The sequence below is a fragment of the Oncorhynchus tshawytscha genome, linkage group LG23 (assembly GCF_018296145.1).
Source record: "Oncorhynchus tshawytscha isolate Ot180627B linkage group LG23, Otsh_v2.0, whole genome shotgun sequence".
NCBI lineage: Eukaryota > Metazoa > Chordata > Actinopteri > Salmoniformes > Salmonidae > Oncorhynchus > Oncorhynchus tshawytscha.
This window is the reverse complement of record NC_056451.1, coordinates 24,810,074-24,880,121: the sequence shown is the minus strand read 5'-3', so window position 1 is coordinate 24,880,121 and position 70,048 is coordinate 24,810,074. Positions and strand designations below refer to the sequence as shown.

The window sequence follows — 70,048 nt, the reverse complement described above, 5'->3', positions numbered from 1 at the left end:
ATTGTTCCCGCCCCCTCTCCATAGAGGCGGACGCAGACGGCTGCTACCCATTGGACGGCAGGATCCTGTGCATGAAGTGCCACACCCAGCGGGCCAAGGCTATGCAGTGATTGGTGGACACATCTGTTATTCAAGTCGAACTTTGAACCAAATCCAAGGCACAGGATCCATTCAGCTTCCACCGTTCTGTCTTTGCAACAGGGCTTTACTTGTGTGTGTGTGTGTGTGTGTGTGTGTGTGTGTGTGTGTGAGTGAGAGTTCATGAGTGAAAGCGAGTATGTTTGCATGCAGTTGTCGTTATGTCTCTCCTCTTTCTGCTTATTCCCTCTCTCAGTCCAGAGATAATGTACTGCACTGAGATAGACTTCCTCCTCCTCTCCCTGCCTTCTCCCCTTGTATTAATGCCAGTCTTATCAAGGCCATTTTTTGTTTACGCTAAAATTCCCAGCATGTCTTGCACAAGTATAGCTTAGTCATGGGCTGTGTCCCAACAGTCAAAGATGGCTTCCTCTCCTCTTCTCTCTCCACTGATTGGAAAACATGTTGAGAAGGTTTCAGCCATACAACTTTGATTTGTCTTTCACTTTTCAGTGGTACAGAAGGAAAAGAGTGGAAGTATTTCAGAGTATTTGAGACATAGTAACAGTAGTTTAGTGTAACTCCCTGACCCCAGTGCACGAGGAGTTGAACAAAAGTTTAAGGTGGACTAATTCATGTTCCCCTGCACCTCCCATAGGGCTGAGCTCTGGTGGGCTGGTGGCACCTGAAGCACTTTGGGAGTTGTAGTGCCTGCAAACATACAAGTTGCTTAACTGCCTTTAGAGAGTGCTTTCTACAGAACTACATATCCCATCAGACATGACGTAGCAGAGCAGTGTGCTGTGGGAAATGTAGTTCCTCATGGGCTAAAAACAGTGCAAAAAAACGAACAAAAATAGGTGAATGTCGCTCGTTTGTTTTTGTTGTGTGCGTTTGTTGCTTTATAGGCATGCATAGCTACAGATCACTGTCAGTTACTCTCACCAGTTTGTCAAACACAGATTGAGGGTACAATACAATCAAAATTACCATTTATTTCTTTGTCAAAAGAATAGAAGATTTAAGATCATGATTAGAGACACTACCTAGAACAAAGGTCAAAAGTTAGCGCAGCACAGATTCCATTCCTATGATCTCCTCATGTTAAATAGAGTGCTGTAGTTTAAAGAGGACCACATGGCTTAGAACAGAACCTACGCTACAGGCAGAAGTTGCTCTTAACCGCTAGGATCAGATTACCCTACCCTATCCCTAATCTTAATTTAAAGGGGATGGAGGAAAACATCGGATCCTGCATCAGTAGTCAGGGGCAACTTCCAGGACCTACAGTATAATCCTATCATCCTCAATGAAGCGCTCTTGAATGGATACTTATCTAGTGTGCAGGTGAGTTAAGATATCTAATGATTAACATGGAGATATTACCTCTCATTAATTCAATTCACCTAAAGGTAAACTCATGGATTTTTGCACTATACACCTGCATTTACAAATGCTTAGTATTTTGGGCATTTGCAGCTCTCTGAATAACATAAAAAAACTGATTCTGAATCAGGGTTTTAAGTATTATAAACATGCAACAGATCAAATGGCCAGTCTGTTTTCCAGTAGAGTGTAGTAGGTCATTGACTAGCAGTAGCATGTAGATCAAACCAATACAGTTCAAGGTGATGGTAACACGTCACTCAAATGCATCACACTTTAAATTCACTGCCTTTGTTTTTGTGGAATTGACTTCAAGTTTTAATCATATTTTGTGTGCTTTACACAGTATATTGTTCCTCTTCCTTTCTCATAATACTCCAATGACTACCACTGTTTCCATTATTCCGCTTAGTGTTCTTTTATGTCTCGATATCAGTTATATTTACTCTGCTTGTAATCTTACCATACTGTATTTCATTGATAAGTACTTATTTTCTGTGATTTTTTCTGTGAAACTTTGTGAGTTGCCATTTCCACCCTAGTATTCCTCTCTCTCCTGTTCAGACTGGTTTGGCACCAAACACCCATCCTTATACAATCCTCAGTCTGGCATAGCAACACAACCCTAATGACCAAACTAACATCCTAAACCATATGGCCAAATACGACTCCATATGCATGTTATCTGGGTCGTCGGTATCATCTCTAGTATTCTCAGTTGTTTTCCTTTTTTTATTTGCACACATGATTCCACCCTTGTGACCATGCCTTTGTCTTCTGTCAGACCATTGGTGTGTGATGATGCCTTCAAAAACACCACTTTGCTCATTTATTTAATGATGATTGCCTTGTTCTTTTGATATAGGTTTTATAAATTCTTCTTATATTTGTGTGTATGTTTACGGTTCCAAACATGCCAACATTTAATTACCAGTACATGTCATTCTTTTTCTTCTTTAATTTTACTGTACTCAAAATAAAACTGCTAATTGCCTAAATGCTATGTGGTTTTATTGTGCCTGTTTGGCATTTGCAATAATTTAGTGTCTTTATTTCTGGAAGTATTCAGTATTGTCCTCATTCTCTCACATCAAATACAGTATCTCTCTCTTCCTCCATGTGATGTGTCTTCCACTATGCTATCAGTGATGTGTCCATTGCCAGATGACCTCTAGGACACCCTCGCTCTCTCTATCAATTCATACCAGACCCTCTGCTGCACTGATAGTGACGCGGGTAGACGGCGGTTTTTTCATTTGAGAAAATGTTTGTTACCCTGCATCGAGAGGACAATGTGTCCTCTTAATGTTTTGACTTTTTCTGTGTTTCAGAGTTCTGCTGATTTTATTGGCTCTGTACCGACCTGTTGCTTAGGGACGTTATGTTCTCATTACGGCAGGGTAGCCTAAATCAAATCAAATTTATTTATATAGCCCTTCGTACATCAGCTGATATCTCAAAGTGCTGTACAGAAACCCAGCCTTAAACCCCAAACAGCAAGCAATGCAGGTGTAGAAGCACGGTGGCTAGGAAAAACTCCCTAGAAAGGCCAAAACCTAGGAAGAAACCTAGAGAGGAACCAGGCTATGTGGGGTGGCCAGTCCTCTTCTGGCTGTGCCGGGTGGAGATTATAACAGAACATGGCCAAGATGTTCAAATGTTCATAAATGACCAGCATGGTCGTATAATAATAAGGCAGAACAGTTGAAACTGGAGCAGCAGCACGGCCAGGTGGACTGGAGACAGCAAGGAGTCATCATGTCAGGTAGTCCTGGGGCATGGTCCTAGGGCTCAGGTCAGTTGAAACTGGAGCAGCAGCACGGTCAGGTGGACTGGGGACAGCAAGGAGTCATCATGTCAGGTAGTCCTGGGGCATGGTCCTAGGGCTCAGGTCCTCCGAGAGAGAGAGAGAAAGAGAGAATTAGAGAACGCACACTTAGATTCACACAGGACACCGAATAGGACAGGAGAGGTACTCCAGATATAACAAACTGACCCGAGGACACACCCGGACAGGGCCAAACAGGAAGGATATAACCCCACCCACTTTGCCAAAGCACAGCCCCCACACCACTAGAGGGATATCTTCAACCACCAACTTACCATCCTGAGACAAGGCTGAGTATAGCCCGCAAAGATCTCCGCCATGGCACAACCCAAGGGGGGCGCCAACCCAGACAGGATGACCACATCAGTGAATCAACCCACTCAGGTGACGCACCCCTTCCAGGGACGGCATGAGAGAGCCCCAGTAAGCCAGTGACTCAGCCCCTGTAATAGGGTTAGAGGCAGAGAATCCCAGTGGAAAGAGGGGAACTGGCCAGGCAGAGACAGCAAGGGCGGTTCGTTGCTCCAGAGCCTTTCCGTTCACCTTCCCACTCCTGGGCCAGACTACACTCAATCATACGACCCACTGAAGAGATGAGTCTTCAGTAAAGACTTAAAGGTTGAGACCGAGTTTGCGTCTCTGACATGGGTAGGCAGACCGTTCCATAAAAATGGAGCTCTATAGGAGAAAGCCCTGCCTCCAGCTGTTTGCTTAGAAATTCTAGGGACAATTAGGAGGCCTGCGTCTTGTGACCGTAGCGTACGTGTAGGTATGTACGGCAGGACCAAATCAGAGAGATAGGTAGGAGCAAGCCCATGTAATGCTTTGTAGGTTAGCAGTAAAACCTTGAAATCAGCCCTTGCTTTGACAGGAAGCCAGTGTAGAGAGGCTAGCACTGGAGTAATATGATCAAATTTTTTGGTTCTAGTCAGGATTCTAGCAGCCGTATTTAGCACCAACTGAAGTTTATTTAGTGCTTTATCCGGTTAGCCGGAAAGTAGAGCATTGCAGTAGTCTAACCTAGAAGTGACAAAAGCATGGATTAATTTTTCTGCATCAATTTTGGACAGAAAGTTTCTGATTTTTGCAATGTTATGTAGATGGAAAAAAGCTGTCCTTGAAATGGTCTTGATATGTTCTTCAAAAGAGAGATCAGGGTCCAGAGTAACGCCGAGGTCCTTCACAGTTTTATTTGAGACGACTGTACAACCATTAAGATTAATTGTCAGATTCAACAGAAGATCTCTTTGTTTCTTGGGACCTAGAACAAGCATCTCTGTTTTGTCCGAGTTTAAAAGTAGAAAGTTTGCAGCCATCCACTTCCTTATGTCTGAAACACATGCTTCTAGCAAGGGTAATTTTGGGGCTTCACCATGTTTCATTGAAATGTACAGCTGTGTGTCATCCGCATAGCAGTGAAAGTTAACATTATGTTTTCGAATAACATCCCCAAGAGGTAAAATATATAGTGAAAACAATAGTGGTCCCAAAACGGAACCTTGAGGAACACTGAAATTTACAGTTGATTTGTCAGAGGACAAACCATTTACAGAGACAAACTGATATTTTTCCGACAGATAAGATCTAAACCAGACCAGAACTTGTCCGTGTAGACCAATTTGGGTTTCCAATCTCTCCAAAAGAGTGGTTAGAGCAAGTTCAAATCCCCGAGCTGACAAGGTACAAATCTGTCATTCTGCCCCTGAACAGGCAGTTAACCCACTGTTCCTAGGCCGTCATTGAAAATAGGAATTTGTTCTTAACTGACTTGCCTAAATAAAGGTAAAATAAAAACATTTGAGTTAAAACTCAGTCATTTTAGGGTTGTGGATTGAAGAGGATTCCTCCTACACATCAAACACACCCACGTGCATGTCACAGTCTAAATGAATCCACAATGCCACCTGATAATGTAGCAGAGAGAGAGGTAGGCTGCCAGGTCAACTCTGTTTATCAGAATGTCGGAGGAGGAGGAGAGCAGTGAGTGATGAAAGAAGATAGAGAGCTGAGATGACAGCTGGCTGATGGAGGGAGAGATAGAGGCCTGGAGGCTACGTGTGAGGGAGAAATGTCTGGCTGCAACAAGCTAAACCCAGACAGACAGAACAAGACACACAACAGAGTATGGCAGAAATCCCAGCAGAGCCTCAATTAAAAGACCGTCTGCAGGTTTTACCTATCATGAAATGTTATGAAGTTTATGCTGATCCTAGGTGATGTCAAATCAATGTGTTCGCCTGCCACAGGCTGAACACTTTCTACTTGTTAGAGCAAGCTCTCAATTCCCTGCGTCTCATACTGTACATTTCAAATTGTATAGAGGAGTGTCTTCCTTTTATTAATGTGGTATTACATGTATATAGAGGACAATATAGGTTATAATAAGATTGTCATGTGTCAAGTGAGCCCCAGCCCCTACCCAAGCTGGATAGCCTTCCTGAGCCCAAGCCCCTAACCCAGCCCCTACCCCAGCTGGATAGCCTTCCTGAGCCCAAGCCCCTAACCCAGCCCCTACCGCATCTGGATAGCCTTCCTGAGCCCAAGCCCCTACCCCAGCTGGATAGCCTTCCTGAGCCCAAGCCCCTACCCCAGCTGGATAGCCTTCCTGAGCCCCAGCCCCTACCCCAGCTAGATAGCCTTCCTGAGCCCCAGTCCCTACCCCAGCTGGATGGCCTTCCTGAGCCCCAGCCCCTACCCCAGCTGGATAGCCTTCCTGAGCACTCTAAGCGGTAGCATGAGATGGAGTCTACAACCCACACAAGTGGCTCAGGTAGTGCAGCTCATCCAGGATGGCACATCAATGCGAGCTGTGGCAAGAAGGTTTGCTGTGTCTGTCAGTGTAGTGTCCAGAGCATGGAGGCGCTAACAGGAGACAGGCCAGTACTTCAGGAGACGTGAAGGATGCCGTAGGAGGGCAACAACCCTGCAGCAGGACCGCTACCTCCGCCTTTGTGCAAGGAGGAGCAGGAGGAGCACTGCCAGAGCCCTGCAAAATGACCTCCAGCAGGCCACAAATGTGCATGTGTCTGCTCAAATGGTCAGAAACAGACTCCATGAGGGTGGTATGAGGGCCCGACGTCCACAGGTGGGGGTTGTGCTTACAGCCCAACACCGTGCAGGACGTTTGGCATTTGCCAGAGAACACCAAGATTGGCAAATTCGCCACTGGCGCCCTGTGCTCTTCACAGATGAAAGCAGGTTCACACTGAGCACATGTGACAGATGTGACAGTCTGGAGACGCTGTGGAGAACGTTCTGCTGCCTGCAACATCCTCCAGCATGACCGGTTTGGCGGTGGGTCAGTCATGGTGTGGGGTGGCATTTCTTTGGGGGGCCGCACAGCCCTCCATGTGCTCGCCAGAGGTAGCCTGACTGCCATTAGGTACCGAGATGAGATCCTCAGACCCCTTGTGAGACCATATGCTGGTGCGGTTGGCCCTGGGTTCCTCCTAATGCAAGACAATGCTAGACCTCATGTGGCTGGAGTGTGTCAGCAGTTCCTGCAAGAGGAAGGCATTGATGCTATGGACTGGCCCGCCCGTTCCCCAGACCTGAATCCAATTGAGCACATCTGGGACATCATGTCTCGCTCCATCCACCAACGCCACGTTGCACCACAGACTGTCCAGGAGTTGGCGGATGCTTTAGTCCAGGTCTGGAAGGAGATCCCTCAGGAGACCATCCGCCACCTCATCAGGAGCATGCCCAGGCGTTGTAGGGAGGTCATACAGGCACGTGGAGGCCACACACACTACTGAGCTTCATTTTGACTTGTTTTAAGGACATTACATCAAAGTTGGGTCAGCCTGTAGTGTGGTTTTCCACTTTAATTTTGAGTGTGACTCCAAATCCAGACCTCCATGGGTTGATAAATTTGATTTACATTGATAATTTTTGTGTGATTTTGTTGTCAGCACATTCAACTATGTAAAGAAAAAAGTATTTAATAAAAATATTTCATTCATTCAGATCTAGGATGTGTTATTTTTGTGTTCCCTTTATTTTTTTGAGCAGCGTATTTTTATGTATGTATAAGTCTTTCAAGGTGTCTTCGATACTCACATGGATGACATGACTAAAGAATTCTGTTGGACAATAATATGCATTGACATTACTAAAGAATTCTGTTGGACAATAATATGCATTGACATTACTAAAGAATTCTGTTGGACAATAATATGTATTGACATGACTAAAGAATTTCTGTTGGACAATAATATGCATTGACATTACTAAAGAATTAAAGTGAACAGTAAAATTTGGAAGACAAGATGCATTATGACTATAAAAAACTTTTGATTGAACACTATATTTTTAACAAATCATTTTCAAATGTGAAATATTATTTTTAGCAACAAAATACGAGATAACTACTTCATAGATGTGATATTACATTACAAGTGTGTTGAAATTGTATTGGCTGTTTCCTCTAGGCAGAGGAGCTGATTCAGAATGTCTATTCCTCCAAGTCCAAACTACCTGATCTCAGGTGGAGAGATGAGGAGTCTCGCATGTCTGTTTTGAATAAGGTAAAAGGTCAACAGTGGATGTCATTTACTGGAATCCTTATTTAAAAACAACTGTGTATTCATTGTCCACTTGAAATGAACAATCTGTTTTCCCAGATTCAGTCTCTAACTCCAAGACTTTCAACTAAAAACAACATTTTCAGTGAAGCTGAACTCAACCAACTGTATTCAAAGGAAGAGTATTTTATTGTAGTGGAACTAGTCTACATTGCCAATAAGATATAGGATTTCATCATCAATACCACTAATGAATCATATTACCAGTGATGATGATACATTGTACTATATACGTACTGGTAGTTCAATTTCACCCATTTATTTTATTAATAGGTGACAATTGACAAACACAATATTTTTCCATCTACATCCAGTCTCTCTCCCTCTAGCATCAGGGATCAAGCAAACTCTTTTATCAGACTGAAGGAGATGATGTGTGAGAGCCCAGTTGTCATGAAAAGTCTATATGATTTGGTTTGGGTAGATATGTGTTATTAATATATGAATTGAGCATTCTCTCTCTCTTTTGCCCTCTCTGTCTCTCCATCTTCTCCTCCGGTTGGTCCGTCACTCCATTTCTCTCCATCAATGAGCTAGTGTTTCCCATGGGGATGTTTGTCCAGTCTCTCATCCACCCTACCTATCCCAGGTAACCCAAACTCATATGTTTACTATCACATAATAAACTATGAATAACCAAGTAGTCTTAATGAGATAAATAATCTCATTCCTCAAAGTGTTTTGTTGAGTATTTGCATGTTTTTGTGTCAGGTCCATCAACTTCAGGGTTTTGGGGTCTTTGATGGCCAAAGATATTCTCCATCTCCCAATAGTACGGCAATTAGTCTTAATTAATTACTCTCTGATTGTAATGCAGTTAATGAACATTTATTTATGTGTGTGCGTGCGTGTGGGTTTATACATGGTGCATGTGTGTGCCCTGACTGTTCACCCTGTGCTTTAGTCCATTGTCAGAGTGTGTGTGGTCCCAGTACCTGAGTATGAGAGGGGGGGTGTTCTCGCTGTCACCAGCACAGCAGCAGGAGATGTGGGTGCAGTACTCTGCTCTGCAGATTGCACTACAGGTCAGTTTTTGGAATTCCAAATCTATTCTAGGGTATCTAGGCTATTTCAATTTCAGCACCTTAGTTGTTTTGGTTGATATCAGAGACATACTATGTTGTGGTTGATATCAGAGGCATACTATGTTTTGGTTGGTATCAGAGGCATACTATGTTTTGGTTGATATCAGAGGCATACTATGTTTTGGTTGATATCAGAGGCATACTATGTTTTGGTTGGTATCAGAGACATACTATGTTTTGGTTGGTATCAGAGACATACTATGTTTTGGTTGGTATCAGAGGCATACTATGTTTTGGTTGATATCAGAGGCATACTATGTTTTGGTTGGTATCAGAGGCATACTATGTTTTGGTTGGTATCAGAGGCATACTATGTTTTGGTTGATATCAGAGGCATACTATGTTTTGGTTGGTATCAGAGGCATACTATGTTTTGGTTGGTATCAGAGGCATACTATGTTTTGGTTGGTATCAGAGGCATACTATGTTTTGGTTGGTATCAGAGACATACTATGTTTTGGTTGGTATCAGAGGCATACTATGTTTTGGTTGGTATCAGAGACATACTATGTTTTGGTTGGTATCAGAGACATACTATGTTTTGGTTGGTATCAGAGACATACTATGTTTTGGTTGGTATCAGAGGCATACTATGTTTTGGTTGGTATCAGAGGCATACTATGTTTTGGTTGGTATCAGAGACATACTATGTTTTGGTTGGTATCAGAGACATACTATGTTTGTCAAAGCTTTATCTACTTATTTCTCCCTCTTTATCCTTTACTCTCTGTGTCTTAGGCTTACAATCAGAGTTTGAAGAAGTATCCTGGCGACTCCTCTCTCTCTCAGGCCTCTCTCACACTCATCTGTTCCTTACTTCATTCACTCAGGTAAGGATAACAGAACACTGCAGAACAATAATTGCAGATGTCTGAAAGGTTCACTTTACCATGGATATGAAGGTCCTACTAATGGAGGTTTTCCTTCCTATAATTGTATCTATATTATCTTCTATCAGATCAACTGCGACTCTGACCCGTGCCATGAGTTCATGCCGTTTGAACCTTCCTTTCTGATTACTGTTGTTACGTCCTGACCTTAGTTCCTTTTGATGTCTCTGTTTTAGTTTGGTCAGGGCGTGAGTTGGGGTGGGCATTCTATGTTTTTGTTCTAGGTTCTGTATTTCTGTGTTTGGCCTGGTATGGTTCCCAATCAGAGGCAGCTGTCGATCGTTGTCTCTGATTGAGAACCATACTTTGGTAGCCTGTTTTCCCACTATGATTTGTGGGTAGTTATTTTCTGTTTAGTGTGTTTTGTACCTGACGGACCTGTTTCGGTCGTTTCTTTTGTTCCTTGTTGTATTTAGTGTTCAGTTTATTAAAATAATGATGAACACTTACCACGCTGCATCTTGGTCCTCACCTTCTTCCACCGATAATCGTTACAACTGTCTGTAGGTACTCTGACCTCTGCCTTATGACCCTCTCCTGCCCCAACAAACCCCAGCAGCACCTCTTAGGGACATGATTACCTACAGATCTACAGTAACATCTCCTACTGAACAAAGAGAGCCATTGATGAACACACAAGACTGTGATTTTAACAGATCGGTGTCCCCCCGCGCGGGACGGTTGCGCTAACGTAAGCTAATGTGATTAGCATGAGGTTGTAAGTAAAAAATCTCAGGACATAGACATATCTGATATGGGCAGAAAGCTTAAAATCGTGTTAATCTAACTGCACTGTACTATTTACTGTAGCTATTACAGTGAAAGAATACCATTGCAATTGTTTGAGGAGAGTGCACAATTATAAACTTGAAAATGTATTAATACACCAATTAGGCACATTTGGGCAGTCTTGATACAACATTTTGAACATATATGCAATGGTTCATTGGATCAGTCTAAAACTTTGCAGATACATTTCTGCCATCTAGTGGCCAAAATAATACATTATGACATTTCACTTGCATTTAAAGATGGTGGTACAAGGGGTAAAAAGCATGTTTTTTTTGTATGACCTTTTACCTAATGTGTTTTATGAGGGCAATAGCACAGAACACTAAGTCAAAATGCAATTGACAGGAGAGATGATTATTCATTAGGCACATCCATCCAGTCTCTTGTGACATCCTGTGCATGGGAGATTTGTTTCTGGGTTCTGAGATAAAACTATCCATATTGTCTGTGGATTATTTAAAACTGCAGTATGTAACAAGCACCTTGTTATCCATAAGGATACTAAGGATACTATTAGTTATGTTTGGAGGTTCTGGTCTGCTTACCTTAATTAAGTGTAGGGGAGAGTGTGTCTGCCAGTTTAGATGGTGCCAAAGACACAAACAGTGTTGAAAATGTGTGTATGAATAGTGTGTGGATGTACAGTTGAAGTCGGAAGTTTACATACATTGTAACCAAATATATTTAAACTCAGTTTTTCACAATTCCTGACATTTAATCCTAGTTACATTCCCTGTCTTAGGTCAGTTAGGATCACCACTTTATTTTAAGAATGTGAAATGTCATAATATTAGAGAGTGATTTATTTCAGCTTTTATTTATTTCATCACATTCCCAGTGGGTCAGAAGTTTACATACACTCAATTAGTTTTTGGTAGCATTGCCTTTAAATTGTTGAATTTGGATCAAATGTTTTGGGTAGCCTTCCACAAGCTCCCCACAATAAGCTGGGTGAATTTTGGCCCATTCCTCCTGACAGAGCTGGTGTAACCGAGTCAGGTTTGTAGGCCTCCTTGCTCGCACATGCTTTTTCAGTTCGGCCCACAAATGTTATATAGGGTTGAGGTCAGGGCTTTGTGACGGCCACTCCAATACCTTGATTTAGTTGTCCATAAGCCATTTTTCCACAACTTTAGAAGTATGCTTGGGGTCATTGTCCATTTGGAAGACCCATTTGCGACCAAGCTTTAACTTCCCGGCTGATGTCTTGAGATGTTGCTGCAGCAAAGCACCCCCACAACATGATGCTGCCACCCCGTGCTTCACAGTTGGGATGGTGTTCTTTGGCTTGCAAGCCTCCCCCTTTTTCCTCCAAACATAACAATGGTCATTATGGCCAAACAGTTCTATTTTTGTTTCATCAGACCAGAGGATATTTCTCCAAAAAGTACGATCATTGTCCCCATGTGCAGTTGCAAACCGTAGTCTGGCTTTTTTATGGTGGTTTTGGAGCAGTGGCTTCTTCCTTGCTGAGAGGCCTTTCAGGTTATGTCGATTATAGAACTCGTTTTACTGTGGATATAGATACTTTTGTACCTGTTTCCTCCAGCATCCTCAGAAGGTCCTTTGCTGTTATGGGATTGATGGGATTGATGGGATTATGGGATTGATTTGCACTTTTTTGCACCAAAGTACGTTCATCTCTAGGAGACAGAACGAGTCTCCTCCCTGAGCGGTATGACGGCTGCGTGGTCCCATGGTGTTTATACTTGCGTACTATTGTTTTTACAGATGAACGTGGTACCTTCAGGTGTTTGGAAAAATTGCTCCCAAGGATGAACCAGACTGGTGGAGGTCTACATTTTTTTTCTGAGGTCTTGGCTGATTTCTTTTTGATTTTCCCATGATGTCAAGCAAAGAGGCACTGCGTTTGAAGGTAGGCCTTGAAATACATCCACAGGTACACCTCCATTTGACTCAAATGATGTCAATTAGCCTATCAGAAGCTTCTAAAGCCATGACATCCTTTTCGAAAAATATTAAGCTGTTTAAAGGCACAGTCAACTTAGTGTATGTAAACTTCTGACCCACTGGAATTGTGATACAGTGAATTATAAGTGAAATAATCTGTCTGTAAACAATTGTTGGAAAAATGACTTGTCATGCACAAAGTTGATGTCCTAACCGACTTGCCAAAACTATAGTTTGTTAACAAGACATTTGTGGAGTGGTTGAAAAATGAGTTTTAATGACTCCAACCTAAGTGTACGTAAACTTCCGATATTCAACTGTAAATAAATAGGGAAATGGGAAAGGGATACCTAGACAGATGTACAACTGAAATGTGTCTTCCGCATTTAACCCAACCCCTCTGAATCAGTGAGGTTTGGTCATAGATGTGTGGCTGATAATTCTACAAAAGCAAGTTGCATTTTTTAATGTTTAGGGTATTTCTTGTATTTCTTATGGAGTAATCAACGTATACATTTAATGTGTTTGTTTATAATAGCTAGGTTAAAACTGTGGACAGGCAAGCTGTTAGGACTAGTAATTGGGCGCTATTTAGGTTAGGCTATTTAATTGGAGAGACCTGTAAAACGTTTCCTTCTAATTCCATTGTCATTAGCATCGAACAGCCCCCGTGATATGCAGCTGGTCAGGGAAGCTAGAAACCATTATACACAGGCAGTTAGAAAAGCCAAGGCTAGCTTTTTCAAGCAGAAATTTGCTTCCTGCAACACTAACTCAAAAAAGTTCTGGGACACTGTAAAGTCCATGGAGAATAAGAACACCTCCTCCCAGCTGCCCACTGCACTGAAGATAGGAAACACTGTCACCACTGATAAATCCACCATAATTGAGAATTTCAATAAGCATTTTTCTACGGCTGGCCATGCTTTCCACCTGGCTACTCCTACCCCGGTCAACAGCACTGCACCCCGCACAGCAACTCGCCCAAGCCTTCCCCATTTCTCCTTCTCCCAAATCCGGCCAGCTGATGTTCTGAAAGAGCTGCAAAATCTGGACCCCTACAAATCAGCCTGGCTAGACAATCTGGACCCTTTCTTTCTAAAAATTATCTGCCGAAATTGTTGCCACCCCTATTACTAGCCTGTTCAACCTCTTTCGTGTCGTCTGAGATTCCCAAAGATTGGAAAGCAGCTGCGGTCATCCCCCTCTTCAAAGGGGGGGGGGGGACACTCTTGACCCAAACTGCTACAGACCTATATCTATCCTACCAGCATACCACCCTGCATACAACTGCTGGCTTGCTTCTGAAGCTAAGCAGGGTTGGTCCTGGTCAGTTCCTGGATGGGAGACCAGATGCTGCTGGAACTGGTGTTGGAGGGCCAGTAGGAGGCACTCTTTCCTCTGGTCTAAAAAAAATATCCCAATTCCCCAGGGCAGTGATTGGGGACACTGCCCTGTGTAGGGTGCCGTCTTTCGGATGGGACGTTAAACGGGTGTCCTGACTCTCTGAGGTCATTAAAGATCCTATGGCACTTATCGTAAGAGTAGGGGTGTTAACCCTGGTGTCCTGGCTAAATTCCCAATCTGGCCCTCAAACCATCATGGTCACCTAATAATCCCCAGTTTACAATTGGCTCATTCATCCCCCTCCTCTCCCCTGTAACTATTCCTCAGGTCGTTGCTGCAAATGAGAACATGTTCTCAGTCAACTTACCTGGTAAAATAATGGATAAATAAATAAATAAATAAAATACCATGCCTTTCCATGTCTTCAAAAGCCAAGTCAACAAACAGATTACCGACCATTTTGAATCTCACCATACCTTCTCTGCTATGCAATCTGGTTTCAGAGCTGGTCATGGGTGCACCTCAGCCACGCTCAAGGTCCTAAACGATATCTTAACCGCCATCGATAAGAAACATTACTGTGCAGCCGTATTCATTGATCTGGCCAAGGCTTTCGACTCTGTCAATCGCCACATCCTCATCGGCAGACTCGACAGCCTTGGTTTCTCAAATGATTGCCTCGCCTGGTTCACCAACTACTTCTCTGATAGAGTTCAGTGTGTCAAATCGGAGGGTCTGCTGTCCGGACCTCTGGCAGTCTCTATGGGGGTGCCACAGGGTTCAATTCTTGGACCAACTCTCTTCTCTGTATACATCAATGAGGTCGCTCTTGCTGCTGGTGAGTCTCTGATCCACCTCTACGCAGACGACATCATTCTGTATACTTCTGGCCCTTCTTTGGACACTGTGTTAACAACCCTCCAGGCAAGCTTCAATGCCATACAACTCTCCTTCCGTGGCCTCCAATTGCTCTTAAATACAAGTAAAACTAAATGCATGCTCTTCAACCGATCGCTACCTGCACCTACCCGCCTGTCCAACATCACTACTCTGGACGGCTCTGACTTAGAATACGTGGACAACTACAAATACTTAGGTGTCTGGTTAGACTGTAAACTCTCCTTCCAGACCCATATCAAACATCTCCAATCCAAAGTTAAATCTAGAATTGGCTTCCTATTTCGCAACAAAGCATCCTTCACTCATGCTGCCAAACATACCCTTGTAAAACTGACCATCCTACCAATCCTCGACTTTGGCGATGTCATTTACAAAATAGCCTCCAATACCCTACTCAACAAATTGGATGCAGTCTATCACAGTGCAATCCGTTTTGTCACCAAAGCCCCATATACTACCCACCATTGCGACCTGTACGCTCTCGTTGGCTGGCCCTCGCTTCATACTCGTCGCCAAACCCACTGGCTCCATGTCATCTACAAGACCCTGCTAGGTAAAGTCCCCCCTTATCTCAGCTCGCTTGTCACCATAGCATCTCCCACCTGTAGCACACGCTCCAGCAGGTATATCTCTCTTTTCACCCCCAAAACCAATTCTTTCTTTGGCCGCCTCTCCTTCCAGTTCTCTGCTGCCAATGACTGGAACGAACTACAAAAATCTCTGAAACTGGAAACACTTTTCTCCCTCACTAGCTTTAAGCACCAACTGTCAGAGCAGCTCACAGATTACTGCACCTGTACATAGCCCACCTATAATTTAGCCCAAACAACTACCTCTTTCCCTACTGTATTTCATTTATTTATTTATTTTGCTCCTTTGCACCCCATTATTTTTATTTCTACTTTGCACATTCTTCCATTGCAAATCTACCATTCCAGTGTTTTACTTGCTATATTGTATTTACTTTGCCACCATGGCCTTTTTTTGCCTTTACCTCCCTTATCTCACCTCATTTGCTCACATCGTATATAGACTTGTTTATACTGTATTATTGACTGTATGTTTGTTTTACTCCATGTGTAACTCTGTGTCGTTGTATGTGTCGAACTGCTTTGCTTTATCTTGGCCAGGTCGCAATTGTAAATGAGAACTTGTTCTCAACTTGCCTACCTGGTTAAATAAAGGTGAAATAAAATAAATAAATAAATTTTATCTCCGCCCTGAGCGCTCCAGAAAAATCCACATACTCGTTCTACCATATGCTATATCTGCTACATGATTTGTGTTAGATTAATGTTTTCACGGAATGTTGGTGTAGCGCTGCGTCTCTCCAACAGCACCTTGGAGAGGCGGCTGGGAATGGACATGATAAATATTTTGCGTCCCTGCCTTATGACAGAGTGGCCACTGCTTATCACAGGGCGGCATCAGCGCTCACCTAAAGGCCCATATGCAACTGGTTGAGATAAACTGTCATTGATTTTGGGCAGAATTATGTGAGGTTTTATCTGTTGTTGGAGGTACGTCTTTGTCAGTTTCGCTCAGAAAATGCAGTCTTCGTCAATCTGTCGCCATCGACGGCCCACTGCTGTCTAGCTATTCAAAAGAGCGGTAGAACCTTGACAGAACTCCTCCATCAGTATGACGCGTTATTCCGGCGACTACCACCCCGAAGCAACATGGAAGCCCACAGTGGAGACAAGCGTGGTCTTGAGCATTTAGACGAATATGAACCCAAACCAGCAAAACATATGCGTAGCCTGCACGATCGCATGGTGGAAAGGCGACTAGTAGTTATTTTAGAGGGGGCAACGCTGGAAACAGTGAAGGTAAAGACGAGTATTTCGCTATCCACTTTCGCCATCTAACTGCTGTGTTTGCAAACTAACGTTGTTACCGCTAGCTGCGTCTCTGATTACCCGCGTTATTGGATATAAACAATATAGATAGCTTCCTGTTCAACCAGACTTGCCTGGTAGATGTGTGATATGAATATTGCATTCTGCACGGTAACTTTTTGTATCTGAATGAACCAGGATGAAACTATTTGCTATTGGTTAGCTCCTGCCTGCAGGCCCACTGATGCATGTCCTAAAGCAGGGTTTCCCAAACTCGGTTCCCCCCCTCCCCTCCCCTGTTCTAAATAGTGGGCATGGAATTTGCACCATAATCAATGAAGGACGTCAATCATGTTGTACTCTTTCCCGTCAGGTTGGCAAGACATTTGAACTGCTGAACTGTGACCAACACAAGGGCATGATCATCAAAAGTGGGCGGGACCCAGGGAAGATTCGACCTGACATTACACATCAGGTAAGCTGTCATTTTCACATTGACCTAGTCATCTTTCTTCATCGCTCCTCTAACCCAGCAATATCCTGTCATTGTTCCCCAGTGTTTGTTAATGCTGATGGACAGTCCATTGAACAGGGCAGGTCTCCTGCAGGTTTACATCCACACAGAGAGGAACGCCTTGATTGAGATCAACCCACAGACACGCATCCCCCGAACCTTCAACCGCTTCTGTGGCCTCATGGGTAAGCCTGCTACGTTCTGCTGAATTTCTCTTCATACATTCACTCTCCTACCATCCTTCTCTCCAATCAATCATGTATTTATAAAGCCCTTTTGACATCAACTGATGTCACAAAGTGCTGTACAGAAACCCAGCCTAAAACCCCAAACATCAAGCAATGTGGCTGTAGAAGCACGGTGGCTAGGAAAAACTCCATAGAAAGGCCAGAACCTAGGAAGAAACCTAGAGAGGAACCAGGCTCTGAGGGGTGGCCAGTCCTCATCTGGCTGTGCCGGGTGGAGATTATAACAGAACATGGCCAAGATGTTCAAATGTTCATAAATGACCAGCAGGGTCAGATAATAATAATCAGTGGTTGTAGAGGGTGCAACAGGTCAGCACCTCAGGAGTAAATGTCAGTTGGCTTTTCATAGCCGATCATTCAGAGTTAGAGAAAGCAGGTGCGGTAGAGAGTCCAAAACAGCAGGTCCGGGACAAGGTAGCACGTCCAGTGAACAGGCCAGGGTTCCATAGGCAGGGTTCCGCAGGCAGAACAGTTGAAACTGGCGCAGCAACGTGACCAGGTGCACTGGGCACAGCAAGGAGTCATCAGGCAAGGTAGTCCTGGGGAGGAGGAGGGGGGTGGGGGGGAGAGAAAAATACACATAAATTCACACAGGAAACCGGATAAGACATGAGAAATACTCCAGATATAACAGACTGAGACCCTAGCTCCCTGACACAAAGTATTGCATCATAAGTACTGGAGGCTGGGACAGAAGGGGTCGGGAGATGTCTGACTACACCCCCGGACAGGGAAACCAGGCAGGATATAACCCCACCCACTTTGCCAAAGCACAGCCCCCACAGCACTAGAGGGATATCTTCAACCACCAACCTACTACCCTGAGACAAGGCTGAATATAGCCCACAAAGACCTCTTCCACGGCACGAACCCGAGGGGGGCACCAACCCGGACAGGAAGATCACGTCAGTGACTCAATCCACTCAAGTGACGCACCCCTCCTAGGGACGGCATGGAAGAGCACCAGTAAGCCAGTGACTCAGCCCCCGTAATGGGGTTAGAGGCAGAGAATCCCAGTGGAGAGAGGGGAACCGGCCAGGCAGAGACAGCAAGAGCGGTTAGTTGCTCCCGTGCCTTTCCGTTCACCTTCACACCCCTGGGCCAGGCTACACTCAATCATAGGACCCACTGAAGAGATGAGTCTTCAATATAGACTTAAAGGTCGAGACCGAGTCTGCTTCTCTCACATGGATAGGCTGACCATTCCATAAAAATGGAGCTCTATAGGAGAAAGCCCTGCTTCCAGCTGTTTGCTTAGACATTCTAGGGACAGTAAGGAGGCCTGCGTCTTGTGACTGTAGTGTACGTGTAGATATGTGTTTAGCACTAATTTAAGTTTATTTAGTGCTTTATCCAGGTAGCCGGAAAGTAGAGCATTGCAGTAGTCTAATCTAGAAGCTGCAAAAGCTTGGATTAATTTTTCTGCATGATTTTTGGACAGAAATGTTCAGATTTTTGCAATGTTACGAAGATGGAAAAAAGCTGTCCTTGAAATATTCTTGAGAGATCAGGGTCCAGAGTAACGCCGAGGTCCTTCCGTTTCATTTGAGATGACTGTAAAACCATCAAGATTTTCAGATCCAACAGAAGATGTCTTTGATTCTTGGGACCTAGAACTAGCATCTCTGTTTTGTCCACATTTAAAAGTAAAACATTTGCCACCATCCACTTCCTTATGCCTGAAACACAGGCTTCCAATTTTGGGGCTTCACCAGGTTTCATCGAAATGTACAGCTCTGTATTTTCCGCATAGCAGTGATAAATTATGTTTCCGAATGACATCACCAAGAGGTAAAATGTATAGCGAAAACAATAGTGGTCCTAAAACGGAATCTTGAGGAACACCGAAATGTACAGTTGATTTGTCAGAAGACAAACCATCCACCGAGACAAACTGATATCTTTTCTGGGTCAAGGTTTGGCTTTTTCAAGAGAAGCTTTATTTCTTCCACTTTTAGTGAGTTTGGTACACATCCGGTGGATAGGGAGCCGTTTATTATATTCAACATAGGAGGGCCAAGCACAGGAAGCGGCTCTTTCAGTAGTTCAGTTGGAATAGGGTCCAGTATGCAGCTTGAAGGTTTAGAGGCCATGACTATTTTCATTAATGTGTCATGAGATATAGTATTAAAAAACTTGAGTATCTCCCTTGCTCCTCGGCCCTGGCAGTGTTGTGCAGACTCAGGACAACTGAGCTTTGGAGTAATATGCAGATTTAAAGAGGAGTCTAATGATCATGATCTTTCGTCAAAGAAGGTAATGATTTTACCACTGCTGTGAAAATGAAAGCCGGTGAAAGCCATCCTCCCTTGGGGAATGCTTCTTTTTAGTTAGCTTTGCAACAGTATCAAAAATACATTTTGGTTTGTTCTTATTCTCCTCAATTAAGTTGGAAAAATAGGATGATCGAGCAGCAGTGAGGGCTCTTTGATACTGTCTTTCCAAGCTAGTTGGAAGATTTCCAGTTTGGTGTGGCGCTATTTCCGTTCCAATTTTCTGGAAGCTTGCTTCAGGGCTCTGGTATTTTCTGTATACCAGGGAGCTAGTTTCTTATGACAATGTTTTTTGTTTTTAGGGGTGCGACTGCATCTAGGGTATTACGCAAGGTTACATTTTGTTCCTCAGTTAGGTGGTTAACTGATTTTTGGACTCCGACGTCCTTGGGTAGGTAGAGGGAGTCTGGAAGGGCATCTTGGAATCTTTGGGTTGTCCGAGAATTTATAGCATGGCTTTTGATGATCCTTGGTTGGGGTCTGAGCAGATTGTTTGTTGCGATTGCAAACGTAATAAAATGGTGGTCCAATAGTCCAGGATTATGAGGGAAAATACTAAGATCCACAATATTTATTCCTTGGGAAAAAAACTAGGTCCAGAATATGACTATGGCAGTGAGTGGGTCCTGAGACATGTTGGACAAAACTCACTGAGTCGATGACGGTTCCGAAAGCCTTTTGGAGTGGGTCTGTGGACTTTTCCATGTGAATATTAAAGTCACTAAAAATGTGAATATTATCTGCCATGACTACAATGTCCGATAGGAATTCAGGGAATTCGGTGAGGAACGCTGTGTACGGCCCAGGAGGCCAGTAAACAGTAGCTATAAAAAGTGATTGAGTAGGCTGCATAGATTTCATGACTAAACGATACGTCTTTTTTCCCCCTGTAAATTGAAATTTGCTATCGTAAATGTTAGCAACACCTCCGCCTATGTGGGGGATATGGTCACTAGTGTAACCAGGAGGAGAGGCCTCATTTAACACAGTAAATTCATCAGGCTTAAGCCATGTTTCAGTCAGGCCAATCACATCAAGATTATGATCAATGATTAGTACATTGACTATAACTGCCTTGGAAGTGAGGGATCTAACATTAAATTGCCCTATTTTGAGAATTGAGATCACTCTTTCAATAATGACAGGAATGGAGGAGGTCTTTATCCCAGTGAGATTGCTAAGGCGAACACCGCCATGTTTAGTTTTGCCCAACCTAGATCGAGGTACAGACACGGTCTCAATGGGGATAGCTGAGCTGACTATGCTAGCGGCAGGCTCCACTAAGCTGGCAGGTTGGCTAACAGCCTGCTACCTGGCCTGCACCCTATCTCATTGTGGAGCTAGAGGAGTTAGAGCCCTGTCTATGTTCTAAGATGAGATGAGTTCACCCCTCCAGCTAGGATGGGGTCTGTCACTCCTTAGCAGGCCAGGCTTGGTTGTTGAGTCCCAGAAAGAGGGCCAATTATCAACAAATTATATATTTTGGGACGGGCAGAAAACCGTTTTCAACCAGCGATTGAGTTGTGAGGCTCTGCTGTAGAGCTCATCACTCCCCCTAACTGGGAGGGGGCCAGAGACAATTACTCGATGCCGAGACCTCTTTCTAGCAGATTTACACGCTGAAGCTATGTTGCGCTTGGTGACCGCAAACTGTTTCATCCTAACATCGTTGGTGCCGACGTGGATAACAATAACCCTATACTCTCTACACTCGCCAGTTTTAGCCTTAGCCAGTAGCATCTTCAGATTAGCCATAACGTCGGTAGCCCTGCCCCCTGGTAAACAGTGTATGATCACTAGATGATTCTTTTTAAATCTAATACTACGGGTAACGGCGTCGCCAATGACTAGGGTGTTCAATTTGTCAGAGCTAATGGTGGGAGAATGTAAAGTCTACAAATTGTGACCAGAAGTTACTGTATATCTCCCTCTCTCTTGTTTCATCCCACTTGTATTTCTGTTTCCTCCTAGTCCAGCTCCTGCACAAGCTGAGTGTGAGGGCGGCTGACGGCCCCCAGCGCCTGCTGAAGCTCATCAAGAACCCTGTGTCAGACCACCTGCCCCCTGGCTGCCCCCGTATTTGTACCTCGTTCTCCTCTGGGGAGGCAGTGGGCGCCCGCACCGTGGTACCAGAGGAGGGGCCCGCCACTGTGGTGGTCGGAGCATTTGCACACGGAGCGGTGAGTTTTTAGCTTAAGGCTCTAGGGTAATGGCCCGTGTGCACAGATCCAGGATCAGCTTCACTTACCCTCCCTCATTACTACTTCAGGGGCATCTTCATCCTACTTCTCTGGGGCAGAATCTGATTTAGGTACTGTTGATGTAGGTAGTTTGTTTTAGAAATATAGATGTTGGGGGTAGATTTTATTTATTTAGTCCCTACCAATGAAAAAAAAGGAGCTGGAATTTGGTAAATGATTATGCATTGGTTTGAGCTCTGCTTGTCCTCTCCTGTCTTAGGTGAATGTGGACTACACAGAGAAGACTGTTTCCATCAGTAACTACCCTCTCTCTGCTTGTCCTCTCCTGTCTTAGGTGAATGTGGACTACACAGAGAAGACTGTTTCCATCAGTAACTACCCTCTCTCTGCTTGTCCTCTCCTGTCTTAGGTGAATGTGGACTACACAGAGAAGACTGTTTCCATCAGTAACTACCCTCTCTCTGCTTGTCCTCTCCTGTCTTAGGTGAATGTGGACTACACAGAGAAGACTGTTTCCATCAGTAACTACCCTCTCTCTGCTTGTCCTCTCCTGTCTTAGGTGAATGTGGACTACACAGAGAAGACTGTTTCCATCAGGAACTACCCTCTCTCTGCTTGTCCTCTCCTGTCTTAGGTGAATGTGGACTACACAGAGAAGACTGTTTCCATCAGTAACTACCCTCTCTCTGCTTGTCCTCTCCTGTCTTAGGTGAATGTGGACTACACAGAGAAGACTGTTTCCATCAGTAACTACCCTCTCTCTGCTGCCCTCACCTGTGCCAAGATGTGCTCTGCCTTTGAGGAGGTCTGGGGCGTGTTGTGATGAAGTTGACAGCACACTGCTGCTCCAGCTAAAACTGTTGTCAACATGGACTAGAAATGGATCGGACAGTCAAGGAACATTGTACAGAAACGATCCACTTCACCAATTACCTCCTGTGGATTCGTATGATTCTATGGGTGTATGTATTGTGTGTAAAATATGGTATCTTACATTTCTCAATTTAGGCAAAGTTTGAATATGAAATAAATACTGTTTTGAATACACCATCTGTAAGGACTTGGCACCAAATATGGTCTTCCTACTGGTTTTTGTATACATGTATTCAGTGCATCATTGTTCCCATGGTTATACAGTGGAAATAAATGGTATAGTTTGTCCTCATGTTTCCACTGTTCCTTGTCAAAGAGACTAGGAGAGTAGGGAACAAAACAATTTCACTCATGATGGGGAGAAAAGTCATTTTCATGTAGTACTGGTCGAATAATCACTCAATGTACATGTAATTTGGGAGTAACAATGTAATAAAAACCAATACAATAATGATTGACAAAATATAACATTGTAGTTTGACATCTACTGGCATATTACTCTTTTAGTCCATACTCTCGGTCCATTTCCACAAGGAAGCACGTCTTTTGGCAACCCTAGGTCGCTGTATCCGTGGCTTTGTATTGGGGGTTACAACCATTTTGCAGGTTTTCTGATTGGCTGCTTTCAAGGCATTTCCTGCAGGTTTAGGGGCTTTGTAGCCTGTTTTTTTTGGACCTTGGCTGGTGATGTTGATGCTTGTCCTGCTGCTTTGTGGCTTTTGCCTACATGTGTTGGTCTCTCCTATTTCCCTTTGACCTTTTCCAACAACTGTCTTGTCCTTGCTAGCTGGTTTAGGTGACTTGCCTGCTGGTTTAGTTTTTGCTCCTGGTTTCAGAGCTTTTCCTGTTGGTTTAAAGGCCTTTCCTTTCTCTGCTGCTGGCTTCAAAATTCCTTTTCTCTGCTTGGCCCTCTCGACTGCTGCATGGTCTCTCTGCTTGGCCCTCTCGACTGCTGCACGGTCTCTGCTTGGCTCTCTCGACTGCTGCACGGTCTCTCATGGCTCTTGTCTTAATTCTCTTCTCATACGTCAGTTTCTGTAGTTTTTAGGTCAGGAGATGAGAGAAACATCTGCATACTTCAAAATTCCCAAATAACTGGTTGTGGTTTGACAGTGAATTATGCACCATGGTGCAATTTGCTTCCTACTCAGTTGAAATGAGCCAGTGGAAAATCAAACTGCCAAGGAGCTAAAACAAAAACCACCATGGACAGAAATGTATTACTTAAACAGTTACCTTGTTGAGTTTAAATCACCCAGATGCACCAACTCCAGTATTCTGCACCAGTGTCTCACCAGGCCTTTCACAGCTAAGTTCACACGGGTATTGTTCTTGGTGACATCATAGCCACCAGCAGCCAGGGCATGCTTGAGGTCCACAATGGAGATGCCACCCCGGTGCTTGCACTGGGAGACTACCCGAATGATGAGCTGGGAGACCCTGGTAGTCACATGCATTGCATTGTTGATTTTGGGTGCAGATGCAGCCTCTGCCTGGTATTTGAAGAGACGAACTGGGGTCGCTCGATACGGATCGAGATGAAGATGGGGATACACTCATTGGTTATCAAATATTTGAATTGACATAAACATCACATACTTCAAAATTGAAGATATGAAGAATGTGCTCTCCGAAGGATGGGGGTAGTGTAGCAACCTTGATCCAAAACATGACCTCGTCAAAATGTGCCGAACTCTTCGTGTAACAGCTAGGAGTTGACAGATGCCATACTGGTCCCGGTTCCCAGGTAACGTTAGCATCCACATCTAGCCCACACCGGGCCAGAGGTTTGTTAAAGATAGGAACTCTGTGGGTTTGTGCTACCTGGGAATGGGGGCATGCCCCCCCCCCCCGAATGTGCTACAATATGATGAGCAAGCAAATATTGAACAAGCTAAAGTAGCTAGCTAGATCACTCACTTGGCAAAGGCACTTTTTCGTTTCCTGTAACATTCTTCTTCTCTTGGATTGAACGCTTCAATAGCTGAGCCAAACGTCTAGCCCCTGCTTTCCCAAGACCCCGACCACCTGGGTGTTTTACTGGCTTCGTTTGCTGCTTCACGGGCGACTTGACCGGTGGTTTTACTGGCGGTTTACGTTTAACTTTCTCTTGTCCTCGGTTGATTACTGTAACTGTTCCCTTTGATTCTATGTTAACTTTCCCCTTTCTCTCTCGTTTGACATCTTTCTTTTTGCGGTCATTTCTAGGCATATCGTTGATTACAAGTTGTGCTCGAGCAAATAAAGTAAAAGATAGCTAGCTAACGTTAATATATTTGGTTAAACAGTGAGTTGGGAAAGTGGGATACGTTAGCGATCGAAATGATGACGACGTTTTGTTATCAATTTCAATTTACAAAAAACAACAATTTCAGTTTTCAAACGGTCGTTCGAAACAAACACATGTTTTTTTCAAGATAATTATCTTGAACGCGGGACGGGTCACCAGGAGCAAGAAAACTAACAAGCCTGTAACCAACATACAGTCTGGCCAAAAGTTTTGAGAATGACACAAATATACATTTTCACAAAGTCTGCTGCCTCAGTTTGTATGATGGCAATTTGCATATACTCCAGAATGTTATGAAGAGTGATCAGATGAATTGCAATTCATTGCAAAGTCCCTCTTTGCCATGCAAATGAACTGAGCTAATTTTCATGGCAAAGCTTCAAAAGGAGGGTGGTGCTTGGAATCATTGTTCTTCCTCTGTCAACCATGGTTACCTGCAAGGAAACATGTGCCGTCATCATTGCTTTGCACAAAAAGAGCTTCACAGGCAAGGATATTGCTCCCAGTAAGATTGCACCTAAATCAACCATTTATTGGATCATCAATAACTTCAAGGAGAGCAATTCAATTGTTGTGAAGAATGCTTCAGGACACCCAAGAAAGTCCAGCAACCACCAGGACCATCTCCTAAAGTTGATTCAGCTGCGGGATCGGGGCACCACCAGTACAGAGCTTGCTCAGGAATGGCAGCAGGCATGTGTGAGTGCATATGCACGCACAGTGAGGCGAAGACTTTTGGAGGAAGGCCTGGTGTCAAGAAGGGCCGCAAAGAAGCCACTTCTCTCTAGGAAAAACATCAGGGACAGACTGATATTCTGTAAAAGGTACAGGGATTGGATGCTGAGGACTGGGGTAAAGTCAATTTCTCTGATGAATCCCCTTTCCGATTGTTTGGGGCATCCGGAAAAAAGCTTGTACGGAGAAGACAAGGTGAGCGCTACCATCAGTCCTGTGTCAGACCTTAATCCCATTGAGAACTTCTGGTCAATCCTCAAGAGGCGGGTGGACAAACAAAACCCACAAATTCTGACAAACTCCAAGCATTGATTATGCAAGTGTAGCCGATGTGAAATGGCTAGCTAGTTAGCGGTGGTGCGCACTAGTGGCGTTTCAATCGGTGACGTCACTTGCTCTGAGACCTTGAAGTAGTGGTTCCCCTTGCGATGGGTAACGATGCTTCGAGGGTGACTGTTGACTTGTGCAGAGCATCCCTGGTTCCCGCCCAGGTTTGGGCGAGAGGACGGACGTAAAGTCTATACTGTTACATTGGTGCCGTGACACGGATCACTGGTTGCTGCGGAAAGAGGAGGAGGTCAAAAGGGGGGTGAGTGTAGCCGATGTGAAATGGCTAGCTAGTTAGTGGTGGTGCGCACTAGTGGCGTTTGAATCGGTGACGTCACTTGCTCTGAGACCTTGAAGTAGTGGTTCCCCTTGCTCTGCAAGGGCCGCGGCTTTTGTGGAGCGATGGGTAACGATGCTTCGAGGGTGACTGTTGAGGTGTGCAGAACCGACACCTGGTTCGCGCGAGGGGAGGGACGTAAAGTCTATACTGTTACACAAGAATGGGCTGCCATCAGTCAGGATGTGGCCCAGAAGTTAATTGACAGCATGTCAGGGCGGATTGCAGAGCTCTTGAAAAAGAACACTGCAAATATTGACTCTTTGCATCAACTTCATGTAATTGTCAATAAAAGCCTTTGACACTTATGAAATGCATGTAATTATACTTCAATATTCCGTAGTCTGACAAAAATATCTAAAGACACTGAAGCAGCAAACTTTGTGGAAATTAATATTTGTGTCATTCTCAAAACTTTTGGCCACGACTGTACACTGTTGGTTGAGCCTGTTACTTACTGCCAGCAAAGCTTAGGTGTGTGCGTGTACCGGTTGGTCGCGCTTGTTTGCCTATAATAAAACTACCGTCTGTGAGTGTCAATGAAGGAGAACAAAACGTCTCAGGAATAAAGTCGGGGTTGTGTGGTGCTTAATTGTTATTTGCTCTTCTTCGTACCAGGTAATTCACACTTTGAGAAGTCATTTAAATGTTATATTTTGAGAGACATTAGTTTTTCTACATGATTTTCACTCCCTTTAACACAGAACAAAAATATAAACACAACATGCAACAATTTAAAATAATTTTAGTTACAGTTGATATAAGGAAATAAGTCAATTGAAATAAAATCATTAGGCCCTAATCTATGGATTTCACATAACTGGGAATACAGATATGCATCGGTTGGCCACAGATACCTGAAAAAAAAGGCCTGGATCTGAATCCTTTGCATAGAGTTGATCAGGCTGTTGATTGTGGCCTGTGGAATGTTGTCCTACTCCTCTTCGATGGCTGTGCAAAGTTTCTGGATATTGGTGGGAACTGGAACATGTTGTACACGTTGATCCAGAGCATCCCAAACATGCTCAATGGGTGACATGTTTGGTGAGTATGCAGGCAGACCAAGGAAGAACAGGGACATTTTCAGTTTGATGTGATGACTGCGGATGAATGGCACGACATTGAGCCTCAGGATCTCGTCACGGTACCTCTGTGCATTCAAATTGCCATTGCTTAAATGTAATTGTTTTCACTGTCTGTAGCTTATGCCTGCCAATACCATAACCCCACCACCAAGGGGCACTGTTCACAACGTTGACATTGGTAATCCGCTCACCCACACGACGCCACACACTCTGTCTGCCACCTGCCAGGTACAGTTAAAACCGGGATTCATCCATGAAGAGCACACTTCTCCAGCATGCCAGTGGCCGTCGAAGGTGAGTATTCGCCCACTGAAGTTGGTTACGATGCTGAACTGCAGGACTACGAGCACGCAGAAGAGCTTCCCTGAGACTGTTTCTGACAGTTTGTGCAGAAATTCTTTGGTTGTGCAAACCCACTTTGATCAGCTGACCAGGTGGCTGGTCGCAGACCATTCCGCAGGTGAAGAAGCCAGGTGTGAAGGTCCTGGGTTGGCGTGGTTTCACGTGGTCTGCGGTTGTGAGGCCGGTTGGACATACTGATTCTCTAAAACCACTATGGAGCCGGCTTATGGAAGAGTAATTAACATTAAAACCTCTGGCAACAGCTCTGGTTGACATTCCTGCAGTCAGCATGCCAATTGCATGCTACCTCAACTTGAGTCATCTGTGGCATTGTGTTGTGTGACAATACTGCACATGTATTGTCCCCAGCATAAGTTGCACCTGTGTAATGCTCATGCTTTTTAATCAGCTTCTTGATATGCCACACCTGTGAGGTGGATGGATTATCTTGGCATAGTAGAAATGCTCACTAACAGGGATATAAATCAATGTATGCACAATTTGAGATAAATACTTTTTTGGAACATTTCTGTGATCTTTTATTTCAGTTTCAAAAATGTCCAAATTATTTAAAAATAATAATAATAATTGAATATTGTATGTGTATGTATATTACTGGAAATATTGATCACATTCCTTGTGTATGATCATATATTTTGATACATTGAATGTTAATATTGTGAACCTATGTTATACATTTTACCTCCTGTTTTAGCAAGTAATGTCACTGAGTACTAGCCCTATATATAGGACCTTCCACCTCACCTGGGATATGGATGCCTGATGAAAATTTAAGGGTCGAAACGTTGTTATAAATAAATATCAACTGGGAGCATGAGCAGCAGTGTGCGGCCTTTTCCTATCTGTTTTTTATCAGCTCATGAAAAATGGGACCAACGCTTTACATGTTGCGTTTCTATTTTTGTTCAGTATATAATCGAAAAAGGTTGATTATTCTCAATGATCGTCAATGCCCTAGGGAAATAACATTATTAACATTATTGGGACAATGCATCCAACTGAACATTTTTCACGAAACGAAATGAGTAAAGTTTATTTTCAGTCAGTATGTAAAAGAGACAGAATATGTCCAACCTACTTCCAGAGTTTGAAAACACTGTGCTCCGTCTGTAAAGATTAGCATTTTGCCTTCGTATATCACATGCGCCGGAAACGCATGTTTGTTTCTTCCGGGAATCAACCTGTGCTCGGAAAAAAACACGTGCGTAAATTTAATCTGTGAACTGGAATCAAGGATCGAATAAATACATTATACTTTAACTATTGCACAGGTGAGTTATGGAGAGTTGTCGTGATTGTTTGTGTCATACACAAGTGAATGAACAAGTCATGGTGACGGATTTGGACTGCGCATTAGACACAATTCCAGCTAACTAATGTTAGCTAACTAGCATTCTTTACGGCTCATAGCAACCTCATGAGATGAACGTTGGTTTGTCTCTAGAATACAACTCGTCTGTTTTTAACTGGAGTCAATGTGTCGTTACCTAACGTTAACTAATTACCGGCACATCACCACTACTTGAATATTGGGGGGGATACCATTGATGGATAACGGCAGCATGCGTGGAAATGTGTACTAACGATTAGCAGTTAAACTAAATAGCAGTCAACTAAATAGCTAGATAACTACCAAACATTCTTATGACAATAATGCCGACTTGGCATATGAAAAGGACGTTCCACGTATTATAATAATTAACGTTACATATAACACCGTGATGTTAGAGACTATTTCACATTGTTTTTTATTTATCCACATCAGAGTGCTGGTCAGTTAAGAGGTGATATGTTTTCAGGAACATTTTCAATAAACACTTAAAGTTTAGCTGATTTGTCGTTAATTATAATTTTGTTATTTGCAACATTCTTGGAACAGATTCTGAGCAACATGTTACTGAGAATATAGCTAGCTACCAGCTTTCAGAGCTGCCATCAGTGCATAGATAGTGACTACCTTCATTCCATGATCCTATGCCTTAGTGTGTGAATCCAACATGATCATGAGCTATATCTTCTCTCCAGACTACCTGTGTAGGTGTCAGTCATGGGCAGGAAGTTGGATCCCACCACTTATGTGAAGAAGGGGCCGGGGCGGAAGTCCAGGAAGCAGAAAGGAGCAGAGACTGAGCTGGCCAAGTTCTTAACGGATGGTGAGAGGGATGCTATTATAACATACAGCTTCTAAAGAGCTGAAGTCATGCTCAGTATAACTTCACTTGCTGGGAGTACAGTGGCACTAAAGCAAAGATGCATGACTGGGATGCTTACTAAATAACTATGCTTGTCATTTGCAGAGGATACTGCACCAAAACGACTGTCAAGCAGGTCCAGGAAAAGGTCAGTTTGTAATCTTTTGGATGTTATGTTATCAATCCCTCTTTTAAATCACTGTAATGTGTCACACACTTTTGCTGAAGATGATGATCATGTTTTGTAGAGCTGGGAAGCGAGCTCAAGTGACCAAAAAGCCCAAGGAAAGCATTGAGAAGGAGGAGCCAAAAAAAGGTAAGTTACTGTTAATTTGTAAGCATTGTAAGTCACCCCAGTCCATGTGGATCCAGAGTCAGACAGCCCCATCCATTCACTGTGTTCTCAATACAATAGCCATGAATGTCTATGGGGATTTAATGGGTTTGTTTCCCCTGCTCTCAAGGATTCACAGATGAAAATAGTGAATGGCTGAAGCCAGCAAAGAGGAAGCGTGAGGTCGGTCAATCAGATAACGAGGACGACAGTGACAGCCAATGGGAGCAGGAAGAGGATGAGGGACAAGAGGGTGGGGAGAACAATAAAGGGAAAAAACTGCTAATTGAAGGAGATGGTGACGATGATGACCTGGTTGATGACTACGGTGCATTGGAGGACAGCAGTGAAGGAGAGGGGGAAGTAGACGGTGATGGAGAGGAGGTATGTGAAATTATTCACTGAATTTGTGTCCAGGACATGTTCTAAATGGCAAAACAATGTTCGTCCTTCAAAGTTATTACTGTTCTGTAGCAAGGTGCTGAATCTTTGTCTGTTGAATCATCTGTTCCATACTCCTCTTTTCATCCCTCGTTCAGCTGCTCCCCATCGAGCGAGCTGCCAGGAAGCAGAAGAAGCTGCAGGAAGCCATGGGCCAGGAGAGTGATGACGATGATGAGGATGATGATAAGAGGAAGAGTGGAGATGAAGACATGGATGAAGATGACACGGTACAGGCTAATTTAGATGAGATGGACAAATTCATTCTACCTGGAGCAGAGGAAATAGCAAAAGAGGGTGAGTTTAGAGCTTGGATTTGTACCTTTTTTAAATTTTGTAATTTTTAGATTTAATAGTTCTGCTTTATGTTATGCCTGTTTACACATTGCTACATGTTCTTTATCAGTGCCTGTGGACTCCATCTGTACTGAGTTTCTTTCTCTCTCCTGTGATTGCAGGCGTTTTGCTTGTAGACCTGCAGACCATCCACCAGAGAATAAAGGACAACGTGGACGTTCTCTCTCACTTTGCTACCAAGAGGGAGGAGGGGAAAGAGAGAACAGAGTACCTCTCTCTCCTCAAAAAGGATCTTTCCACTTACTACAGCTACAACAATTTCCTCATAGACAAACTGCTGGATATCTTCCCAGTGTCAGAGGTATGTGTCATTGCTTTGTTCTCCCAAATGTCATAGAAACACAAAATGAACAGGAATCTTTGGAAGGTTATGTTTTGTTGTAATGGTTTTGTCATCATGCTAAGCTAAGGCTTCCCTCCTTTTATGTGCTTTTTAGCTGATTGATTTCCTGGAGGCCAATGAAATTCAGCGACCTGTCACCATTCGGACCAATACACTGAAGACAAGGAGGAGGGACTTGGCTCAGGTAAAAATCTCTTTCAACTTGGATCAAATAAAGGTGCCCCAAATCCACCCCTACCCCCTAGGCATTTGTGTTTCTCTGAAGGGATTAAGACTAAAGGTCCATTTGGATGAGACCAAAGGATAATTGGATGCTTATTAGTAATGCCTGTTCCTCTGCCAGACTGACCAAGTGACATGTATGTTTGTCCCAGGCCCTGATCAACAGAGGGGTGAATCTGGATCCTCTGGGGAAGTGGTCTAAAGTGGGCCTGGTCATCTTTGACTCCTCAGTACCCATCGGTCAGTGCCAGCACACTCCAACCTTTTTATATTTGTATGAAAGATTAGACTGTTAATTCTCTATTTAGTACTGTTATCCTGCTTTCTGTGTGTTATGAGTAAGTATGCATGAATTGATGAGTGTATACCCTAGCTGTGTTTTCCCATTCCCAGGTGCGACCCCAGAGTACCTAGCTGGTCACTACATGCTGCAGGGAGCCTCCAGCTTCCTGCCTGTCATGGCTCTCTCTCCCCAGGAGGGGGAGACTGTGCTCGACATGAGCTCAGCTCCCGGGGGAAAGACCACCTATATGGGTGAGGATGTTAAAAATGAGAGTTGAATGACAATGATCACAATACTGTTTACTGCTGTTGGTCTCTACAATTAGCCTAACAATCAAGGGCAGCCTTTCTTGGGTTGCGACATGGGAGTTAGAATAGAAAACCTCATTTTGACATTTGGTTGTGCAGCAGCAGTTTTTCTCTTGCTATGTCAGTCAATAACCACGTTTCCATCCAGTTTTTATGCCAGTAAAGTCATAATGTATAAAATTAGATAAATTACTGTAATTGCCGTCTGAATTTGTTCGGTCGACATGGTGGGATCTTTTTGTGTCTGTAAAATTAATTATGCGAGAAATGGCGGCGGAAACGTGACTCGGGAAACCATGCAATTTCTTCATCTACAGATGAAAAAAGTGGTGAAAGTGCACGGTGATGAGCTTGATGCTCCTCTCCAATAAATATCAAGGATCTTGTTCTGGTGACATGATGATCGATGCATGACTGCTGTTTGACGAATACAAATATTCTCGCTTTCATCCATAAAAAAACGAATGTAGACTATCCTACACGCACTGCATCTGAGAGTGCACATACCAAGACCAGAGTAGGCACATCTGCTGTGAAACAAATTGTCGGTAGAGTTGAAAAGATGATGGAAACTTTAGATATTTATTTGGTACGTGAAAAGGTACATTTTGTGTGCACTTCGTCATCACGCAAGTCGGTTTGGTGAAAATACACCACTGGTGGGAAAATGTGCATATTTAGATTTTAGAATATTTACATGAAAATCTGTTAACAATTGGATGGAAACCTAGCTACTCACAATTACTTAATTAGCCATGTCAGCAAACACTTTTTAGATTGGTAAGATAGTCTAGCCAGCTATCTAATCATGGCTGAATACTGACCAGGCACACAGGGCACGTGCCCAAGGGCCCCCCCACTGATTTTGTTAGTCACTCTTACTCAGATATCATATTAAAATGGCATAAGTCATGGCAAAGTGTGTAGAATTGCAGGAAATTCACTTTAAAACTAAAATGTTTTTCATGCGAGGTGAGGTAGCCCCCCAACCATATCTCGCTTAGGGCCCCTGATCTAGGGGCATGACAGGCAAGACTTGTCTTTGTATTTGATTACTTATTTATTGTGTATATGTGTGTCCCCCACAGCCCAGTTGATGAGGAACACAGGAGTGATTGTGGCCAATGATGCCAGTGCTGACAGACTGAAGAGTGTGGTGGGCAACATCCACCGTCTGGGAGTCACCAACTCAATGATCTGTAACTACGACGGGAGGCAGTTCCCTAAGGTAATGAGAGAGGTTCTTGCTCTACATGCAGTTTATACATGTACTGTATAAACACAATATAAGTATGTATGTTACACCCATTGATGGTATGTTAACCTGTTGGTTACTATATTTGCAGGTAATGGGTGGGTTTGACAGAGTGCTGCTTGATGCTCCCTGCTCAGGCACAGGAGTCATCTCCAAAGACCCTGCTGTGAAGACCAGTAAAGTGAGAAAAAACCTATTATACACTACATGGGCCTTTAGATTTATAGTAGACACTGGCCTTTAATGACAACTTCCTGTTCATGTCTTCCTAATCCTACGTCCTGTCTCTCAGGACGAGTCTGACATCCAACGGTTGGCCCACCTGCAGAAGGAGCTCATCCTGGCGGCCATCGACTCGGTCAACGCTGAGTCTCCCTCTGGAGGCTATCTGGTGTACTGCACATGCTCTATCATGGTGGGAACACAGTGTCACACTGATGACAAATAAACACATTCTACATTGTGAGGCTTTACTTCAAGTGAATTGCAATGATTTCTTGTATTGTAGCCTTTTTTTAGGTGTATGTACAAAATGTCTGTGATAGTTAAATGAATTTGGAGTAGAATAGTTACCTCATTGACTTCATCACCAGGTGGAGGAGAACGAGTGGGTAGTGGACTACGCTCTCAAGAAAAGAAACGTCAAACTTGTCCAGACTGGACTGGACTTTGGCAAAGAAGGCTTCACCAGGTAAAGGGGTTATAAGAACACCACATTATTCACATTCATCCAGATATTTACCCGTACCACCCTAACCATTTCCTCATGCAATATGAACAAATATATTCTCTCCATTTAGATTCAAAGAGAGACGATTCCATCCCTCTCTGAAACTCTCACGCCGGTTCTATCCTCATTCCCACAACATGGACGGTTTCTTTGTGGCCAAGCTGAAAAAGTTCTCCAACACTGTCCCAACCACAGCAGTTGAAAAGGGTAAAGTAGATGTCATCTTGGATCTAATAAACCACAATGCTTTGTCCGGTATCATGGAAACACCACTTGTGTTATGTAAAACTAACATCCTGTTATTGTCACTATTCCAGACGGAGAAGAGGAAACCAAGCCATCTGAGGCAGTAGAGGTTACAGCTAATTCCTCTGATGAGGACGGGCCATCTAAAGCAGGGTCTAAGAACAAGTCCAAGAAGCAGAAGCCAGTCCCTGGCAAGCCAGCCATGTCACAGAAGGCCACAGCCAACGGGAAGCCAGCCAAAAGCATCGGCAAGAAAACAACAAACCCAAGCACCTTGAAAAAGAGTGAGAAACCAACCGGGCAGAAAAAGGCGAAGATCGCTAAGATGGATGGTGGGACTGTGAAAGTGGACGGAGAGCTCAAGAAGTCCAACACAGTCAAAACAGAAGGGGAAACGACCAAAGAATTAAAGGAAGGGAGCAGGTTTGAGAAAAAGGGCGATAAACAGAGGAAATCCCCCACGCAGAGCAAGAAGAGAATGGGGAAGAACAAATTCAATAAGTTGAAGAAGCTGCTGAAAAAAGAAGAGGTTGGACAATGAATATGTATAAAATGTTTATGAAAATGAAGACTAATTATTTTGCAGTTGTCACTTGTTAGAGAGGTCTAATTGTCATGACAGATAAGTAATTTTCACAAGAGTTAGGATAAATATTGCCTCCCTCCGGACTGAAAATCACTGCAGCAGGCCCTCCATCGAGGGCCCTGAGCCCCTGCCCCCTTTGGAGTAGTAGATGTTGTCCCTAACCACACAGATACTAAATCAGATATTTTTCATGGCCCTCTTGGATGATTGGTTTTAGGTTAGGGATATGGTAATCTCATCCTAGATCTGTGGTTGAGGGCAAAGTTCTAACTTCAACTCTTGTTAAACATTTTAACATTTCACATTTTATTCCTTCCTTGCAATGTTATCTGTTTGGTTTAATTACATTGTGTCTTTTGATCAAATTGATATGTATTGTAAAGACTAATCCTTGAGACAATAAAATGTCTCTGTTTGCCATTTTACCCCCATCTTGTGTTTATTTGTATATTACTGCAGTATTGTTGGCTGTGTATGACATCAAATATGTTATTAGATAGTTTTCATTAACAGTACGTTTAAGCAATTACATTCAGTAAGTGCACAGTGCAAATACAATATCCTTATGCATTATCGATTGATATTAAAATACCGGTACAGATTTGATCGGATCAAACCAAATAACTCGTCCTCGCCGGAAGTTGTGTTGTTTACATTTTCCAAGATGGCGGCGGGAATGTATTTGGAACACTATTTGGACAGTGAGTTAATTTTCTATTATTTAAAAAAATTAAAGATACAAATCTGCTAATGTTTTCGATAGTTTAGCTATCAATTTGAATTTATCTGCATATTTAGTCAATGCATTGCAAGAAGGAATGCTTTATTTGGAGAATTAGGCCGCTAGCTAACTTACCTAGCTAAGCCACCCCAACGGTCGTTTCGCCTGCTAGGCAGCAGCCTAGCTAGCTAGAGTATCATCACAAATTGAAGATGCATTTGTTATACCAATAGTTTGTATTAAAGAATAATAATCAGTTAAAGTTAATGATTGTTGATTTCTCATCACAGGCATAGAGAACCTGCCATTTGAACTGCAGAGGAACTTCAATTTGATGAGGGACTTGGATCAACGTACGGAGGGTGAGAAATAACACTAACTACAACTGTTACCGACCAATTCACTACTCTGCAGAGTATGTGTGAACCATGTTTACAATGCATAATAAAGTAGCAGTCATCCCACTCACACACCCACAAGTTGTGCATTTGAATTGCCCATGATGAATGTATGCAAATGAAATCTGTCTAGACTCCATAACAACCAGATTACCAGGAATAAAGAACATTCATGTCCACGGTCCTCAACAATTTACCATTCAATGATCTGCTAATCTTCCAACATCGTCAGGTCATATAGACCAAAAACTGCACAACAATTCTGTGAGGCGTCTTTACATAGCAGGACGTTATTGGGATTTCTTAGATCCATTCATACCTGTAAAAGCCCTAGATACACATACTTCATTAAGAAAAAAATGTTATGTGGAAGCAAGTGACACAGTAACACACACCACATCAGGCTGATATTCTCAGACCAGTGGCATCGATAAAAATTGCTTATCCAAACTTCTCACCCAACCCATCTGCCTTTCTCACAGATCTAAAGGGGCAGATAGACTCCCTGGCAAAGGATTACACATCCAACGCCAGGACCCTCTCGTCTGAACAGAAGCTTACTATTCTGAGGCAGATCCAGCAGTCGTACAGCAAAAGCAAGGAGTTTGGGGATGACAAAGTGCAACTGGCCATGCAGACTTATGAGATGGTCAGTAGTAGTACTTTGGAGCTCTGTGCTTCCTTTGTATTGGAGCCTGTGTGGGTCAGTCAAATGAATCCTAAAGTGCAGTGGTTGTTCCCTAGGTGGACAAGCACATCCGGAGACTGGACACAGACCTGGCCCGCTTTGAGGCCGACCTGAAGGAGAAGCAGATAGAGAGCACAGACTATGATTCCACCTCCAGTAAGGGAAAGAAAAGTACGTATTTGAAGTGGGTGTGTGTACGTGCAGGTCTATTTCTCTTGAATGTTTGCCTTGTAGCATCTTGGCACACTTGAAAATATCAAATCATTACGAACAATGGTAAATGTATTGTCATTTTGGAGTCACTTTTATTGTTAATAAGAATGTTTCTAAACACTCTACATTAACATGGATGCTACCATGATTATGGATAGTCCTGAATGAATCGTGACTTAATGGTGAAAGGGTAGCATGTCTTGGCGGTATATTTGTGTGTAACTTTCTCACTAATCATTATTCACAATTCATTCAGGGCTATCCATAATCATGGCATCGACCTTAATGTTTAGAAACATGATATTCTTATTTACAATAAAAGTGACTCCAAAATGACAATGCATTTACCATTCATTTCTATTAGGCCCAAAATGATCAGAAACACAACCAAAACAAAGTTTGTACAGTCACAAGCTTGATGTAATCGTTGCGTGCTGGGAATATGGGACCAAATAATAAACGTTTTACTATTTTAATACACAAAGGTGAATTTGTCCCACTGCTTTTGGTCCCCTAAAATGGGGGTGACTATGTACAAAAAGTGTTGTAATTTCTAAACAATTCACCCGATATGGACGATTTTTTTTTTTAAAAGTCACTTTCCCAATACATTTGGAGCTCACTGTATATTTAATGCTATGTTTTGATATTTCAGGTGAGTCCAGGGGGCTGAAAGAGAAGAAGGTGGCTAAAACTCGGTCTAAAGTGAAGAGCTCAGATGAAGATGGCAGTCCGAAGAGTGCACAGAAGAAAGTCAAACTTCTCCAGCCGTACGTTTGTTATTGTGCTCTCTATCACTTCCTTCCTTGAAGACAATCTTCTTCATTGGCCTTAATTGTGTGTGTACTCATCCACCACTCTCTCATTGTCAGGGGGGAGTTCACTGCTCCAGCTGCTAACTTTGGGAACGTGCATCCCTCTGACGTGCTGGACATGCCAGTGGACCCCAATGAGCCCACCTACTGCCTGTGTCACCAGGTGTCCTATGGAGAGATGATTGGCTGTGACAACACAGATGTGAGTTTCCCCAGAAACTTCCCCTGAGTTCCCCCAGTGTGTGCACTGACCTGACCTATATTGTTGTGTTGATCCTGGTTCTTGAAAGCTACAGTGTGTACAGACTTCATCAAACCCCTGTGTTGATTGTTTTTGCAGTGTTCCATCGAGTGGTTCCACTTTGCCTGCGTGGGCCTGACGACGAAACCAAGAGGGAAATGGTGAGGGAATCAGCCAACCGACACAGGCTAACTGTACATACTACACTCACTGGCCAGTTTTTATTAGATACACACACCTAGTACAGGGTCAGACCCCCCCTTTGGCTCCAGAACAGCCTGAATTCTCTGGTGGCATGGATTCTACAGGTCAGAAATGTTCCACAGGGATGTTTGTCCATGCTGATGCGATGGCATCACGCAGTTGCTGCAGATTGGACAGCGGTACGCAGTTGACACCGGGCTGGATGGGTCCATGGACTTACTCTGCTTATAATAAATCCTGACTCTGCCAACAGCATGACGCAACAGGAAACGGGATTCGTTGGACCAGGCAATTTTTTTCCACTCCTCAATCGTCTAGTGTTGGTGATCGCGTGCCCACTGAAGCTGCTCTTCTTGTTTTTAGCTGATAGGAGTGGAACCTAGTGTGGTCGTCTGCTATAATAGCCCATTCGTGACAAGGATCGATAAGTTGTGCATTCCTAGATGCCGTTCTGCACAGCACTGTTGCACTGCGCCGTTATTTGTCTGTTTGCGGGCCCGCCTGTCAGCTTGTACGATTCTTGCCCTTCTCCTCCGACCTCTCATCAACGCTCTGTTTTTGCTCACAGGACTGCTGCTGACTGGATGTTTTTTGTTTGTCACACCGTTCTCGGTAAACTGTAGACACTGTCATGCGTGAAAAGCTCAGGAGGGCAGCCGTTTCTGAGATATTGGATCCGGCGCGCCTAGCAATGATGATCATACCACACTCAAAATCGCTTAGGTCACTCGTTTTGCCAATTTTAACGTTCAATCGAACAGTAACTGAATGCCTGTCTGCCTGTTTTATATAGCAAGCCACGGCCATGTGACTCACTGTCTGTAGGAGCGATCCATTTTTATGAACAGGGTGGTGTACCTAATAAACTGGCCGGTGAGTATGTATCTTTCACAAAGCTGAAATAGTGATGGGATTTTAAGGTTTACAACTGAATATTTCCTTTTTTCTAACTGCAGGTATTGTCCACGCTGCTCTCAAGACAGAAAGAGAAAGTAAGCCCCTAAGGTACTTAGGGGCCAACCGATTGTCGAGTCAGGATACTACGTTAGTAATGAAGAGAAAGTAATGTGACATTTTCTGTCCACAGGATCGTATTACATTGTTTATCGGTCTTCTAGCATAGAGCAATTGGTGCTTTCTTTTTTTGTTTACTTGATTTAATGTAGTGTGAAGGAGATATGTGGTTACAGATGTATTTAAATATATTTCAAAGGTTATGAGAGTTGATAGTTATGAGAGTTGCTTTGTGTTTTTTTTTTAGTTTTCTTTGTTTCTATTTTTTTGTAACTGAACAATAAACACTAAAATTTGACAGTTAGTGTCCATAATACTGTAGTGTGTGTTTGACTACATGTGATTGACTGGAGTGAAGTGGATTGCCATATTGTAATGGATGCAGTGTTGGACCATCGAGAACTATTGTGCTTTCAAGTTTGTTACATCATTTTCGATTATATTGTGTGTGCTCTAAAAAAAAATGCATTTTACCCTGACAGCGTGAGTGAGGAAAGGTTCATTTAAGACAGCGCTTTTATCTGTTTGGTAGTTAGTTGATTGAACTACATTTTACTTTTTACATTTTAAATGTGATGGAACTTGTTTAGAGAGAATACATTTCATAAGGGAAATATCAATGCTGTAGCTGACACCTGGGTACATGTGAGGAAAATTGTATTTTCAGTTTGAATACAGCTACTACCTCAAATCAGGCTTGTCCTTTATCATGTAGATTGGTTCTGAACAGCATAGCTACAATTGCATGAGGTTATCGGATTTACTGTACTTGATATTGCAATATTTGAGTTTGCAGTAATAAAGTATCAATAACATTGTAGCGTCAGTTATCCGCAGACAGATGGCGTAGTTTGTTCACGGAAGAGGGTCAGTGGGAGGAGGGGAGCGATGCCGATGACGTAGTCCTTTGGCGCGCTGCTGTTAAAAATCAAAACCTTTCCGCAAGAACCGTTTAGAGCAGAACCGTGCTGTTTCAATCTGTTCAACAGTTTCTAAAGATCCGAAATTATGGCTAAGACTGAGCAGCACTACAAAAAGTATTGGTAAGTGTGTGTTATACTTGGTTAACGTTATTTATGTCTGGACTTTCTTAGTTATGAAATGTAGCTAGTCAGCAAGTTGATTAAAAACAACGTTAAATACTGTAACGTTAGCTGTCTTAACTTTAGCTAGCTACGTTAATATATTTATATTGTGGCTAACTAAGGTAGCTAACTATCGTTAGCTAGTTTGCGAAGAAATCGAAACAAACAACTAACTTGGTCAAAAGAACTAGCGAATTTAGCTAATACATTAACTAGCGAACACGTTTGTTAGGGTGAGTGGGTCGTTTATAGCTACATGGAATGAACGTAGCTTACTATAATTAACGTTAAAGTTACCTAGAATGTCAACCACTCGGCTAACAAGTTGTTTTTTCGTGTACAGTGATGTCGTCAGACGACTGTGGGTGACCTGGTGAAGACTGGGGTCATTAACCAGTACGTGGTTCAGGATGCCGTCTCCCCTAAACTGCCTTCCCATCTCAACAGTAAATATCCCATAGTTTGTTAGACTTACAGTTGTTAGAATATTGTCCTCCTGAAATCTGACCAAGCAACTCAACTCCTTTACTATTCTATATATTTTCCAGGTTTCAAGGCTACACTGAGAAGCCAGGGTCCATTGTGCATCCTGGAACACTTCGGCACTGGTTACACTGTGCTGCAGTGAGTAGCTACATTTACCCAAATTATTTTGTTTTTCTTAAACTTGCCTCAACTATGATGTAATTTCTCAGGTTCTGACCCATGTTGCATTCTATTATATGTCACAGGCACTGCCATAAAGTGGACATGGGTGTGAAAGAGGACACCCGGGAGTTACTCATACAAGGTCAGTGTTTGTGATGGTGTGTGTTGAAATGTCTTTCAATTTATTCACATGATGGCATACCAGTGCCTGCTAGTGCTCACTATTCAGCCAACGTTCTCATCCGTATTTCATTGTTTTCTCTGTTAGTGTTGGGTGGCCTGGCCGTCTCCCTGCCCTCCCTCCTCAACGCCTCACTCACTGAAATCCTGGAGAGTGACTCTTAGAGGCAGAGTATCATCACTGCACCCAGTAAGGTAGGTCCTTCTGCACCCAGTCATATTTGAATATGTGGGCTTATAGCATGCTCTATAGTCAATTAATACATCCCAGTGATGAGATAATGGCAAGTATGAGCCAATCAGGCTGAGTGTGTGCACCTTCCTCCCGATTGGTGGGTAATCTTGGCAGTGTGGCGAAGATTGGCTGCTCTGCTGTAAGGGCCTACCTAAAGTAAACTAGCAGCCCTTCTCACCCTCTGCCCATCCCAGAGACATGGGAGAACGCAGGATGAAAGCTGCTGAAAGTGTTTGTCTGAGGACACAACTCCTCGTTGATGGCCTTTGCTATGGCTATGACATCTTCCTTTGGTAATCTGAGGGCATTTAGAAATCTTAGTGACAGCTATGCAGTGGCCTCAACATTCAGTAAAGTCACCAACACTTCTGTGCTGGTTTGAAGTGAATTGTCCCTCAACATCAGATCCCCATTTGATTGTCATTCTCTCAAGCCCCCAGAAATTATTTGTATGGTTTTATTTACAGCAAAAACCAGTTAAGTTTTTGAAGGAAAGGAGACTAGGCGATAATCACTTCCTCTGGGATTACTGAGCGGTCCTCATGTCCTCTGTGATTTCTCTCCCCAGGCTCTGCCCCTGAACAGGTACAGTGAAGTGATGGGGTTGGCAGTGGGAAGGCTGATGGACAAATACATCAATGTGGTCGAGAGTGCCATCCAGCTTCTGGCTGCCTTCATCGCATACAACCCCTACAGCTGCAAGGTGCGAGCGCACACGAACAACCACTACTGTGAAGTACACACACAACACAGTGTCTTACAATTGTTTCTTTCATCTGTAGTTGAGCAGTGCTGACCTGAAGAAACCCCTGGAGAAGGAGACGGATAAACTCCGAGAGCTTAGAGAGAGACTGCAGGAAAACGCACCTGGTAAATTATACACACCACCTTTTAGATGTATCTTTTATATAATGCCCAATGATGAGACCAAGGCGAATGCGAGCCAACTGAAAGAGGGTTGGGATCTCTCGTCTCGATTGGCTGGTAATCTTGGCAGTGTAGTGGAGATTGGCTGCTCTGCTGTAAGGGCCGGCCTACAGTGACTTGGCCCCACCCACATGTTTCTCCCGTTAAAGAAACATGGTAGAGAATAGTGGGAGGGTGCTGACAGTGTGACTGATGTGTGTTTGTCTGTATGTGTGAGGCAGGGAGAACCTCTCCTCAATATTCAGTTGGCCTTGAGCGCTCTTCTTTGTTAAGCTGAGGGCTTTGTAACAATAGAAATATAATCTGTTCATTCTGATCTCCTCTGCCTCTTTTGTCCAAACTATATTTATTATTATAGGGAAACTCTGTTCATTCTTTTTCATTTTTTTTCTCTCCCTTAATCCACTGATGCAGTCCCAAAATGTTTTGCATGTCAATAGTCGAGTTTTGAAATTATTGGACTTTCAAGAAGCAGTGTCACCAGCCACATCATCATGATGCAATATTATTTTATTGTTGATTTCCCATTTAACCATTTTTCCTTTGGTCTCTCCGTCCAGTGGCAGTGATCAAAGCCTCTGAGCTGTGGGCCGCTATGGAGCCTGAGCTGCTCCTCGCGTTCTATTCATTCTATTTCTATCAATTTAATGCTATCTGATAGTCTAGATCAGATGGATAACTTTTGAAAAACACTGCCCAGGGCACTAGATTTGTAACAAATCAGGATCAACTGTTTATAGAAGTGAGATTCCAAGCTGAACTCTTCAGTCATCACATAACTGATTGTTTGTGTGTCAGGAATGCAGTGCGTCTGTGTGTGCGAGCCCACAGCCGGTTCCTAGAGTCTGAGATGTTCTCGTCTCTGACCACTCTCACCCCCGAGAGAGACTCTCTTGGACACACTGGCCCTGCTCTTCAAAGGTACTGAACTCTGTCCGTCAATCACATCACGAAGAACGTGTATTGGTTAAGTGTAGGAGATAGAAAGTTAGCATTCTGAAAATGTTGGGTCATTTAGTGAATGCTCTTATCTAGAACTGACTTACAGTAAGTGCACTTTGAAAGAACCGCATAATACAAGTCTAGTAAGTAAACTTTTCAGAACTAACCAGCACCCTGCTGAAAGAGTCGTAATCACTCAATCAAAACACTTTCGTATCGATTAAACAAATGATTCAGTACCAAGCTTTCAAAAACAAGTGGTGAAATCAGTGCTAGAATAAGAGTATTATATAACCAATCAAAATGTAATTAAGGGCAATCTAGTGCTGTGGGGCTTTCAGCGGTGTAGGAGGTGTAGTTCTAGATGACAGCATTACTGATGGAGTGGGTGATAATGTTTTCTACTGGTGAATCACCCAAACCTAGCTCTAACACCTGAACTAACACTGGTCCTCATTTTAGACCACTATTTTGTTCAATCATGTGGACTAGAACAAATGTCTACTCACACTGGCAAGAGTTAAGATTAAGATGTTCACATCTGCTCTCAGGAGAACATTTTTTAAATCTGACACCTCTGTTCCTCCCCAGGTCCTGACCAGGACTCCTCTGAGGTCAGAGGCGACCTGCCTTCCACCCCCCAGAAGGAGGGAGCAGGGGATGGGGGGGTGGAAGGGGTGGAGGAGAGCGAGCTGAAGAAACAGGAGATGCTGTTGCAGTATCTGAGACACTGAGAGCTTTGCCCTGCAGGTGGAGAGAGCCATTGCTGTCATCAACACCATGCTCTACTGGAAGACTACCTCAGGTACAAACACACCTCATCTTACCTACACCCGCATTACCTTTATCACCTGCACGGTCAACATCTCACCCCAATGACTCCATGCGTGTTCTGAGACAATGTAATGTGTGGGGTATTGAGGAATGAATGTGTCTGTGGTCCAGGAGGTGGTGCAGTTCTGTGTGACAGTATGCGAGTTCAGTGTGGCGAACTCTCTGACTGGCGTGAGGAAGATGCTGCCTCTGGTCTGGTCTACTGGCGCTGCCATTAAAGATGCTGTGGTGCAGGCCTACAGACACACCTACCTCAACCCCCAGGGAGACAACACCAGGTACGCTGTCACACCTTCAAACTGTTGCCACAGGCACCTTCTATCAACCCCCTCAGGTCCCTCGATCCCACTACCAATTGCAGATAGTTAAGTTACTTTTGAAATGGTAATGTCTTCCCATGTGAAACTGCGAAGCAGTGCTGGTGACATTAAAATGGTATAGAGAGTAAATGGAACTGTCTTGTCTGCTGAAACAGCCTTCGTGGGAACCTGCAATCTTCATTCCAGCACCCCAGCCATTTCCCCGAAGAGGTTTCAACTCAGGCTGTGTTTAGACATGCAGCCCAATTCTGATCTTATTTTCACTAATTGGTCTATTGACCGATTGGATCAGCTCTGAAAATGTGAAAATATTTGTGATTGGTCAAAAGACCAATTAGTGCAAAAATATCCATCAGAATTGGACTGCCTGTGTGAACACACCCTGTTACATTTTCTGCTGTGAATTTGTTAATCTTGCTCTCACCAGTACATTGCTGCTGAAAGAGATGCAGACTCAAGGTGGGAAATTGTGCGATTGATCTAAGAACAATGTCTTGGAGCGACTTCATCAACCTCCAATGGGCTCTGCTCTGGTGCCTGACTCTCTCCCTATCAGGGCTAAAGCTCAGACTCTAGTGGACAGTCTGTCTGAACTGATGGTGGAGATGCCTCTCTGGGGACAATCCAGTGTCTGGAGGAGATGGTAATAAGAGAAACTCACTCTTTTATTATCAATCCTGTAATCAGTACTACCCAGTGATTGAGTTAGCCCTTACTCTTTACTGATTACTCTATCCATCCTGTCATCAATAATTAACCCCGTTCTCTCTCTCATCTAATCTGTTCCAACACCACCTCTCTCTTGTCGTCCCAGGTCCTGGAGTTTTTTGGTGGTGGCAGCAGCCTGCAGTCCACGGTGGTGCAGGTTCTGTGGGAGAGGTTCACTGGCAAACGAGAGACCTCCAGCCTGCACAGACGAGCAGCAGTGCTGCTTCTGGGAATGGCTGCACGGTAAGGCCCACACACACACAAACACAAGTTCTAACTCCACACCTCTGTCTTTAAGTCCCCTTTGACTTCTTGCCCAATGATGAGACCAAGGCGAATGCGAGCCAATTGAACGAGGGGGTTGGGTTCTCCCTTGTCTTGATTGGCCGGTAATCTTGGCAGTGTAGCGGAGATTGGCTGCTCTGCTGTAAGGGCCGGCCTACAGTGACTTGGCCCCACCCACATTTTTCTCCCGCTGAAGCAACACGATAGAGAACAGTGGGAGGGTGCTGACAGTGTGACTGTTAATCTGAGGCAGGGAGAAACCCACCTCTCCTCCATATTCAGGAGTCCATGAGCTCTTATTTTGTTAATCTGAGGGCTTCTACCCCTGTGTGTCTTTCGGAGGGGTTGGGTTTAAAGCGGAAGTAACATTTCAGTTGGACCTTGTGGGCAATTGACCAATACATTGATCTTAATCTTTGTTTAATATGAGACTGATCCAAGTTAAGTTTTGCAATTTTAGACTTCGCTAAGTTTTTCTTTTCTTTTTCAGTTCGGGGGCACCAAGTCTACACCCTTTTGTCGGTAATTGGTAAAAGGGAGGGATTCTTCAATAGTCTATCATTCAACGAGAGACGACCCATTCTCATGCACATTTTTTCATCGAGAAATACTTCAGTAAACATCTTAGATGCAAAAACAAAAGGATATCTTCAGCATAAACTCAGGAAATCGGTCATTAATTTTGACGTTATCTTAGATGAATTCAGACTATTTTGAGGAAGTGTACTGGCTACGGCGTCTCAAAATGGACAAACAGTACTATTGACGCTTTTTTCTTGTTCGGGTGAATGTCTTTTAAGGGAGTATGCAATCACTCATTTGGCTAGCCAACCTGAAGCATGCTAGCGCCTTTAGTGTCTGAATAGGAGCACAGCAGAGTACACTGACTTCTCTGCATTGAGTCGAAGTCACGACCACATATAAATCTGGGCTCACCGCCAGGGTTTTCAATGAACAAGCGTTGTAAACACACATTCGGTCTCCTTCGAAGATTGAAAGACAGTCACTGCCGGAGGGGGGGGGACTGAGACTATCTGTAGTCCACCCACACTGTACTGGACAATACCGTGCCGCCTCTTTCCACACAGGCAGCATTCATAACCTGTTTAATCCTCCCCTCATATCCTCCCACCCTCCCTCCCACACACACGTTATCTCTCATAGACTGGGACCATGTGTGTGTTTTGCGGAGGGCCGAGCACCGACGAGATGATTGATTCATCTGGATTAAATTTGATTGATTGATTTGATTGATTAAATGACGTAGTTTACTACTGTTGTGTGTAGACATAGCAGTGAATTTACATACTGCCAGGAACCTCATTTGTGCACCACACACTAAAGTTACTGTGTGTAATAGCATGTTTGTATGCACGTTCTTGTATTAGATGTGGCATTTTTAGGTTGCGTGTTCAGGGTGTAGACTAATGTAATTGTGTGTTTCTCTGTGTAGAGCAGAGAGGGAGGTGGTCCTCAGTAATCTGGACACTGTGCTCTGGGAGAGAAGTTTACTGAAGACTTCCTACTGGCCAGAGACTCTTATCACCATCTGTAACATCACTGACCATGTCAGGGTAAGACCCCACACGTAGATTCCCGGCCTAGACTTTCTAGAGGTCTAGGGCTGTCCCAGACTAAAAAGAAACTCTTGGTTGACCAAAAGTTGCCTGTTCTTTCGACCAATCAATTGGTTTATATTTAAAGTAGTGTATTCTAAAAATGTGTGTGTATCACACCCTATGTGTTTGAATAAAATCAACTATACTGAACAAAAATATAAACATGTAAAATGTTGGTCCTTTTTTCATGAGCTGAAATAAGATCCCCAAAAATGTCCATATGCAAAAAAACTTGTTTTGAGGAAGTGTGCAATTGCCCTGCTGAATGTCCACCAGAGTTTTTTTGAATGTTAATTTATCTACCATAAGCCGCCTCCAATGTTGTTTTAGAGGATTTGGCAGTACATCCAACTGGCCTCACACCTGCAGACCATATGTTATCACGCCAGCCCAGGACCTCCACATCCAGCTTCTTTACCTGTGGGATCATCTGAGGGGGAGGTGGGATGCTGAGCAATATTTCGGTTTTTAATTGTGAGGAAAAATGTTTTCTGATTGGCTGGGCCTGGTTCCGTAGTGTGTGGACCTATCTATGCCCACCCATCATGGCTGGACATCTTCCCAGTCCTGTTAGATTAGTGTTTTCTACCTGTTTAGAACTGTATAACAACACTAAATTGTAAGTAATACCAGAGTCTATTCTAACAAAAATCTAAAGCCTTTAATACAGCATAGCAAAGATTTTAAATTTCACAAATGTGGCTGCTTTTATCTGACATTCTGGTTGTATGAGGTTTGGTGCTCATGGAGTCTTCAATAGCCTACTGATTCCAACTGGCAACAAACAGGATTTCTGTAGATGTGGATGATTTATGATGCCAGGCACCTTTTAAGTTACGCTATGGGTTATATATCTTCATTGGTTTCCTCAAGGGCTGTTTTCTCTTCTCCTTACTCTGCTTCTGCCGCATTGTTCTCAACACCAATATGCTGGTTAACTTCGCTGTTATGCACATTGCAACATAAAGGGAAAGGTGCCAATTCAACGGTGCACTGGAGATTACGTTTCAGAACCGCATTGAGTGAGAACGCATTTGTTATAAAATATTGTATTTATTAGTGTTGCACCATTTTCTTACAAAATAAATAAAATCAAACTTTATTTGTCATATGCACAAGTGTAGACCTTACTGTGAAATGCTTACTTATAGGCCCAAATGGACTAAAGTAAAAAAAAAAAATATATATATATATATTCAAAGTAACACCGTAAGAATAACGAGGCTATATACAGGGTATACAGGTACCATTACCGAGTCAGTGTGTGGGTGTACAGGTTAGTTGAGGTAATTTGTACATGTAAGTAGGGGTGAAGTGACTATGCATAGATAATAAACGAGTAGTAGCAGTGAACAAAAGGGAGGGGGGGGTTTAATGTAAGTAGTCTGGTGATTTTATTAATTGTTCAGCAGTCTTATAGCTTGGGGGTAGAAGCTGATGAGGAGCCTTTTGGTCCTAGACTTGGTGCTCCGGTACTGCTTGCCGTGCGGTAGCAGAGGGAAGTCTATAACTTGGGTGACTGGAGTCTCTGACAATTGCAAGGTCTTTCCTCTGACTCTGTCGGTTATAGAGGTCCTGGATGGCAGGAAGTTTGGCTCCAGTAATGTACTGGGCCGTTCGCCCTAACCTCTGTAGCGCCTTAAGTTCAGATGCCGGGCAGTTGCCATACTTGGCCGTAATGCAACTGGTCAGGATGATCTCGACGGTGCAGCTGTAGAACCTTTTGAGGATCTGGGGTACCATGTCAAATATTTTCAGTCTCCTAAGGGGGAGAAGGTTTTGTCGTGCCCTCTTCACGACTGTCTTGGTGTGTGTGGTCCATGATAGTTTGTTGATGTGGACACCAAGGAACTTGAAGCTCTCGCTCCGCTACAGCCCCGTTGATGTTAATGGGGGCCTGTTCGGGACGCTCCGCTACAGCCACGTTGATGTTAATGGGGGCCTGTTCGGGATGCTCCGCTACAGCCACGATGTTAATGTTAATGGGGGCCTGTTCGGGACGCTCCGCTACAGCCACGTTGATGTTAATGGGGGCCTGTTCGGGACGCTTTTTCCTGTAGTCCACGATCAGCTCCTTTGTCATACCATTTACAATTTCTGTAGCTCATGTCTTAGTGATGTACTGTGCCTTCCCTGTGGCATCTGCAACGGATTAGTCCACTGAGACTGGTGGGAATCAGACGGGTGTCTTGTGCATCATGAAAAATAAAGATATTTGCAACTGCTTGACTAAAGAAATATCTGTTGACCAACAGCCTAGACGAAACAATCTACCAGGTGACTATAGACGTTTGAATGTTTAAAGTGTGTAAAGTGATTGATTTGTCCCTCCCCAGCAATCTAAAGGAGCTCCATTCAGACTGCCTCAGGACAACCAGCTCTTTACCTTCCTCACACAGGCCATCGCTGAAGGTGTGTGTGTGTGTGTGTACACACGCACACATCATCTCTTGAGTGGGAGAATGTAGTGTCTTTGCCCCTGACTGTGTGTCTAGTCCCGCCCCAGGTGTGGTGATGGCGGACCCTCATTGGCAGAGCTTCATGGAGCAGGCTTGTCCGTCTGCTGTACTTCCTGTCCGAGTCCCCAGCTCTGCTCCCGCCGCCTCCAGCGCTGCTCCTGCCTGCTATTGGATCAGATCGCGGAGGGCGGGGAGATATTAGCAAACAAGGATATCAGCCAGTTGCATCTCAGGACCCTGAGGAGCAGGGAGAACAAGGTGAGAGACAGAGTGGATATTTATTTAGAAAGTTGGTGCACTGTGGTAAAACAACTTCTCTAAGTATGAATAGCTCATTCTCCAGTTGTCTGGTGCTCTTTTAAATCAAATCAAATCAAATCAGTGCCTAGTTGTTGTGCCTAGTTGTTGGAACTCTGCCAGTGTTGTAGTGTATTATGATGACCCAGTATTTTGTATAGGTACTTTATGATTAGTACGGCGTTTATAGTGATGTGTCCCTCTAGTCCCTGCGGTGAGCTGCGTGTCTCTGGCCCAGCTGCTGTCTCTGTGTGGCTGTGTGGCGTTCTGGCAGGTGTCCCACCTGGAGCGCAGCGTCAGCTCTGAGCTGCGGGAGATGAGAGACAGAAGAGAAGGCGCCCTCCCGTAAGGCCAAGGTCAGTCTGGACATGGAATGCGAACACAATGTTTGATGTCCAGTATTTTTATACAACCCAAGCCAATAATTCACATAATGGTCAATCATGAGATTAGGATACTACAAACTTAGTGGTAATGAGACTGCTGGGTTTATACACGTGTTCTGAGTTTAAGGAGCTTTTACTATTCGTGTCAAATTGATTGTCATTGCGTTTCATAAACCAAATGTTATCAGAACAGGATGTTGATTAGTGAAGAGGCCACGTGAGTCTCCTGGTGAGCAGGATTGTCTTGCCAATCAGGAACTTTTCTCCCTGGGAAACGCTTGATGAGTTTAATTTTGGTCTTGCAACACAGTGATTGACAGGTCTTGATGATTCTTCCCATCAGGGGGCTAAGTACAACAGTTAACCTTTTCCTAATTACTCCTTTCGATTAAATCGCTCTAACTTTCCAGGAGACTAGACATGAACGGAGTTCTTAATCAACTTTCATGATCCATGTTTCCCACAGCAAGCGGCCAATGACAGTTCTGTGGAGGAAGAACTTGGGTTGATGGGTGCTTCAGCTGGGGACACGGAGGCTGAGCTGATCAGGAAGATCTGTGAGACTGAGCTGCTGGCTGGTAAGAAAGGCTTAACTTTTTTTTTAACTAAGTCAATTTTCCTGGTGTGCTTTAATTGCCTTAAACCACATCCCTTCCCCCCCAGAGGAGAGCCTGTTGTGCTCGTTCCTGCTGGTGAGGGTGTGTAGTTCCCCAGGCAGATACTGCCACCCCCAGCTCACGACAGCTGCCTGCCTGGCCCTCTCACAGTACTTGATGATCAGGTCAGACTACACCCCAGACTACCTTTGTTTTTCTGTAATTTTCCTTTGCGTGGCTGTGGTGTCTCTCTTTGTCAACCTCTGTTCCCTCTCTGTCAGTGTGTGAGGAGCACATCTGTCTCCTGTTCCCGGTGCTGGAGCTTTCCTCTCTGCCCTTCATCAGGGTCAACGCCATCATCGGCCTGGGATACCTCACCGTCCGCTTCCCCAACATCCTTTAGCCCTGGACCCAGAACCTCTATACCAGGTAATCCAAACACCTGGACCCAGAACCTCTATACCAGGTATTCCAAACACCTGGACTCAGAACCTCTATACCAGGTAATCCAAACAACTGGACACAGAGCCTCTGTACCAGGTAATCCAAACACCTGGACACAGAGCCTCTGTACCAGGTAATCCAAACACCTGGACACAGAGCCTCTGTACCAGGTAATCCAAACACCTGGACACAGAGCCTCTGTACCAGGTAATCCAAACACCTGGACACAGAGCCTCTGTACCAGGTAATCCAAACACCTGGACACAGAGCCTCTGTACCAGGTGTGAACCCCCACAAGCCACTGTCATTCAGTGACTAAATATTAACCAAGCAGTTAATAGAACTTATTTATAATTTAGAATATGGAAGGAGCAAACAAGCACGTCTTTATTTAATTACCCAGCTGTTTGTACTATGGATTGTGTGTCTTTTTTAATTTAGGTAAACATGGCCATTAGATGAGGATGGCTGAGGGCTACAAGCTCGTTCCATGTCTGGTTGTGTGCTAATGTTGTTCCTTCAGACGCTCCAGTCCTGCTGCTGCAGTCTACTGAACCAGTTGATCGAAAAACGTATTTCCATATGGTCAGAACAGAAAAAAAACATTGGGAAACATTGTAAAATGCTGTCATGTCCTCCACTAGCATTCTGACCTCTGCTATAGCGCGACAGTACATGGTACTGTGCTCTTCAGAACGCCAACCTCTCTTCTGGACTGTGGCAACCATGGGCTGCTCGCTCGTGCACTCTCAAATATAATTTTAACAGAAATAACTAAACTTTCTGTAAGGTATAGAACAACTTGAAGGTTCTGATTGTGTCCAGAACTACTTGTTGGTGGTATAATTATACAATGAGTAGATCGGAGGGAGAAAGGAGATCATTTCAGGTGATGCCATAGGTTATACTCCGTAGGAAGGATGGGGACTTAATTGAAGAAAGCTTAATGATGATTGCTGGTTGTTCTTCCCACATTGAGATGCACTGAAGCCATACCCCCTCCCCCATTGAAAGTTTAATTACAATTCGTTATCTCTTCATTCCACTAGTTCTGTTTGTCTTTGTATAGTGCTAATTATGATGCTTGGTTATTCTTACGTTTGAGGTGTTTCAGATGAATAGTGTTTTCCAGGCTTTTCACTATGAACACTAATCCCCAGGTTTTTCCTCATGGTAAGTGTTTTGTAGCAGTCAGTAATTGTCTCCCACACACCTCCATTGTGTTTGGTCTCCTCAAAGACAGACAGCCCTCCCTGGGGGAGGACTGATAAGGGTATTAAACATGATTTTTACTCTAATGGTAATGCACTGTTTTACATGCCTAGTTAATTATACTGAAGCTGTGGCTTATGACCATCTACTGTATAGCAGACCACACACCCGGCGAGTCCAGTTCCTCTGGAAAACATTCTAATCCACGTCTGGAGGTGAAGTTGCTTATTTTGTTCACCTGGCCTCATCCCTTCCCAGTGTATGTGGTTAATTCCCCTGTTTAGAACAATGGAGGCCGGGGAGACACTGCAGCCTTTTGTCTTAGTGCTCCCTCAGAGTAGAGGCCCTCTACCTCCCACACGTACATCTGAAATGACTGCAGAGGATTATGGTCAGGGGTATTGGCATCGACGCCTCCATGTCCAATGTATGGCTGGTCGTATTCTCACCCAGGTAATCGATTGCTTAATCTGTCATGTCATTGATTGGCCAGTCTCTGTCTTTCATGGTATCCCAGCTGATCCTGATTAGAGAAGAAATCTGCATGCCATTTTTAAATATTTTATATTTTATAATATTTAGTTTCATCATATAACATGTCTCCCCCTGCCCAGGCTGAGTGACAAGAACCCGGCGGTGAGGCAGACTGCAGTGACTGTTCTGACCCAGCTAGTGCTGAAGGTCAAAGATCAGGTCAGCAAGGTGGCTGTACTGCTCATCGACCCCCAGACACACATCACCAGCCTCGCACTCAACTTCTTCAACGAAGCTCGCCTCCAAGGTACACACACAGCGTTAATTCCAGGCATGTCTATTTGATTGGAAAATAGTGCCTTCGGGAAGTTTTCAGCCCCTTGACTTTTTCCACAATTTGTTTCGTTGCAGCCTTATTCTAAAATGTTTTATTTTTATTTAATCCAATCTACACACTACTCCATAATAATGCAAAAACAGGTTTTTAAACACCTTATTTACATAAGTATTAAGACCCTTTGCTGAGACTTGAAATTGAGCTCATGTGCATCCTGTTTCCATTGATCAGCCTTGATGTTTCTACAACTTGATTTGAGACAGCCTGTGGTAAATTCAATTGATTGGACATAATTTGGAAAGGCACACACCTGTCTATATAAAGTCCCATATCTGCATGTCAGAGCAAACACCAAGCCATGAGGTCGAAGGAATTGTCTGCAGACCACAGAGACAGGATTGTTTCGAGGCACAGATCTGGGAAGGGTACCAAAAAATGTCTGCGGCATTGAAGGTCCCCAAGAACACAGTGGCCTCCATTCTTAAATGTAAGAAGATTGAAACCACCAACACTCTTCCTAGAGTTGGCCACCTGGCCAAACTGAGCAATCGGGGAAGAAGGGCCTTGGTCAGGGAGGTGACCAAGAACCCAATGGTCACTCTGACAGAGCTCCAGAGTTCCTCTGTGGAGACGAGAGAACCTTCCAGAAGGACAACCAGGACTCCACCAATCAGGCCTTTATGGTAGAGTGGCCAGACGGAAGCCACTCCTCAGTAAAAAGCACATGACAGCCTGCTTGGAGTTTGCCAAATGGCACCTAAAGAACTCTTGACCATGAAAAAACAATATTCTCTGGTCTGAAACCAAGTTTGAACTCTTTTGCATGAATGCCAAGTGTCACATCTGGAGGAAACCTGGCACCATCCCTACGGTGAAGCATGGTGGCAGCATCATGCTCATCATGCTGTGGGAATATTTGTCAGCGGCAGGGACTGGGAGACTAGTAAGGATAGAGGGAAAGATGAACAGAGCATTGTGGAGATTAGAGGTCGACCGATTATGATTTTTCAATACTGATTATCGGAGGACCAAAAAAAGCCGATACCGAATAATTGGACGTTTTTTTAATATATATATATATATATATATATAACTTTTATTTGGTTGTAATAATGACAATTACAACAATACTGAATGAACACTTATTTTAGCTTAATACATCAATCAAATCAATTTAGCCTCAAATAAATAATGAAATGTTCAATTTGGTGTAAATAATGCAAAAACAAAGTGTTGGAGAAGAAAGTACAAGTGCAATATGTGACATGTAAAAAAGCTAACATTTAAGTTCCTTGCTCAGAACATGAGAACATATGAAAACATGAGTCTTCAATATTCCCAGGTAAGAAGTTTTAGGTTGAGGTTATTATAGGAATTATAGGACTATTTCTCTCTACCATTTGTATTTCATATACATTTGACTATTGGATGTTCTTATAGGCACTTTAGTATTGCCAGCGTAACAGTATAGCTTCCATCCCTCTCCTCGCCCCTACCCGGGCTCGAACCAGGAACACATCGACAACAGCCACCCTCAAAGCATCGTTACCCATCGCTCCACAAAAGCTGTGGCCCTTGCAGAGCAAGGGGAACAACTACTCCAAGTCTCTGAGCGAGTGGCGTTTGAAAGGCTATTAGCGCGCACCCCGCTAACTAGCTAGCCATTTCGCATCGGTTACACCAGCCTAATCTCGGGAGTCAATAGGCTTGAAGTCATAAACAGCTCAATGCTTGAAGCACAGCGACGAGCTGCTGGAAAACGCACAAGTGCTGTTTGAGTGAATGCTTACGAGCCTGCTGCTGCCTATCAAATCATAGACTTAATTATAACATAACACACAAATGAGCCTTTGGTCATTAATATGGTCAAAATCCAGAAACTATCATTTTGAAAACAAAACGTTTTCTTTCAGTGAAATACGAAACTGTTCCATATTTTATCTAACGGATGGCATCCCTAAGTCTAAATATTGCTCTTACATTGTACAACCTTCAATGTTATGTCATGTACAATTCTGGCAAATTAATTCCGGTCTTTGTTAGGAATAGATGGACTTCACACAGTTCACAACGAGCCAGGCAGCCCAAACTGCTGCATATACCCTGACTGCTTGCACGGAACGCAAGAGTAGTGACTCAATTTCCCTAGTTATAAGAAATTCATGTTAGCATGCAATATTAACTAAATATGCAGGTTTAATAAATATACTTGTATATTGATTTTAAAGAAAGGGATTGATGTTTATTGTTAGGTACACGTTGGTGCAACGACCGTGCTTTTTTCGCAAATGCGCTTGTTAAATCATCACCCATTTGGCGAAGTAGGCTGTGATTCGATGAGAAATGAACAGGCACCGCATCGATTATATGCAACGCAGGACACGCTAGATAAACTAGTATCATCAACCATGTGTAGTTAACTAGTGATTTATTTTATTTTTTACAAGATAAGTTTAATGCTTAGCTAGCAACTTACCTTGGCTTCTTGCTGCCCTCACGTAACAGGTAGTCAGCCTGCCACGCAGGCTCCTCGTGGAGTGCAATGTAAGGCAGGTGGTTAGAGCGTTGGACTAGTAACCGGAAGGTTGCAAAAACGAATCCCCAAGCTGACAAGGTGCAAATCTGTCGTTCTGCCCCTGAACAAGGCAGTTAACCCACCGTTCCTAGGCCGTCATTGACAATTAGAATGTGTTCTTAACTGACTTGCCTAGTTAAATAAAGGTATTTATTATTTATTTTTTAAAATCGGCCACAATCGGTGGGCAAAAATACAGATTACAGATTATGAAAATTTGAAATCGGCCCTAATTAATCAGCCATTCCGATTCATCGGTCGACCTCTAGTGGAGATCCTTGACGAAAACCTGCTCGGGACAAGTCTCAATGTCCTTGAGTGGCCCAGCCGGAGGCCGGACTTGAACCCAATCAAACATCTCTGGAGAGACATGAAAATAGCTGTGCAGCAACGCTCCCCATACAACCTGACAGAGTTTGAGAGAATCTGCAGAGAAGAATGGGAGACACTCTCCAAATAAAGGTGTGCCAAGCTTGTTGCATCATACCCAAGAAGATTCAAGGCTGTCATTGCTGCCAAAGGTGTTTCAACAAAGTACTGAGTAAAGGGTTTGAACACTTATTTAAATGTCAGATTTCAGGTTTTTATTTTTAATAAATTAGGAAACATTTCTAAACCTTTTTTTGCTTTGTCGTATTGTGTGTAGATTTGATTTAATTTTCAATTTCATCAAATTTGGGATAAGGCTGTAACGTAACAATGTGTGAAGTTGTGGTCTGAATGCACAAAAAATCTGTGTTTGTGTATTGGGGACCTTTTTACATAGACTGAGTGTAATGGATCCTCCAATGTTTGAAACCAGACAGTGGCCTCCTCTCCTCCCAGGACAATGCCATCTACAACCTGCTCCCAGACATCATCAGCAGACTGTCAGACCCAGAGAGAGCCATGAATGAGGAAGACTTCCACACCATCATGGAGTGGTGTCCACACTGAGCTGTGTGCCTTTTCTGCTCTCACTGTGTGTACAGTCTTCTGCGCTCACTGTGTGTAGTGTGTCTTGCAGGGAGTCATTGTTCTGTTATTCAAATACCGGCGAGCGGCGGCTTTAATAATCTAAGGGCTACTTAACCTGTGTGTCTGTCGCCCACTGTGTTCTCTCCCAGGCTTTACACACTCTGGATGACTTGGCATGCTGGGGTCACATTGTGACTCTGGTTTGAAACCTGTTGTGCTGAATAACATGGAAATGGGATGCTAATATGTGAGTGGTGTTTTAATGCCTTATTTTAATGTTTCCTTCTTTGTCTCTGTTTTCAGGCAGCTGTTTTCCTACATCACTAAGGAGAGACAGACTGAGTCTCTGGGGGAGAAGCTGTGTCTGCGCTTCAGCACAGCAAAGTGAGCAGCCTGTCTTCCCCTCGCTTTTCCCATCTAATTTCTATTCTCCCGCTCTGTGTCATAACGGCTGGCACTAGTTCCTCTCAGTCTCAGGAGTATTCTGAGGCCTGGGTCGTCTGTTCAGCGAACTCTGGGCCAACTCTCCCTCTTTCTGGCTCGTCATTCAAAGCGCAGACCTCCACAGAAAGGGCATTTTCGATTAAGCAACAGACAGTGAATCAGCGAGACCATGGTTTTAGAATGATTTCTTCAAATGTCAGGTCAGACTTCCTCTTCTTGAAAGACTGTTGTAAGTGGATAATCAAATTTCCTAATTTCCCCCCACTTATCTCTCCCAGACTGAGCGTCAGTGGTGTGAGCTGGCCGTGTCTCTCTGCTGTCTGTGTGAGCGAGGGCTGAAGAGGCTCCAGCAATGTTGGGAGTGTTAGTGACAAGCTAACTGAGACAGGAGTCTACCAGCCTCTCCTCTCCATCACTGCTAAGCTACGCCGAGGTGCCAAGCCACAGCTCAAGGTACAGATGATAGTGGTCGTATGTATTGACTGACAGAATAGTTTCTCAGTTGTTCAGACCACGTAACACCCTTAGCCCCCAATTCAGATATACATAATAAACTTGGGACAAGTGCGAGACTATGCATTATCCTGACTCTGACTATCTAGACTGATTTCTTGACTGTGCCCCTAAATGAATACACATGCTGGGTCTTATTCTGATTCTTCTCTCTGTGTCCAGGTGGAGGAGTTTGAGAAGCGTCTGACGGAGCCACACACGGGGGCTGGAGAATGTAGAGAGCCCTGAGATGGAGAAGAACCAGCCCGAGGGAGCTGGGCCCAGCCACTACCCAACAAGGGACGGGGTGGCAGGTCCAAGAGAGGTGAGTGCACGCACACGTGTAGTGACTTTTCTGGTAGACAGTGAATTTTTCCCTCCTGAATGCATTTCTTTTTGCCAATTACATAGACTTTAGCTAATGTTCCATGATTTTCTTTCTCTCCCCTCAAAGGTCAAGCCCTCTGTATCCAGTCACCACGACGATAGCTTTGTGACCCCTAAACCAACCCAGAAGTCCTCTAAGAAAGCTGTTATCACCTTCAGCAGTGACGAAGAGGAGGAAGGTATCTGCTCTTTCTAACAGTACAGTCTGTTTTAGTTAGTGTTGGCAGTGCTTTTCCGTTAAAGTGATGAATCAGTTGATATGCTTTCTGTGCTCTCAGTAGATTGTTGGTGCTGGCTTCTCAGGGTGGTGTCATGAAATGGCATTTGTTTTAATCTTTGCAATTTTATAGCATTTACTGTTGGGAAAAAAATCTGGTTAGTTGCTTGTCAAATTAACCCTGTCAATGTTACTGGTATTTGTTTGTTTTTACCCAATCAGATGCTGTCATGGCAGAGAGCGGGACACCTAAGGTGACCACACCCATCGCCCGCACCTCTCGACGTGCTCGTCTCCGACACTGATCTCCCTCTGCTTTTAGTTTGTCCTGTTCTATTGTTTTGTCGTCTTTTTAAATCATGTTTTCACTTTTTTAAGTGACTTTAAAATCTTTTAATGTTCCTCTAGTCAGCACTAAATACTTTGACTCAGTCTTTTTGTAGCGGAATCAAGACTTTAAAAAAAACCTTTGGTGTGAACCACACTACCTCTGTCATCCGTGTGTGTTTGCAAGTGGAGTCAGATTTATGCCCTCATTACAAGGAGTAATGAATGCCCTTCTCTTGCATTGTGTTTGGTCAGTGAAATAGTGTGTTCAGGTTGGATTGTCACAGCTTGGCTAGACACTGTTGCTACCGTTCTTACTCCTTCACTTTCTCTCCTCCATGCTCTCCTATATCTGCCAGCCCACCTGTTATTAAACCTGTTAAAAACAGTTTACCTAAATCCTCCTGAGACCCAGCAATTTTGTCCTCTAGTGGACATATAGTTCTTGGTCCGTATCTGAGGCCATACATGCTACTTTATGAAGTCTTGTTTGAGAGGACATTTGGCTTTTCAATTATGTCCATTGGGGGGTGTCATATTTATGTTTTGACCACTAAAGAGGACACTTTGGCACATACTAAGAAAAGTTTTAAAGTAACATGCTGTTTTCACCCCAAAACACTTGTGTAAAAAAAAATGTATCCTTTACCTTTTACCTGGTTCTCACCTGGTTTATGAAGAGCCTGACACCTGAACAAAATGGTAGCATGTTATTTTAGAGGTGGAAAAAAACACACCTATTAAGGAGAGCATGTTATTTTACGCAACTTCACTCCCTAATTGTCCCTCTGACACGTGCTCCATCTCTACCTCCTCCCCTCTCCCATGCTCTTTCTCTGCCTATGTTATGTTCCTCGGTCTCTCTCCTCCTTCACTGACATCGTCATGCGCTGTAACTTCACCCCCTCCCCTCTTTTGTAGCTAGTCTCTTCCCTCTCCTCTCGCCCACTCTATACCGCCCACTCTATACCGCCCACTCTATACCGCCCACTCTATACCGCTCCCTCTCTCCTTTTAAATGACACAGAAGTGCACTTCTGTTTTTGTGAGTTATGTAAAGGGAATAAACACCTTTTGCTGACTTCAGACTAACAATATAGTTTGACAACGTAGAGTTTCTAAACCCAATCTGACAGACATTTTGTGTTGGATGAAGACTTGTGAATATATTTCAGGGACTGGTGAGTAATGTTGGTGGCTGGTTTCTGTGGGGCGTGTCCAATCCAACGCCACTTTTTATTAGTAGTTCAATGGATTCCTGTCCAGTTTTTCCCTGGGGTTCCATTTTAGGAAATTCTGAACCTCTTAGTTGAAACAAGGTCAACCCATTCAGAGATGACCTAAACCAATGCCTGTACCAAGGGATATGGAAGATGTTTTTAGAAGGCAAGAGCTTGTCAAACTGCTTCATGATTTGTGTTCACTACATACTGTAAGAGGTATTACTGGAGAATGTTGCTGAATTTGCAAATCCATCCACAGCCAGACCTTACTGTCTGTAGGCCAGTGTTGTGTTCGAGACCACCTAAAGCAAGACTGAGCCCGGGTTCTCAGTCTTAAAATTCTTTATTATTTTCAATTATCTGATTTAATCTCTTCAGTTTTTGTTGGATAGCGTTAATGAAATGACAATCTCAGTACTGAATTTCCACAACATTTTTGATAACTAGGAGCTGGTCTGCAACTTCACCTGTTGACCGCTCCTGAAGATCTGGGTAAACTGTGCACAGGGGATCCGAAATTGGGATCTGAGTAAACCACGCTTATTATTGAGCAGCTTGACCCGACTATGATCTGAAAGGTAGCTGGCACGGGTGGCCACCAAAAAACGATATGAGGGGAAAATCAGTTACTCACCCACTCAATGACATAACATTGTCCTAACAGTTTTGATCTAGCTCCATGTTTTTAGCTTGCTACACAAATAGATACAGTAGCCTATTAGCCACGTTATGATTGACTTGTGATCATTACCCTTGCTAGTTTGATTGTATTGACATTCCCAGCCTTAGTTACATTTGTGCGTTTTTGTCCAGATTAGTCATTGAAACTGAAACAGTGCATCCTGAATGGAGGCAGCGAACAATGTACCAGGCCAGCTGTGATTTACAACCTGATAGTGTATTGGTGAATTATAATCATGCATCCATCTATTCTGGCAACAATGCCTTAGTATACCTCATGGAACAATGAGTCAGAGTTTAAAACCTCTTATAAAGTTGATTTTGTAGCATAAACTGGGAATTTACATTTATTGATATTATGATGTTTGTTTCAAATATGCAAAGTAGTTAACGCTGTCAGTTCCACTTTAGGTCACTGGTTACTTTGTGTGATAGTGAAATGTGTTTTGCAATGGGAAGTAATAGTTGTACATTTCGATTGGGAAACAATGGTTGTATTCTTGTGATTGGGACCTACTGATTTATTATGTCTGAGTTTATGGAGAGTTTGTCCTGTAACATCATGCTGTTTTGTGACTGCTGTCTTTCCATCGGCGCTATGCAGTGGTGTCGATGTGTTTGGAGAAGAAGTGGGTATTTTCTAATTTTGTCAATCTTCCCATAAGTCCCGCCCAGCAAAGGAAAGGCACCCTTTGTGAAAAATCCTGTTTTTTTTAAAGAGTTTTCTGTAGATTTTCCAGATTTTCACCTTAAATCACACCTTTTTTAAATAGACAAAATACACGTGAGGGTGTAAGTCCACAACAATGCTTAAATCACATCAATCTGTTTGGGTGGGCCTCTGTCCACCCAGGCCCATCCATGTCTACACCCCTGATGCAAACAGGGCATGATGACAGTTGCACATTACAAATAGCCGACTAACCAACACTTCTGACTAAACTTTTTCAACACCTGGTTTGCATACCCATTGTTGCCTTGGTTAACATTTACTGGGAGATAAGTTGAAACATCTTTCCTACCAGCTGCCGATGTCATTCTTCTCTGAGCTGCTCCATGCCAAACCCATCTGAAGCTGCACACTTACTGTCTGCAGATGATATTCTTCTGAAACCAGGCTATGTGCAGCGTACATGTGAATATATTTCACGTTCTTTGATTGTGTAGGCTACTTTGTGCATAATTTCTCTAGTGTAATACATCATTGATATATCATAGGTTCACTACACGACTTTGATATGCAACAGTAGGGATTAAGAGGTGAGTATATGCAATGCCCACTGAGCAAAAGCTCCACTACACCCTGGCCCTTTGTTTTACAGAAAGTGCATTCTCCTACATGTGTGCGCTGGTATTAGTTGATCTCTTTTCAGAATCACAAACCTATAGGCCTCCAGTGATTCTGAAAGGTTTGCCACTGTGCAAACAGTCTAATAGATTTTTTAAAAAGCTGTTTAATATATTGTTTCAGGAAAGGAGTGTATATATTTGGCCTGGTAAAGCAGTTCTATGTGCTGACTGAATGGAAGCTAATAATTGTTAGTTTTTACTCTGGTCTTGGGAAGAAATCACGAGTCCTTACTGTCTGAGACAGAGTACAAATGTATCAGACACCAAGGAAGACCAGACTCAGTACTACCTCAGGCTTTAGGCTATAGCCAATCGGGTCAATGCTCATGCCTGTGTATCTGCAGGTAGTCTCTTATGACAGACACCAGCACGTATGAGAGATTTGGTCCTGGGTGCTGAGATTAATCTGCTGGTGATCAGAGCATGTGTTGAACCTTTGTGCATTGCCTGCAGGGGGCTAAGAGCAGATGGTACTGACAGACTGTAACTCACTGTATGAGGGAGAGAAGGCACCACACACAGGTTAGAGTGAGGCTATAAACACACAGGATGGAAAGTGAGGCTTTGCAATGACCACTATACACACACAGCAGAGATGCTATGACACAAATGCAGTGCAGGGATATACAGTGGGGAGAACAAGTATTTGATACACTGACAATTTTGCAGGTTTTCCTACTTACAAAGCATGTAGAGGTCTAATTTTTATCATAGGTACACTTCAACTGTGAGAGACGGAATCTAAAACAAAAATCCAGAAAATCACATTGTATGATTTTTTTTAAGTAATTAATTTGCTTTTTATTGCATGACATAAGTATTTGATCACCTACCAACCAGTAAGAATTCTGGCTCTCAGACATGTTAGTTTTTTTTAAAGAAGGCCTGTTCACTCATTACCTGTATTAACTGCACCTGTTTGAATGCTTTACCGGTATAAAAGACACCTGTCCACACACTCACTCAAATATACTCCAACCTCTCCACAATGGCCAAGACCAGCGAGCTGTGTAAGGACATCAGGGATAAAATTGTAGACCTGCACAAGGCTGGGATGTGCTACAGGACAATAGGCAGGCAGCTTGGTGAGAAGGCAACAACTGTTGGTGCAATTATTAGAAAATGGAAGAAGTTCAAGACGACGGTCAATCACCCTCGGTCTGGGGCTCCATGCAAGATCTCACCCTGGGGGGCATCAATGATCATGAGGAAGGTGAGGAATCAGTCCAGAACTACACGGCAGGACCTGGTCAATGACCTGAAGAGAGCTGGGACCACAGTCTCAAAGAAAACCATTAGTAACACACTATGCCGTCATGGATTCAAATCCTGCAGTGCACACAAGGTCCCCCTGCTCAAGCCAGCGCATGTCCAGGCCCGCCTGAAGTTTGCCAATGACCATCTGGATGATCCAGAGGAGGAATAGGAGAAGGTTGTGTGGTCTGATGAGACAAAAATAGAGCTTTTGGGTCTAAACTCCACTTGCCGTGTTTGGAAGAAGTATGAGTACAACCCCAAGAACATCATCCCAACCGTGAAGCATGGAGGTGGAAACATCTTTCTTTGGGGATGCTTTTCTGCAAAGGGGACAGGACGACTGCACCGTATTGAGGGGAGGATGGATGGGGCCATGTATCGCGAGATCTTGGCCAACAACCTCCTTCCCTCAGTAAGAGCATTGAAGATTGGTCGTGCCTGGGTCTTCCAGCATGACAACGACCCGAAACTCACAGCCAGGGCAGCTAAGGAGTGGCTCCGTAAGAAGCATCAAGGTCCTGGAGTGGCCTAGCCAGTCTTCAGACCTGAACCCAATAGATAATCTTTGGAGGGAGCTGAAAGTCCGTATTGCCCAGCGACAGCCCCGAAACCTGAAGGATCTGGAGAAGGTCTGTATGGAGGAGTGGGCCAAAATCCCTGCTGCAGTGTGTGCAAACCTGATCAAGAACTACAGGAAACCTTTAATCTCTGTAATTGCAAACAAAGGTTTCTGTACCAAATATTAAGTTCTGCTTTTTTTTCCCAAATACTTGTCATGCAATAAAATGCAAATTAATTACTTAAAAATCATACATGATCTCTCAAAGTTGAAGTGTACCTATGACAGACCTCTACATGCTTTGTAAGTAGGAAACACTGCCGATTTTGCAGGTTATCAAATACTTCTCCCCACTGTACACACCTACTGATGGGGTGGTGGGGTTACCAGACCGATGGAGGACGACCTCCACTGTAGGTCCAGTTTCAAAAATTGGTCCTACCCAGCCACTGTACCCGTTGGGCGCTCTTGTCATGTTTCTGTTTGCCCTTTGACCCTGACAGGTGTCCTCCCGTGACATCATTGTGTTCCAAGCAGGGGAGATGTGTGGCCACTGGCAACCTCTAGTCACCTTGGTGATGACAAACACTCCTACTGCCATGACATCATCCCAGTGATGAAGTAGGGGAGGGGAGATGGAGGGGGCCGGAGGGAGGATATTTGCCTGTATAAACCCACCGCATCATCCCAGCTGATACACTAACATTAAACCACTGCCAAGCGAACACAAACGCAAGAAGCAAACACATCCTTTCAATAACATCAGTGAGAGAGAGGGAAGAGGAGAAAAGGAGGGGCAAAGCGTGAGATAGTGATGCTTTCAGCAGGTGCCAAACAGTGAGAGGTAGCTGATAGAGGGGAAGACTGTGAAAGAGATGCAGCCAGCCTGTGAGAGCACACAGTGACCCACAGCATCGGAGACAAGAGAAGAAGACAAAGTGTGAGGTATTTCATGCATTCTTTATTTGTTCATTTAGCGAAAGGGTGAGAGGTTATGCACCTGTGCTTTCAGGTTGATTAGATACAGAGGAAGATGGAATGTGTACCAAAAAGTAGGTATTGCTGCATATTTCATTGTATACAATGAATGTTTTATTTAGTACGTTATTATCATGCAGTAATTATTATTCCTGAGTAATATACTTAAATGCATCCATGTCTATTTGATCTTGAAGAACCAGGAAGTACAATGTACTGATTTGTTATAGAGGAATCAGGGGGCTCATTTGTAGATCTGATGTTTTGTAAGATATTCAATGAAAATTACTACTCATCTCACAGACAATGTCACAATTTCTACCTCGTCTCGGCTTTTCATACAGCAGTATATTGTGTGTACAAGGCAATTTCTCCCTTGGTGAAAATGAAGTTTCTCATGTATTTGATTATTAACATCAGAGTATTAAAAGCCATCATAAAGCATGATTATGGATGTATCTTTATGCTCAGTAGAGTCGTGGTGGTGGTCATAGCTCTGTGTAATCAAACATTTTTCTGTATGGTTTTAGAGATGTAGTATAGTTGTATCAATAGTCACTGTATTATCTATATTGGCATATTAATTGCTCTGTTTTTACAGAATCCTGTTGTCATTGCAGTGTCAGTGTAGTTGTGTCCAGCCAGTCTCCTGCATTACTGTTCCTGCCCTCCCTCTACTCACTGCTGCCATGCTGTACCCAGCTCTGCTCTGTGCTGCTCTGCTCCTGATAGCACCCCTGGGGCACACAGAGGGGCGCACCCTGCACCCCTCACCTGATGCCATCCAGGTAAGGAGGGAGAAGGGAGAGGGATAGGGGGAGGAGATTAGTAAGAAGAGGGGAGATGGGGATGGAGAAGGAGGGGGGAGTGGAAAGTTAGGGAGGGGGATAGTGGGACAGAGGGGAGAAGGAGGGGGAGTGTGGGACAGGGGAGATGGAGGGGGAGTGTAGGACAGGGGAGATGGGGATGGAGTGTAGGACAGGGGCGATGGGGATGGAGGAGGGGGAGTGTAGGGGTAGCTAGGGAGAGTGGGACAGAGGGGAGATGGGGATGGAGAAGGAGGGGGAGAGTGGGACAGAGGGTAGATGGAGAAGGAGGGGTAGCTAGGGAGAGTGGGACAGAGGGGAGATGGGGATGGGGAGTGTAGGGGTAGCTGTGGTGCGAGTGGGACAGAGGGGAGTGTAGGGGGTAGCTGTGGTGGGAGATGGAGAAGGAGGGGTAGCTAGGGAGAGTGGGACAGAGGGGAGGGGGAGAGTGGGACAGAGGGGGATGGAGAAGGAGGGAGAGTGTAGGGGTAGCTGTGGTGCGAGTGGGACAGAGGGGAGTGTAGGGGGTAGCTGTGGTGGGAGATGGGGAGTAGAGGGTATATTTGGATTGAGGGCAGAGATGGATCATCAATAACTTTTTTACAGCGCTCTCGTGACTTTTCTGGGTAGTAATAGTAACACCATATTTGTTGTTCCTGCCTAGTTTGTTGAGCAGTTTCTGGATCGCTACAACGACCTGACCCTGGATGACCTGGAGAACCTGGTGAGCAGCCAACCAGAGGAGCCCTCTGCTTTTACTTCCGGGGTCAAAGTCGCCGAGTACCCCAAATGGGCTGACATACCAGCACAGGGCGACAGCACCTGGCTCCGCCTCCTGAAGGGGACCCTGGCCAATCAGAAAAGAGCTGTGACGGACCGGTCGAGGAGGGGGTGGAACCGAGGATGCTTCGGGCTCAAACTGGACAGGATCGGGTCAATGAGTGGACTGGGCTGCTAGTGGAGAGAGGAAGGGACTGACGCCCCTCAGGGGATATGAGGACCAACACACAGTAGGCTGCTACACAGCACACAGTCATTTACACACATGTGGTGAATACAAGGATGTTAATGTGAGTACAAAGGAGGTCTACATGTAGCGTAGCTGTAGTGTACATGCTGTATTGCTAATGTGGTTCCATCGAGCTTAAAGTTACTCTGTATGTCTCCTGGCTGTTGTTGGAAGGGGTTAGCTGTACTTATATTGTACATCTATTCATTTGAATCTTGAAAGTATCAGAGTTGTGTTTACATCAAGATGTTATTCTATTTTAAGTCTCTGTGTTTTGACAGTAAACCTGCACTTTATTTAAAACAAAGTATTTAAAAGTGTTGTCATTCTTGACTAATATTGTTCTTGTTAATCCTGCAGGAATAGTTGTTATGGCATGTTTAATGGAAATAAATATTTGAAAAAAATATAATATAATTAAAGTCAAATGTTTCTTCTCTCTGCTATTGATTTGACATTTGGCATGAATAAATGTACACTGAACCACGTTGTATTGAGTGTTGTTCTATTAAAGTCCTGACATCTTCCAGTGGCAGATTCATCCTCAAATCCTCGACTCCATGTGTTCATTTCACATTGGCATGCGTCATCTACATATTCATGCATTTCCATTCAATTTGAATGTTCAATTTCTCACAGCAGATATTTATACCTCTGTTTCCATGGTCGTTTTTATTAAATCTGCCACAGGCAGCTGAGGGAGAGAGAGAAGGTACATGTCTTCCTCAGAGCTAAATGAAATGCCTGCATTAAATGGTGAGGTTGTGTGGGAGGACCACTTAGGGCTTGGAGCTACGCTAATCAAGCTACCACTGATGCTTCCAAACTGAATTTACTATGTTGTTAGTATCTCACTTATAGAAGGGAGTTAACTCTTATCTATATGACAAGTACTTCCCAAACAGAACATCATCTTCTCTCTTTAAATACAGTTCTGGGTTGGGGAAAGAGGGCATTTTACCAGGGTCAGTTCTGGGTTGGGGAAAGAGGGCATTTCACTGGGGTCAGTTCTGGGTTGGGGAAAGAGGGCATTTCACCGGGGTCAATAGAGTGCATTAGAGGTTGGGTGATGGATACTGAGAGTCTCTAGAGCAGGGGTACTCAACTCTGACCCTAAGAGGGCTGGAGCCTGCTGGTTTTCTGTTCTACATTGGTAATTAATTGCACACACACCTGGTGCCCCAGGTCTAAACCAGTCCCTGATTAGGGGGACAATTCAAAAATGCAATGGAACTGGCTTCAAAGGCCCAGAGTTGAGATTAGGGGCTTTAGAGTCATTAGTGTGTTTGTCACAGAAGAGGTTAACTCAGGTTAAAAGCCTGGATGCAGTCCCTAAAGTAAACCACAAGAGGTCAGTCTGAATTAGTCTGTCATGTTCCAAGGTCCAAACCGAAGTGCATTCCAGACTTCAGACTTAGTGCTGGACTCTGTTAATGGACATTATGAGACTGATGATAATTCAGCAGCATATGAACCCAGGTGTACACGTTTCTGATGCATGTTTTACCAGAGGTCAAATATAAAAATATTTCAGATAACTCAAGTTAGTCGGAGCATGAACAGTGCTGGCAACACCAGGGTTGTAGGATTGCTCTATTAAAGCAGTAAAAGTTTAATATTTGGTCTCATATTCATAGCACCAATGATTACATCAAGCTTGTGATTCTACAAATTTGTTGGATGCATTTGCAGTTTGTTTTGGTTGAGTTTCAGATTATTTTGTGCCCAATAGAAACAAATGATAAATATTGTATTGTGTAATTTTGGATTCACTTTTAATGTAAATAAGAATAGAACACGTTTCTAAACACTTCTACATTAATGTGGATACTACTATGATTACAGATAATCCTGAATGAATCGTGAATCACGATGAGTAATACAATTACAGAAGCACAATTCTCTTGGTATTACTTTAATACACATGATCTGTCCCAAGACTGTGGATGGGGGGACTATGGACAAAAGTGCTGTAATTTCTAAATGGATGAAACCCTCAAATTAAAGCTGACCGTCTGCACTTTAATCTCATAGTCATTGTTTGATTTCAAATCCAAGAAAATAAGAAAAAATGCTTCACTGTCCCAATAATTACAGAGGGCTCTGTATATTGACACAGCCTACAGCAGTAGTCTTCTTGTACTCTCTAGATTTGAGTCCATGGCTCCTCTTTAGTATTCAAAACTACTTTTGGCTTCCTCTGATTTTCTCAAAAGCACTACACAAATCTGAACATAACTAACCAACTGAACAGTGAATTATCAGACACAAATTAAAGGTTTTCTTACAGAAATCTGTAGGCCTACATGAAAAACCTAAGTTAAGGGAGAAGTTGGCCTTTATATTAGCCTACCATGGACTACAGTATGCCCTATGATGACTGTGTGATCATGTGGTGTGATATTAAGCAGGGTCAAGTACAGTACACAGTATCACCAGTGTATACCATCCCCCGAGGAGTAGACCGGTCTGATTCTATTTATAGAACGACCTTTACTTCACCTCTCTGACATTAAGCTGTGCAGCTGAGGCCAAGAGCAGTGCGTGTTCACATGGGGTCGTGGTAGTTCAACTATGCCCAGGTCATTGGCTCGTCACCACCCTAAATTCCAACACCTGTGACAAAAAATATTAGTGCTGGGTGGCATGACTGCTATTGTGCTGTTGAACATGTTGTTCATGTGTCATGGCATGTCGCGCTGTGTTGGAGAACATGTTGTTCATGTGTCATGGCATGTCGCGCTGTGTTGGAGAACATGTTGCGCTAGTTCTGTGTTATTTCCTTCACTGTTATATTTAGGTACAAGTTGTTGTGTGTTTTGCTTGTAGAGGCATATGGGCCAAAGGCGTAAGGGTTCAGACTCTACTAATTGGTTGTTTTATATTCCTATAGAGAGCAGAAAGAAAAGATCCCTGACGCCCCTCCCTGGTTCCAACAAGTCTTTATTGACCTAATGGGACATTTATGATCAGAATAAATGATTGAAAACCAGATTATATTTTTCAATAATAGTAATTACTTGGGTGTTTACATTTGTACTATTTCACACATGTACACGTGTGTTTCATCCACATGTGAATGTTTTTTTTTTTTTTTTTTTTTGAACAACCCTCGGAGAGTGTGTTCACGGCCAGGGATCAGCCATTATTAGGTTTAAGTGCCTTGCTCATGGCCACATCGACGTTTTCCCCCTATAGTAGTCGGCTTGGTGATTCAAACCAGCGACCTTTCAAGCCAGCGACCGCATAGGCAGTAATGGTATTCATCATTTTTAAATTAACTATAGATGTGTCCTTTCATTTTATAATTGTTATTGCAC

General features: G+C 43.6%; 5 protein-coding genes, 3 non-coding genes and 1 pseudogene across 10 annotated transcripts in view; all 9 read left to right on the top strand.

The window, feature by feature from the left end:
- Window positions 1-2,467, top strand: part of LOC112222506 (zyxin-like) — a 12,008-nt gene extending 9,541 nt beyond the window's left edge. The window contains exon 8 of the mRNA XM_042304999.1: window positions 1-2,467. This exon is cut by the window's left edge and continues 1 nt beyond it. Within this exon, the coding sequence (XP_042160933.1) occupies window positions 1-110 (110 nt within the window). The 3' untranslated portion in view covers window positions 111-2,467.
- Window positions 2,468-16,206: 13,739 nt separating this feature from the next.
- LOC112222507 (ribosomal RNA small subunit methyltransferase NEP1) lies at window positions 16,207-23,038 on the top strand. 2 transcript variants are annotated; one of them, XM_042304998.1, is made up of 5 exons: window positions 16,207-16,632; window positions 17,015-17,116; window positions 17,199-17,340; window positions 21,648-21,856; window positions 22,137-22,580. In XM_042304998.1, exons 1-5 carry the CDS (start codon window positions 16,483-16,485, stop codon window positions 22,209-22,211), a joined length of 678 nt encoding a protein of 225 aa, XP_042160932.1. In that variant the 5' UTR covers window positions 16,207-16,482; the 3' UTR covers window positions 22,212-22,580. The 2 variants fall into 2 exon arrangements, with proteins under 2 accessions (XP_042160932.1, XP_042160931.1); XM_042304997.1 differs by lacking the exon at window positions 22,137-22,580 and adding an exon at window positions 22,587-23,038 and having other exon boundaries at window positions 16,209-16,632.
- Window positions 23,039-29,007: 5,969 nt separating this feature from the next.
- On the top strand, window positions 29,008-35,609 carry LOC112222717 (NOP2 nucleolar protein homolog (yeast)). Its single transcript, XM_024385441.2, has 16 exons — window positions 29,008-29,158; window positions 29,913-30,040; window positions 30,185-30,227; window positions 30,328-30,395; window positions 30,544-30,797; window positions 30,953-31,151; window positions 31,313-31,512; window positions 31,649-31,738; window positions 31,929-32,016; window positions 32,170-32,310; window positions 33,456-33,595; window positions 33,714-33,803; window positions 33,915-34,037; window positions 34,216-34,313; window positions 34,423-34,559; window positions 34,670-35,609. The coding sequence occupies exons 2-16, from the start codon at window positions 29,935-29,937 to the stop codon at window positions 35,137-35,139; spliced, it is 2,247 nt and encodes a 748-aa protein (XP_024241209.2). The 5' UTR covers window positions 29,008-29,158; window positions 29,913-29,934; the 3' UTR covers window positions 35,140-35,609.
- Window positions 35,610-35,791: 182 nt separating this feature from the next.
- Window positions 35,792-39,776, top strand: LOC121840627 (inhibitor of growth protein 4-like). The gene is made up of 8 exons (XM_042304996.1): window positions 35,792-35,885; window positions 36,196-36,267; window positions 36,786-36,952; window positions 37,048-37,162; window positions 37,860-37,974; window positions 38,077-38,221; window positions 38,360-38,421; window positions 39,421-39,776. The coding sequence occupies exons 1-8, from the start codon at window positions 35,849-35,851 to the stop codon at window positions 39,458-39,460; spliced, it is 753 nt and encodes a 250-aa protein (XP_042160930.1). The 5' UTR covers window positions 35,792-35,848; the 3' UTR covers window positions 39,461-39,776.
- A 1,133-nt stretch (window positions 39,777-40,909) lies between these two features.
- LOC112222508 lies at window positions 40,910-61,272 on the top strand (annotated as a pseudogene).
- Window positions 41,657-41,933, top strand: LOC112223192. Its single transcript, XR_002949260.1, has one exon. It is a non-coding gene; the product is annotated as a small nucleolar RNA U85 (small nucleolar RNA).
- On the top strand, window positions 42,540-42,835 carry LOC112223196. The gene has a single exon (XR_002949263.1). It is a non-coding gene; the product is annotated as a small nucleolar RNA U85 (small nucleolar RNA).
- Window positions 45,672-45,960, top strand: LOC112223197. Its single transcript, XR_002949264.1, has one exon. It is a non-coding gene; the product is annotated as a small nucleolar RNA U85 (small nucleolar RNA).
- Window positions 61,273-64,258: 2,986 nt separating the features above from the next.
- On the top strand, window positions 64,259-67,219 carry LOC112222719 (C-type natriuretic peptide 1). 2 transcript variants are annotated; one of them, XM_024385444.2, is made up of 3 exons: window positions 64,259-64,880; window positions 65,515-65,701; window positions 66,384-67,219. In XM_024385444.2, exons 2-3 carry the CDS (start codon window positions 65,603-65,605, stop codon window positions 66,675-66,677), a joined length of 393 nt encoding a protein of 130 aa, XP_024241212.1. In that variant the 5' UTR covers window positions 64,259-64,880; window positions 65,515-65,602; the 3' UTR covers window positions 66,678-67,219. The 2 variants fall into 2 exon arrangements, with proteins under 2 accessions (XP_024241212.1, XP_024241211.1); XM_024385443.2 differs by having other exon boundaries at window positions 64,261-64,880; window positions 65,534-65,701.
- Window positions 67,220-70,048: the final 2,829 nt, after the last annotated feature.

What these genes read in the sequence shown, in the direction of transcription:
- LOC112222507 (XM_042304997.1), top strand. Translation starts at nt 16,483, where the DNA reads ATGGAAGCCCACAGTGGAGACAAGCGTGGTCTTGAGCATTTAGACGAA. An exon ending in CAACGCTGGAAACAGTGAAG is followed by an intron (nt 16,633 to 17,014) that starts GTAAAGACGAGT and finishes CTTTCCCGTCAG; the next exon opens with GTTGGCAAGACATTTGAACT. An exon ending in GAGCATTTGCACACGGAGCG is followed by an intron (nt 21,857 to 22,586) that starts GTGAGTTTTTAG and finishes CTCCTGTCTTAG; the next exon opens with GTGAATGTGGACTACACAGA.
- LOC112222717 (XM_024385441.2), top strand. Translation starts at nt 29,935, where the DNA reads ATGGGCAGGAAGTTGGATCCCACCACTTATGTGAAGAAGGGGCCGGGG. An exon ending in AGAGGAAATAGCAAAAGAGG is followed by an intron (nt 31,152 to 31,312) that starts GTGAGTTTAGAG and finishes CTGTGATTGCAG; the next exon opens with GCGTTTTGCTTGTAGACCTG. An exon ending in GGAGGAGGGACTTGGCTCAG is followed by an intron (nt 31,739 to 31,928) that starts GTAAAAATCTCT and finishes TGTTTGTCCCAG; the next exon opens with GCCCTGATCAACAGAGGGGT.
- LOC121840627 (XM_042304996.1), top strand. Translation starts at nt 35,849, where the DNA reads ATGGCGGCGGGAATGTATTTGGAACACTATTTGGACA. An exon ending in AAAGTCAAACTTCTCCAGCC is followed by an intron (nt 37,975 to 38,076) that starts GTACGTTTGTTA and finishes TCTCATTGTCAG; the next exon opens with GGGGGAGTTCACTGCTCCAG. An exon ending in ACGAAACCAAGAGGGAAATG is followed by an intron (nt 38,422 to 39,420) that starts GTGAGGGAATCA and finishes TTCTAACTGCAG; the next exon opens with GTATTGTCCACGCTGCTCTC.
- LOC112222719 (XM_024385444.2), top strand. Translation starts at nt 65,603, where the DNA reads ATGCTGTACCCAGCTCTGCTCTGTGCTGCTCTGCTCCTGATAGCACCC. An exon ending in CCTCACCTGATGCCATCCAG is followed by an intron (nt 65,702 to 66,383) that starts GTAAGGAGGGAG and finishes GTTCCTGCCTAG; the next exon opens with TTTGTTGAGCAGTTTCTGGA.